This window comes from Sprattus sprattus, assembly GCF_963457725.1.
Source record: "Sprattus sprattus genome assembly, chromosome: 8".
Lineage (NCBI taxonomy): Eukaryota > Metazoa > Chordata > Actinopteri > Clupeiformes > Clupeidae > Sprattus > Sprattus sprattus.
The window spans coordinates 23,415,154-23,487,242 of NC_137927.1; the positions used below are offsets into that span (position 1 = coordinate 23,415,154).

General features: G+C 42.8%; 4 protein-coding genes across 4 annotated transcripts; 3 read left to right on the forward strand and 1 right to left on the reverse strand.

The window, feature by feature from the left end:
* Window positions 1-13,676: 13,676 nt before the first annotated feature.
* On the forward strand, window positions 13,677-25,905 carry vstm2b (V-set and transmembrane domain containing 2B; the record flags this gene model as incomplete). Its single annotated transcript, XM_080843426.1, has 5 exons — window positions 13,677-13,749; window positions 14,463-14,650; window positions 15,343-15,372; window positions 16,131-16,533; window positions 25,817-25,905. 5 exons carry the CDS (start codon window positions 13,677-13,679, stop codon window positions 25,903-25,905), a joined length of 783 nt encoding a protein of 260 aa, XP_080699552.1.
* Window positions 25,906-58,158: 32,253 nt separating this feature from the next.
* Window positions 58,159-61,585, forward strand: pop4 (POP4 homolog, ribonuclease P/MRP subunit). Its single transcript, XM_080843772.1, has 7 exons — window positions 58,159-58,276; window positions 58,614-58,666; window positions 59,562-59,782; window positions 60,092-60,169; window positions 60,274-60,335; window positions 60,664-60,765; window positions 61,134-61,585. The coding sequence occupies exons 1-7, from the start codon at window positions 58,270-58,272 to the stop codon at window positions 61,268-61,270; spliced, it is 660 nt and encodes a 219-aa protein (XP_080699898.1). The 5' UTR covers window positions 58,159-58,269; the 3' UTR covers window positions 61,271-61,585.
* A 2,531-nt stretch (window positions 61,586-64,116) lies between these two features.
* plekhf1 (pleckstrin homology domain containing, family F (with FYVE domain) member 1) lies at window positions 64,117-65,381 on the forward strand (the record flags this gene model as incomplete). The annotated part of the gene is made up of 2 exons (XM_080843129.1): window positions 64,117-64,156; window positions 64,486-65,381. The coding sequence occupies exon 2, from the start codon at window positions 64,503-64,505 to the stop codon at window positions 65,379-65,381; it is 879 nt and encodes a 292-aa protein (XP_080699255.1). The 5' UTR covers window positions 64,117-64,156; window positions 64,486-64,502.
* Window positions 65,382-69,359: 3,978 nt separating this feature from the next.
* On the reverse strand, window positions 69,360-70,276 carry LOC308369413 (protein C19orf12 homolog; the record flags this gene model as incomplete). Its single annotated transcript, XM_080843834.1, has 2 exons — window positions 69,360-69,625; window positions 70,117-70,276. 2 exons carry the CDS (start codon window positions 70,274-70,276, stop codon window positions 69,360-69,362), a joined length of 426 nt encoding a protein of 141 aa, XP_080699960.1.
* Between the last annotated feature and the right edge of the window lie 1,813 nt (window positions 70,277-72,089).

Below are 72,089 nucleotides of genomic sequence, written 5' to 3' on the forward strand. Positions count from 1 at the left end.
CTTGGAAATTAGTCAATTTGAAATGCTTTTGAGGGAAAGCACACCAGACAGCAGACTGATAAAAAGAGAAAAAAATGATTGCTTTTAAAAGAACAGCATCAGTGTAAACAAGCCTGAACGGCAGCCAAGACGTCATTGGCAAAGAATAGAATGCAGTCAAAATTGTACGATTATTTCTTGAGTCACAACACTATCTGCGCCGTCTCACTGTTCTAGCTGCATCTCTGCCTCCTGTTCACCTATGCTGATTGCTCCACTCAATCTGAGTCTGTGGAGATAGATGAGGGCCATTGATTGTTTAGAGGGCCGTTCTGCTGGAGACGGTCAATAGAGAGATAAACATTAACCGAGACATCTCAACAACACACGCCGGACTCACACATACATTTCATAGTATAATCATACAGAGGAGTCTCCTCTTCCATTACTCCTTGAGTTGTGTACGGAGAAACTGAAAATACTCTTAAACCTTCTCGCTTTATCCTTCTTTTTTCAGCTCATCTCATGCGACTGCACTTGAAAAAGCAAGACTCATTAAGCAGCTTTGATTGTTCACACATCCGTGTCTCTAAATAAGCGTGCGGCGCGAGCCTCCACCTGTGAGGGCCTCTCTTTAGAACACGTGGAGAGCCTCAAACTCACGTTTCTCTTTGTGTTTCATAATCAACGCAGAACCACTCACTGTCTGCTTCTCCTCATTAATTACAGCCTGTGCGTCCTGATTAACATGAAAGAATTCCCCCGGAGAGAACCACCAGCAATGGCTCCTTTTAAGACCGCACTTGATTCTTTGTTGCTTTTTCTCCCTGATTGCAGTTCATTTCATGCATTGAGTGGGTATCAGACTTGCACTGAAAATACCTGCATAGTTGTTTATTGTGTGTCACTAAAGCCCCATGTCTCCCTCTTTAAGCACGCTAATAGACAATGCCAGTGCTCTTCACCAACTCTAGTATAGGTTACAATTGATCTGGGAATGTGGCCACTTACTCCCCCTCAGCCGAGGCCACAGGCATGGCAAAGGTGCAGTGGCGGATTTGCTGGCTGTAGCTTCACTCAAGTAATGAGGCCTGAAATGAAATACAGTACATTTGGTAATAAATGCAGCAATTTATACTCCTCCTCTATCTGCGGCGGTGATTAATGAATATGTAGCACATCCTGGAAAGACGGATGCCATTTGGCAGAGAGAGATTGTGTTTGACTGTGTGTGTGTGTGTGTGTGTGTATGAGAGAGAGTGAAAGAGACAGAGGGATGCGGATGGAGAGAAACAGTGAGAGAGATGTGTGTATGGTTGTGTGTGAGTGTGTGGTCTATATGTGCACAGTATGTGTGTTTTGTATGGGTGAGGGAGGGTTCGGGAGGGTTTCTTGCTCACCCCATAATAATGACTCACATGATTGACAAAAGGGGGAGAGAAAGTCGTGTGGAGACGATACAAACAATGTCCCACAGAAACACATACAGAAACACAAACACACCCACACATACACACAAACATACAGCACACACAATGTCCCACAGAAACACAAACAGAAACACAAACACACCCACACATACACACAAACATACAGCACACACAATGCACAAAAATGTTTTGCAAATGCTTTGCATTTCAATTGAATTTTACCTCAATACATAGAATGTTTTTGGGGAAGGAATGTTTGCTTGTCTGACCTTCAGCAATCAATCAAATTTCAAAGACTGCCTATGTTGCTTATTATGCCACTGAAGGGCGTTGTTTACAGTCTGGGTATTTAGTCAGTGCTGTCGGTTACTCTATATTGCAATAAGTTGTACTGACTCATCATTCCCTTATGCAAATAATGTGATCGGAAAAACCTGAGCTGCATGGCCGTAAAGCATTATAAACACATTCCTAAAATGTTATAAAGTATTTATAATGCCTCATACTAGACTTAAGTCTATATAACTATTTATACATAGTAATGCCTGCACTCCTAAAGCGTTCTGCCCTATTCAATCACCTACCATGAACCCTACTCAACCATCAAGAGCCCTTCACAACTGTAATTATGAAAGCTCCACATGACTTAATAAAGAGCATTATTTTGGTCTTTATCATCAATGAACAACCCTGATTTTGCCCGGGCTGAGCATCTCTCTCATCTTTCTCATCTCTTTCTGTTTGTCCAGACAAAAGCACCGTTCCCCATATCTGCCATCAGCTGCTATGCCTGAATCCACCTTCTATTTTGGCAGGGACCAGCCTCCAGAGCAGGCAAAGTAGCAGCCACCCCCACAACCCCTCTGGAGCTCCCGCCCACATGAATTGTCCCTGCCCCAGGTCCTTGTCACCGCGGCCTGATGAAAATCTTAGCCTCAAAACCCTCAAGAGGCACCATTCCCCCATCCCCCCCCCCCCCCCACACACACACACACAGAGACTCCACACACACTCAAATGCTCTGTGCACTTTTGCCTTCTGCAATTTCGGTTTCCCTGTCCCTTTTTCTGGAGTCATGCTTTGCCGGGGAGTCAAGCCATGCGACGGGCCCCGCTGCCGTCAATATAAATGCAAATGAACAGCGGAGCGCTGAGAGGCCGTGGCGTGGTTTTGTCATGATAATATTGCGTTTGCCGCAGACAGAGGTGCAGGATCAGGCATTGAGCTGCAGATGAGCCTCACGCTTTGAAGATCTAACACATATTATCTAAAGTGGGGCCACATAAAAAGGTTCTGTTTCTTTAGCGGAAGGCGTCTCAGAAGGTGAGAGGAGAAAAGACAGAGAAAAGAGACGGTCTGTGTGTGTGTGTGTGTATGTGTGTGTGTGTGTGTGAGTTCATCCAAACGCATGTGTATAAGGGAGGGAGAGGCAACCCACTTCCTTTGATATTCCGGTAATTGAATACAGGAGCAAAAATAATAGCAAATCAAGCAATAGCAGGTAAACAGGGCACACAGAGTACAGTTTGTGTATTTATTTTGCTCTTCAAATAGCCCTGTGTATGCCTGTGTGGAGGGGGAGGGGGAGGGAGGAGCATGGTAACGTCTTGTGCTTCGGCAAATATATTTATGCGTCTGTTTACTCTCTTCTAGACAGAGGAATGTTACAGAAGAATCTAGAACTTACACAATGCAGGAAGATAAATGCAACAGGATCCTGAGTAGATATGACTCCTGCTGACTGGTATTGAGAGGAAGAAGTAACCCTCTTCTAAGCCACTTAATAAAACCCTTCCCCAGACCAGTCTCTGGGGGTGTGGGGGGGATGGAATTACCTTTAACCGATGTGGCAGTTAAAAAAAAAAATCAAATCAGCACCATTTCTACTCCATAATGAGTTGTCAAGCACAGCCTTCTGCCACTCCAGCACCCCGTCAGACCCATTTGCTGCAGAGAGTGTAATTGGACACCTTCTAAATTGAGGTGCTGTCATGATGTATCGCTAGCCTGAGGCACCATGTTCTTTTGCCGATTCAGGTGCTTTTGGGTAAATATCCTTGCTGAAGGGTATGCCATTAGTTAGGTCACCTGGGAATGCACAACACTGTGAACATGTATCCCATGTGTTCAGCAAATCCCGCAAGCACTGGCCCAACACGACATCCAGACTGTGCAAAGTTGAGACCAGGATCCAACCACAGCAATGTCCCGCCTTCGCAGAGCTGTTGTCAGCAGCTTGAACCCCTGGCATTGTTTTGCTTTAGTTACACCTCTCACGGTGGAAGATAACAGCACCGGCATGTGTGACTTCACTCTGCTGCGCTGTACTCAAATGTAACTCAAACCCACGGAGCGATATCAGCATTTCTCTGAGCGATGCTGAGCTTCTGTTACAAGAGAAGGCTGTCGAACAGGACGCGGTTAAACCTGGGAGAGATATGACCTGGTGTTTTGAGGATCCTGTTCCAAATGCCCTGGCTGCACACATTATGATGATCTAACCCTTCTGTACCACAAAATTGATTGAATTGATTGATTGAACAAAATGTATTTATTTAGGCCTCGGAAGACACATTGAGGATTAAGATCCTCATTTTCAATGGTGCCGAGGGTACAGCAGGAGTTAATACATTGGAAATAAAAAATAAAAAATAAATAAATATAAAATAAATATGCATATAAAATAAATACAGTAAAGTACAATGGTTGGGTCAAGAGTAACAAACATTGCAGGAGAAGGCAGGTGTACATATGACAAGACTAGTGAATTCCCTAAGTGAAATAAATGAGCACCACCTTAGTGATTTTTGGGCCTCATTCCAAATGAAGGGTGCCTTAAAACAGAAGGCTGTCTTCCCCAGTTTTGTGTTGGTATGTGGCAGATGTAATGTAAGCAAGCTTTAGGAGCGTGTATTGACTGTGTTACGGTTCCAGCTTATAAGCGGTTCCAGCTTATAATAACGGTCAAACTGGCATTATTCCAGTGGTGTCTGGTAAATGTCTTCCCCATACCTAACCTAGACAAGATGCCTGGTTGAGAATCATACACCGTAAGATTGGATGTGTGGTTAAGAAGACATAAGAAGAAGAAATAAGAGCATGTCTTCTTGGGCTGACACAGTCTGGTCGGCACAAGTTAAACAGAACTCCACTCAGACAGCAGACCAAGTTTCAGCTCAGCCGGTGTTTGTCAGGCGGAGCAGAGAGTCGGTGTCGAGGAGTTAAATCACACTTGTCTCTCAGTGGGAGCCAGATCTGGCTGCCGCCCCACAGACCAGCCTCAGAGTGCTGGAGAGTGAAGGGGATGAGAGGGAGAGGTGGAGGTGGAGAAGAGGGATGGGGAGGTAGAGGGGAGGGGAGAGGAGGTGGCCTGCTGGGTGGTTGGGTTGGTGAGTAACAAGATGCAGAGCCCCCGCTGCCACCCTTTTGATGTCCCCCAGTGTGGCGCTGGCTCGTCCACTTCCTTAATCCTCCTCATCACCGCTGCAGATGTCTTCATTGCCACCGTTGGAGTCCTTCACCACCCTGCTCACCCAGCTGAGCACGTCACCTCCAACCCCGAGCACCTGGCCTCCCCCCAGTCTGCGGCAGCAGCGCCAACACTACAGCTTAATGGGATTATGTTTAGAATCCAGCGCCCAGGCAGATTTGTCTCTCATGGGCACTTGACTCATCCTGTCCCTGGTAATCATCTGGAAACAAACAAACAGAAGCCCACCTAACTGAATTTACATCTTTAAGTGGAGTATTTTGGAAATGCTCTCAATCAAAATGTATTTTTATTTTTTATTTCCCATCCATTTCTCTCCTATCTCTTTAGAACACTGTTTCTCTTGTTCCGCCCTTGGTATTTACCTTGATTAAGACATAAATGGAAAATAAGTTGGTAACTGGCTCCCCATATGGTTTGCTGGGTACTCTTGCCCCCTTAAATCAGCCCTGTCTCCTTCATTGTGTTCCAGATGGAGGGAGTAAAGAGGACAGGGAGCGTGTGTCACTGACGGCTTCTTTTCCGCCCAGACCCTGCTGGGGCCTGTCCAATTCTGCCACCAGGTAATCACTAATTAGCTACTCCTCCTCTGTGTGTACACTCCAGCTGTTCCTTTTGTTTGGAGCATGAGCAAAGCATAAACAAATATGTGGCTAAATGAGCACTCGACATCGCCAAGGCCACTGAGAGTTCCACTTCAGTCATGGGATGTTGTTGTAAAAAAAAACGTCTCGCACATACGAAACAACAAATCAGAACTTGCTGCGGTCTTACGAGACGATGGCGGTAAAGGAACAAACGAGGAAAAAACACGAGACAGATAGAAGGAGACAGATCATAGGAGGCTGAGGGATTCAGATTCCGGTGCCATAAAAAAAATGCACGGAGGAAGGAAGCAAGTCGGCTTGTGATGAGTCAGAGGGGGAGAGAGGGAGAAAACACGCAGCGAGAGAGAGAGAGAAAGAGGGAGAGGGAGAGAGAGAGAGAGGAAGAGAGATTGAGACGGTGGAGCACAGAGCACAGGGGATGCAGGCAGAAACACACACACACACACACACACACACACACAGATACTGAGCACTGTGTCGACAGAGCTGTGACGAGCTAGCCCACTGTTTATGTTTCACCATGCTGAGAACAAATGGCGGTAATCACAGCCTCTCCACCGCAAATAAATATCAGGATGCGATGCTCTCACTCTCTCCACAGCCAAAGAGGAGGAGGAGGCGGGGGAGGTGGTGTAAAGACACTATCTACCTCAAAGACCAGACAACATCACAAAATAACTGTTTCACTTGTCTCCTCGAGAAGCCCTGCAGAGGACAAGTGCTGCAATTTGCTACTGCTCTCCAGATTGTCATACAATTTCATACACTTCTAAGGCCTTTTTCTTCCCCTCCCCTGAAGACCTCTCGGAAAGAAGATCTTTCCGAGAGCCAAAATGGCTCTTCTCTACAGACTGGGTTTCTGCGAAAGCTCCGTCTCATTAATGAGCTGAGAAATGTAACTCGTTGTCATTTGCCATTAATTACCAGGAGCCTACACTGGACTCCAACGGAACATCGGTCTGTCAGTGAAGTATGAAGCACATAAATGACATTCTATGAAACCTATGTGGATTCCGGTTATTGCGGGTAATGCATCTGTGAAAGGTTGCACGATGATTGCCTGATAAATTGCCTCAGGAGCAGCAGAAGAATCGCTTTTTTCCCCCCTTGCCACTCTGCTTTGGAGCTGATTGAGCTCACCTTGGCCCTGGCAGTGGAAATGTCATTAAGCATTGCATAAAGCGCACACGCCAGCCAGCCTGCAAGCCCTTCTATTCACTTTCCAGCCATTCCTCTCCCTCCCTCCTGCCTTGCCTTCCACTGTCTTAATGTCAGAGTCCTTTCTTTTTCCCTTGGCCACCAGTTATTTTGGACGATTAGGAGGAGCACAGCGGGGAGCTGGCGGAGTATTTCTCCCTGCTTAACCACGGTAATTTACAGCCTGTGAAGAGGCCTGCCGAGCGGGGCCAGTTTCTCCGCCTCAGCCCCCCCCTTCCTCCCCCGTTCTCCACCAGTGCTGCTCCATCAGGGAACACCCCCCCCCCCCCCCCTCCTCTTCACCCCCCCCTCCTCTTCACTGGCACCTTCCCCTAATCAAAGACATTCATTAAGTTCCTTTAAAAGACCACGCCACTGGCATATTACATATTGCAGAGAACAGGGGTTATTTCATTTGAAGTGACAAAGCTTTTTTTGCTCTCGTTCCATACCAAACCCTCCATCAAACACACACACACATCTACACACTCGCACAGATACACACATATGCGTGTACGCATACACACACACACACACACACACATAATCAGGCTGCACACAACTCTCCAATCTCCCATCACTCTGTTTTAACAATGTGTGCCTGTTTCATAAGCAGATTTGATTCTAATAATGGAATAATGGTCCCCTCTCCCTGGCAGAGAGATGGCTGGTGGGGGGGGGGGGGGGGGGGGGTCCCTCCCATCAACCCACAGACCTCAGTGGAGGACTTCCGCCCTCCAGGATTCTCTCATATTTTTAGCAGAGAGTCTGACACTATAAAGGCTCCACTGACAATTCACTTCTCTGGTAGGGGAGCTGTACAGCGATCTGCTCCCAGATTGTACTTTCAGCGTAGGATACATACCATGCTAGGGGACAACTTTTTCTTCCATCAAAGGTAGCTTGATTATACACTAATGTAAAATGCCTTTGCGAATACACAGTTTCTTATGGATTCTGTGTTATTATCATCTGTAGGCGTCCCCTGTCAGGTTAAGTGTGAAGCAGACAAAACTAATAACATGTCTGTATATAGCCCACTCACTAGACCTTCCGCGAGACAATAATGAAGCTTGGAAACAGGTCAGACTGTTATATTTTCAGTCGGCTCAGGTGTGGAGAATTTGACCCGCTGTACCTAATCTTCCAGTGCTTTCTGTTGATCTGCCACAGGCAGTGGTCTCGCGGTTGAAGTGACCAAGATAAATGTGTCTTCCTCAGTGGGAGAGAACACTGCTGCCTCTTTGTAGATGAAATGAATAAACCCTCTGAGGATTTTAATAAAGCAACAGGGTAACGCCGCAGAGGTAACAGACCACAGGGTTGTTCAATTCTGCATGACAAAGAGCACCCGGGCCTTTTCAGAGATGCCATGGAGTGGTCTGATGGTGACGGCAGGCATCTGAAAGTTATTATCTCTCCCTGGCCCTCAACATACCTTGCCAACACATCTCGTGTTTTGAAGACACATACACAACAGCATAAATTGTTTTTTTTTCTCCTGTCCCTGTTCTCTCAATTTCTCTCTCGTTCTCTGACACACAACCATACACAAGCACACACACACACACACACACACACACCTGCTTGCTGACACATGCACACACAGAGACACACGAACACACACATTCCCCGTCTGCCTTAAGCTTAATATGCTCCAATGAAATCTGAGGGCGAGAGGTACACCGGCTCAGAATTGTGTTGTCCAATATGAGGTAAATAAATTGAATTTGGTAAGGTTACGGGTGGAATATGTAATGCCAACCATCTTAAGACCTGTGAGGGTTTGTTCAAGGGAACAGAGCAAGGTTAGAACTTCCTCTTTCTTTTCATTTTGCTTGCAGAGAGAGATATACAGTATAGAGATATCTATCTCTCACAGCCCCCAATTTAATTTACAATGAGTTTGTTTTCGGTTATACTGCCTGTGCACATGTTTTATATTTTAAAGAAAACTATTTAAGATATCAATATATGTAAGATCATGTGTTTGTCTCTTGCTTTGAGGGTGTGTGTGTTTGTGTGAATTGTGTTTGCATTCGTTAGTGAGTGTGTGTGTGGGTGTGTATGCCTAAGTATGTGTGTTTTTTCTATTTGTGTGTGTGTGTGTGTGTGTGTGTGTGTGTGTGTGTGTGTGTGTGTGTGTGTTTGCATGTGCAAACAGGCAAATGAGAGCCTTTGGGAGCAAGTGAAGAAATGGGGCTACCGAACCAATGTTTACTCAGTCATTGGGGCTGATTACAGAGATGCCTTGCAACATGCATTGGCACAGATAGAGTCGTAAGAGACTTTCTTCTTGTTGAGATTAATTGCAGTTTGGGAAAACATAAGAAAGGCACAGTAAAACACAATTACAGAATTTTTAATATACTATGCACTCTTTGCTGGGTCAAACATCCTCCCTCCATTAAATGTATTCACGGAAAGACATCTTCTGCTTTAATTGAGTTGTTGTACTGTTAATTTACACAAACCTTGACATGTCAGAATATGTCAGAGTGGAAAAAAAAACACAAAAAAAAACACATTATATCATGTTGTTATGTTTTCTCCCGAGGCCATGAACCAATTAGCTTGTAGCATATGGATTTAGATTACTAAAGTGTCGGAAATACTCATAAATCAGCAACATCAAATTTGAATTAGGCCACTGTGAGTTTTCAAAGAGAATGCTAACAAATACCTGGGAGCTTCACCCATACCAGGAGGTGATTAAAAGAGCAGACAACGCATAAGTTACTCAAGGCAAAGTGAACTGTTGACGTTAAGACAAGGGGTTTTAAAAAGGCAGACAGGAGCCTGGTTCATTGTTTGCAATCAGTGAGGCATGAATTACCGGGAGAGAGGAACAAAAAGAAAGAAAGAAAGGGAGAGAGAGAGAGAGAGATAGAGAGAGAGAGAGAGAGAGAGAGAGAGAAAACATGCACGGTGGCTCTGATGGTGTTCTTATAAGCTGCATTACGGCACTTGGCGCTTGTTTGCCTCCACATTAATATCACATATTTGAAGTCATGAATTAGACAGAGAGCTGCCTTCGTGTCACCCTGCCACCTCGGCCCCTCTCTCCTCCATTCCCCGCACCAACAGAAAGTCACGCTGCTAGCAAGGTCATGAATAACTAATAACCATTCGGAGCTAAATGCGATTCTCAGCACAGAGGAGAAGGCGAAGAAGCGTCAAATCCGCCGAGGGCTCTCCTGACATGACAGTGCTTCACCTAGCAGTCAGGAGAGCCGGAGGTGACCTGCCTCTGGCCTCCATGAGAGCTCTTCTTTCTCCAGCCACACGGATTCACACAGAGAGGCTACTGATGATACTCACACAGCATGCTAAAATACGTATATGTATAGGATTTAATAGGATTTACATTTAGAGAGGCAAGACTGCCTAATCAATCATGCATCAAGCCCATGGGCTAACAGCATGGAGCAGATCTTCATCATATATGTCAGAGCCTCGTCATGCATGTCTGAGTTATTGTATCTATGTATTCTGGTAAGTATTATTGCATTTATATAAAATGGCGGGGAGGGAAAATGTACACTATTTTGTAACCAAGTGTCAATGCTAGCCCAAAGTATGCAATGCAACGGTTGTTGCAATGTAGGTGTTATCTGATTATGCATTTCAGTATCATGGCCGAGACTAATTCATTTTTACTTGATTATCTGATTCCCTGAGTAGTGAGAAAATGCTTTGGGTCACAGCATAAGTAACAGTCCTAGATTATTGTGGTACAGAACCCTCACAACATTAAACAAATGGAGCTAAAACATCAATATGATTTGTGAGCATACATTAATAAATCACATGTCAGGCAAACCCCAGCAGCCTATAGAACTGCTCTCACTGTGTGGTGTGATGATGCCATGAGGGATGTGGCAGCCTCCTGTACCTTGCAGGGATGAAATCTGTATCAATAAACAGATCTGTGAGGCCTGGAGGTCACTTCTCCTTAATGACAGGTCCTGATGATGTGGCTCTCTAGCGACACCGCCAGAGGCTTGGACGGCATGATGGAGACTTTTTATGTTATCCATCTTATGGGAGGCAGTGCTCACCGCCTCATGCAGCACACGCTGCTATTGAGCCATACCGGCTGTCCTATTGGTATTTCTGTGCAGTCCAATATGTCAAGGTACTCATAGCCCCACAGAAAATGGTTTCACAGTGTAATAATGGTGATCAATATTTCAGATTTAGGACATCTCTCTCTCTCTCTCTCATCCCCCCCTATCTGTGTGTTTGTGTGCGTGTGTGTGTGTGTGTGTGTGTGTGTGTGTGTGTGTGTGTGTGTGTGTGTGTGTGTGTGTGTGTGTGGCTTGATATGTGAGAGAGTTGGCATATGATTTATTTGTGATATACTTTACTATTTGCTTGTCTACAGTGTCACAATACATCTGCAGAGACCCCATGGCTGTCCAAAAGAGCATTAAGGTTCAGAGAGTATATACACTTGTGTTGATTTGTGTGTGCGTGTGTGTGTGAGAGAGAGAGAGAGAGTGAGAAAGAGAAAGAGAAAGGGAAGGAGAAAGAGAAAGAGAAAGAGAAAGAGAAAGAGAAAGAGAAAGAGAAAGAGAAAGAGAAGAGAGACAGTAAGGCAGACAGAGAAAGAGAGAGAGAGAGATATTCTGTGTGTGTGTGTGTGTGTTTCAGGGTGCGTGCCTATGCATGCTTGGTTACACCATTCTTTCTCTCTATCTCTCTCTCTTTCTCTCACTCACTGTGTGTGTATGCTTGTATGTGTGTGTGTGTGTGTGTGTGTGTGTGTGTGTGTGTGTGTGTGTGTGTGTGTGTGTGTGTGTGTGTTTCTGTGGGTACCTTCATGATAGAGGAAGGGAGGTGGAACACAATAGGAGAATTATGCAATGTAAAGGTTGAGGACACAATTGGGGGTAAACATGCTGCCCCTGTCAGATCTGCCTCAGCGCCGTGGCCAAGAGCTCAGCAGGTTGAAAGCCTTACCAAGGGTGGAGGGGGGTGGAGGGAGAAAAAAGACATGCACAGAAGAAAATCCTTCAAGAGGACCGGAGGGGTCAGCCTTGGCCTCATGCTGATTTATCCTAAATATATTGACAGATGTTCTGATGAGAGTCTAAAAATAAACGTCCTGCCCATAAGATGAACTGGAATAATCCCTGCCAGGCTTCCTGTTCTCCCTTTCTGCTTCTCTATGTCACTCTCTCTCTGTCTCTCTGTCTCTCTCTCTGTCTCTCTCTCTCTCTTTCTGTCGCTCTAGCACCCATGGACTGACGGTGGGTGAAGTGCTAATAGGAGGGTTTCAGTGAACAAGTGCTGCATTATTGGCAGGCAGCTGGGAGGGCCATTTTATGATTCAGCCTGAGGCTCAGTCCGCTGCACTAACCCAGGCCTCTGGGAACGGGGGCTGGGGTGGGTGGGAGGTTGGTCGGGTGGGGATCGGGGGGTGTGCAGGATTAAAGTAATAATGTGCCGGCACATCCGGTAAGCACGGCCAGCTCATTTAAAGTGTTGCATGGGTACCCTGAGATGTAGGCAACGTTCACAGGGCTGTGGGGAACCATGCCTCATTTTGAACAGGCACGAGATGCTAGCGCCTTTGCAGTGCATGTATGTCACTGTGCAAACATGAGGCTGGAGGTGGTGGCTCTGCATGGAGGTGGTGGTGTGTGCTAGTCAGACTTGATGTGCACACGCATACTGACATTCATATGGACTTGCACTGCCCACAATTAGGATGTAAATGTTCCAGTTGAGCAAATATTGTCGCCCCTAACATAGTCCTTCTGTAAGGGCTTTAGCATGGCAATTGAAACATGACTGCCAATTTAGGCAATGCATGAATTCTAAAAAATATGTTTTTTTTCCTCTTTTCTGCATAATCCTCATATCAGAACCATGGCAGAGTCATTATTTCCTAAATAACTCTTGTCGTCACATCATCTTGTTGATATTTTGTGTGCACAAAAACAAAGGTAAACCACAAGAATGAATAAAAAAAGACTATAAGTTTCAAATATTAAGGGAATACAGATGGCTCTTGTGCTTTTTTTTTAAGGGGGCGGGAGACAGTTAACTACCTTACAAAAAGAGGATTAATCTGTGCTATTTCAATTGGACATTAAATGAAACTCCTTCGGATGCCGTTCGAATGTGGCGATTTTCGAAGCGGTCTTGTTGATCTTAGAAAAGACAACAATATAAATCATCTTGATTCTATATAAGCTATTTCCTTGGCTGGTTCTCGGCTTGGACGTCAGTTTGTGAAAGATCTCCTCATAGGTTGAGCCGTATGCTGATTTGAGAGACGGGAAGCTTGGTCAAGTTCCAGTGTGCTCGTCAGGTTGTCAGTGGTGGTGTCGTGCGCGCATGCCATACTGAGCTCGTGGGTTTGGAAATGCCAAAGCGCCTTCTCCCTGCTATGCGCTCACAGACAGAGCAGACGGGTCTGGTCACGCAAACGGGAACTATCGACTGATGCTCCAGCTTCTAGGCGCTGCTACAAGAGCAAAAAGGGAAAATCTTTCGTCCTCTGATTAGATCTTCTGTTTTTGGAGAGCCGAACTAAGGATGATTTTGTGATGGGTGGTTTAAAAGAGCATGGGAAAGCTTCCCCTCTTGTGGAAAGCAGAATGAGCATATTTATATCTGTCGCAGAGAAGTTGTATTTCCCTCAGAAGAATACCAGGCAATAAAGGAATCCTTGTCATAAAGGGATATCAACATAGAAGAAAGGCTAAGAAACACTTACACTACGTATACGTCTTGTGGTCTGTCCATTTGGATTGTACATACAGTATTGTCCGACAGAGGTGAAATCGTTTGGAGTACGCAATAACCTTTTGGATTTTTTTAAACTACACCCACCCTTTGAAGATAACAGAGTTAACGTAGAGACATCGGACTCTTTCGATATGGAGATGTTGCCATAATTTTTTTCCAGGTCAAATGACCGTTTTCACTCTTGGTTAATATCACTACCGTATTTATGAGATGGAAAAACGGGGACTCTACGGTGTCCTTTGTTATTTGATTCTTAATGCTCCCTTGATATTCTATGTAAATGGTAAGTAAACTTGGTCTATCATTGTTGCCAGTGGCTTGTCAGTATTTCCCATGTTGCGTATTTAACCCAAGTCACTGTCCAGTCCTTTATTTCACAGCAGGATTTCATGCGCTTTATGAAATTGGGGTAGTTTATACTACAGTTTATGACTTTTATGTTTTCTATTTGATTTTCACATTGGCGATTAAATGCCAAAAGACTTGACTGGATTATAGTAGGGTGTTCCAAACAACTGCATCTAGTCGATAAGAGTGGTTGTATAGCTGTGTATATTTGGTGAAAAACATTTTCAGAGTTGACAATTTCACACAGTTAGGCTTCACCTTTTTAAATATTTTGAATATGAATCAGATTTAGAGAGCTTGAGTCTTCTCAAGCAACATCAAACAGGAAAAATCGTGCGCACGCCCGCAGGCGCGCGCAATCACAAACCTAGACAAACCTATGCACACTCATGCACACTTCACATAAGTCTCACTCTTGACGCGTCTGAATCCTTTAGGTTTTGTCGTATTCTTCTTCAAACAGCTTATCATTTACACGTTTACATTGTAAGATTCCACCACAGAAATAAAGCAACAGCCAAACATTTCTGTCTGTCAAGCTCATGAAGGCTATTGGTCTGATATGTCGGCAATCACTGCCCGTCTCCTCGCAGTTCTCTTTCCTGCTGTGCATATTAACCAATTCCCCTGTTATTTTCTCCACATCAGCAACATTTACTGAAGTGCCCAAAGATGTAAGCGTCGATGAGGGTGAAGACATAGAGATGCCGTGCGCTTTTCGAGCTATTGGATCTTCGCCCTTCTCCCTGGAGATCCAGTGGTGGTACCTCAAGGATGTAACCCAGAGAGAACTTGCACAAGATCTGCAAATTAGCGCCACAGCAAACAGAGCCAAGGTAATCTTGCTGGCGAAACGCTGCTGTACCCTGTTGTCCGAGTCGCTCTACTTTCAAAGGCGTGCTGTAGCACATGCACCCGAAATGAGGCAAGAGACCTCAATCCAGTCCGAAGTCTGCGGTGGAATGCAATTGAAATTAAAGCACGGGACTAAGGCATACATCCACCATAGGTTATAATGCACATATTTGTATAAAATAAAAGTTTTGCATTTCAAACACCGTAAGGGTATTATAGATACCCATTCTCCTGTGCCTTGGCAGTGGAGACCGGGAATGTGCGTTGGGGTGGAAAGTAGAAGGAAGGCTCTCACGCTGAAAGATACAAAGACCACTTGTTGGGCTTTAGGATGAGTCCAGTGACAATTCCTATGCACACCGCGTAAATGTCCTCATTAGGAAATACAGCACTAAGGAATGCGATTATGCTTCCAAAAGAATGGACGATGCGATCATAATAAGATTTCAACAGATTTTGCAGTGTCACTCTTAATTGCTATGCTTTGCAATCCAAATCCGCCATTGCAATCCAAAGGCAAAATAGGTTACCCAAACTGTTGCTGTCCATGGTCCTGAAGCTGCGTTCAGCTGTGTCTAAGGCGTGTTACATTTTCATTGAGACTTTAGAATGATGTCATTACTTTTAGGACATAAATGTGTGTTTGTTCTTATAATTTATCATTATTTTTCAGGTGGTTCCCAAGGATGCTACCAAAATAAGCGTAAGTATCAAAATCTGAATTTGTTTACTTGTTATTTACGCTTGGATAATTAAGATCTAGAAATCAATTTATATAATTGTTTATGATAAGATTTTGGTCAACATCTTTGTAGACAAATGAATTGTGGTCATTATCAATTTGCATCCAGACAAGAGGCATTTAATCATGTGCATTGTTGTTTCTCGGCAGCCAGAGACGTCAAGACTGAGTTAATCATGTACATTGTCTGGCTAAAAATACTCTGCTTAATTTACCTAATGGAACCTTATTGTTCATTATGTAAGCTCTCTTATGAACAAAAAAACATTTAACTCTTTCGTTTGTAACGTTTTACAGCAAGATCGCCGTTTTATTTTCACGTTTAGTTGACAGTGATTACTCAGTACAACATTTCACCATTTTCGGAAACAGGAAATCGTGTAATAATTTAAAAGCGTATTTTATAACTCGTGTGCTACCTCACCAAAATCAAAACTCTTGATTGAGAGATCGACTTCATTGGGAAACTTATTTGTGAGGACAATAATGCACCCATACTCCAAATACATACAGCATGTCCATAGGGTTAAATATATGACAGTGTGGACAATGCAATTTCCTACCAACTAAGCCTAGCCCCAAAGCCACATACTTCAGTGGGGGCCATGTTCTCCTTGAGTTTACTCATGATAAAGCTAGAGTGCGCATTTTGATGTAGGCAACACTGAAAACATTTGACCTGCGTTCAACAATTTTGTCTTCTTTCTGTCTGTTTCTAGACCGTGAGGGTCCAGGGCAGTGCCATTTCCCACAAACTAAGCCTCTCCAACGTACATAAGGAGGATGAGGGTGTGTACGAGTGCCGCGTTTCGGACTTGTACGCTGAAGAGACTCAGGAATACAAAGTCCAAGCCACTCTGCGGGTCAACCCACGAGACGGCATGGTGAATGAGGAGGCCGTGTCTCACATCCAGAACCGCTTACCGCTGCGAAACAACAATAACGCGGCCGGGGGACAGGCCACCTCAGAGGTGGATCAGGGTCAGGGAAAGCCTTGGGTGCCTCCTCCGCCAGGCATTGGTGCCGTTTCCCCCTCAACAACGACAACAGCCTCTGCAGCAAAGTCCTCGGCTTCGCCTCGGCCCGGCAATGCGGCCATACTCCGACAGCAGCACGGAGCCGGTAAGTGGAAGTTCAACAGTGGCACCTAGTGGACGGATAAAAAAAACAAGAAACAGCAGGGCCTATTGTTTATCACTGAAATTAGTTTTTAGTCTTAAATAGTGTTGATGTTGCCTTCGGAATATAATTACTTGAGTTGAATAGGATGTCTAAAGCAAATGCTTCAAAAACTGTCAACGCAGTTATCATCACTCAATAATATAATACTGGAATGTTTGCATAAAAACAGCTTCACCAAAATCTGCATGAAAGTCCAGTTTTACATCTTACAGATCCTTAGAAAGGTCAGACTTATGTTCTTTCCCATTTGTACATGAAACTCCTCATGGGTGTCTGGTACACCCAAGGTTGTTATTTCCATAGTGGTGTGTGTGTCATTAGTTATGTCTTTTGCTCCATGGCCTTTCTTGAGGGAATGTCACCAAGGACTTGATGATCTATTTTATCATTGAGGACGGTTCCCTTCATAGATTCCCTGAATTAGATTCCAAAGGAGAGTGGTGATGGAAGAGCTTATTGTCAGCCTCTGCCTCCTCCGTGTCCCTTGTCCATGACCTCCCCTTGAGACGTCTCTCCTGAGGCAGGGTGAATTCCCCTGTGTCTGTGCCACTCTGGGCCTCTAGCTCCACGCATCTCCATCAGCCTACACATTCTTATGTAGAGGATCCTTCACTGGTGGCTTCCCTTTGTATATCATTTTTCTAGTGGAATTTGATATTTCCTGGATGTAGTTGTATAATGTGTGTGTGTGTGTGTGTGTGTGTGTGTGTGTGTGTGTGTGTGTGTGTGAAAGAGAGAGAGAGAGACCTTATGACCTTGTAAAGCTTGGGTTGTTGTAATACTCCTCCTTTTTTCAATTAAGTGTCTCTATGATATTATGGGCCTCTTTTGCAAAATAATACTCTCATGGGAGTAGTCCTGTTTGATCTCTGTTTGATCTCTCCAGTGTATCATACCCTTCCATCATTCTTAACATTGCTCTCCGCTGACTCCCACTAGCACCTACAAGGTAGTGCTATCAGACAAGCAACCTTCTCCCCGAGGCCTGCTTCTGTGTGGCCGAAACCAGCATGCACCTCTGTAACATCTTCTCCCGGGGGATTTAGAACAATATCATTAAAGGTTTTTGAATGGACATAACGATGACTGCTATGATATGATGACTGATATGGGAAAAGATTGATTAAAACTGATGACATATGGTGAGATTCGTACTGGTGTATAGGTTCAGGATGTCATGTTGACCTGAAGTAGTGAAACTGAGGAGACTTGTTGATGCACCAGCTTTTTATGATGGTAAACCTTCATCAACAACCTTTCATTCCACGAAACTGCATGGAGGGCAATTTTGAAATGTGAGAGCTACCAACAAATCTCAACATGTGGAACATTAATATGCAGATTAGTCGTCTACAAGGTTACGCAACGCTGCTGTGTGACGAGGTGCGACTCTTGAATATGCTGAGGTGAGGTGCCAAAAGGCAACTAGCACTCAGCTCGTCTCAGGCTCATAGAAAGACATTTTCTTTCCCCCAAATAAGAAGACCATGAGGTAGCCTGTGCTTAAAAAATGTACGTCATAGCCTGACAAATGGTCGTTGACAGGCTTTACACACTCTGTGAATGAGCTAAGCCAGTAGTTATATGAAGCATGCTGGGTTGTCTGCCTTAAAACAATCATCATGCCAGGCAGGGGACTGATCACGTACATGGATGTCAAAGAACTCGGGAACGTCAAATCAAAGTGTGGTGCGGCTCTTGATGTGGGCCTGGTGCCGATGCCAAGGCTGCCATCTTGATCTCATGGTGTGCAGGGGAGTTGTCTGGAGCAGGTTAAATGTCCGCTGCCAGTGTCTGGCATGGTGGGCCTCGCGGCGCAGCCAGAGCCGTGAAGCTCTTCAGTGAGGCAGGCATTTGGAGAGTTGGCGAGCTGGCTTAGGTAAAAAGGGTTACCTCAAAAGGTTTTTTTTTCCTCTTCCCTTTTTGCAATTCATCTCTCTCTCTCTCTCTCTCTCTCTCTTTATCTATCTATCTCCCCTCTGCCTGTATCTCTCTCTCCTCCATCTCTGGCTCTTTAGTCACTTTTCTCTTGCTAAGCGCAAAACACACTTTGTCATTTAAGGTTCTGTGCTTTACATGCAAAGGTGGCTTCTTGACAAATTACCTCTTTTGTCCTTGGATTTTGTGCCGAGGTTTCTTCTGCAGAAATAAGTGACAAAATATGTAACCAAAACCAATCATATGCCTGAGGTGGTAATCTTTGATATGAAGGCATATGAAATATGTTTTCATAACACATCAGCCAGTTCCCATGGCTGCCGCCCCTGGTTTATTACCTTTATTTAAACAGGACAAAGAGCCCTGATATGTAGACTGTGAGTGTGAGGAGTAATCTGTTCATATCTGGCTCCTCACGCAGGGTCAGTGGCATACATTCATATTAGCTAATATTAGCCTGCCGTGGACTGTATCTGCCAAACTAAATCAAACACTGTAAGTGCCTCACTGACACTTTAACATTGACGGAAGGATCTGGAATTTGTCTTGGCCTTTCATTTCATTTTTTTCCCCTCTTGAGTGAACCCGTCAACAAATTTGTCATAGCATTGTGAAGGTTAAAGAGCATTCTGGCACATTTGACAGATTGCCCCTCTCAATTGTGCTTGCAATAAATGTGTTGCTATGTGTGCCCCTCTGAGTGTGTGTGTGTGTGTGTGTGTGTGTGTGTGTGTGTGTGTGTGTGTGTGTGTGTGTGTGTGTGTGTGTGTGTGTGTGTGTGTGTGTGTGTGAGAGAGAGTTTGTGTAGTGGCAAAGGGGTTGAAGTGGACCCCTTTTTAAGCTTCCCTCTTTGGAAATGTGTGCATCTGTCACCTGTCCACCATGTCATCTGTCTGAGTGGGAGAGATTATTAATATTAAAGGGGAAATGTCACAGACTGTTGGCCAATCAGCGAGGCCCCTCGGCACGCTGTCAGGTGCCTCAAATTGCCTTTCAAGGTTCCCAGGGTCCATCAGTTGGAGACGGGAAAGGGAGGAAAACTAAGGAAAAACAGGAAAAGGCCTAAAAAACTCCACAAGTGTCCAGATTACCAGATGACTAGACAGACAGACAGACAGACATACAGATAGTGAGATAGATAGATAGATAGATAGATAGATAGATAGATAGATAGATAAAGTGAAGAACAGATAGATGCATAAACTGGTAGATACATAGATGCATGAAGGTAGATGAGAAAGTTCTTGGACCAGCTTTTGTCATTGGAACAGCTCTGGCTGGACTGGAAATGTTCTGAAGAGATTGAAAAAAGCACGGTTTGAAATGTTGATTTCTTTTAGTGTTAAAATCTACTTAATGAGACATGAAGAGTGAAGGAATGGGAAGGGGACAGGAGAAAGGAAAAGAAAGGGAAAGAGAGTATGAGAATCTGCAGAGTATCACTGGTGCAGAGCTTTGGCAGGTGAGCAGGCGGATTTGAGACTGGAGGAGCGGGTGAATTAGAGGGGAGGGGGGGAGGGAGCGGGTGAATTAGAGGGGAGGGGGGGAGGGAGCGGATGAGAGGAGAGGAGGGGAGCGACACCAGAGGACAGCCTGGCACACGGCGTGGTACACAACGGCTCAGTCTCTAATGCGCCTACCCACAATGCCCCGCACCAGCCACCACCCCAGGTGACCTTGGCATCCCCCTGGCAAGAGAGCTTGTCTGCGGCTGGACAGCTATCTTAATCGCTTATGAAACTGGCCGTGCGGGGGTGTTTGTGTGTTTGTGGACGCGGGCTCGTGTTTATGTGCTGTCGCTGATGAGTGCACGTGTTTGAGTTCCCCCGTCCCCATTATCCATAGCCATCGTTGGCGTGTTTAGTCATGCTCACTGAACCCTAAAGAGCCCCAACGCCACGCTTCCATAAAAAGCTGCCCAGGTCTGGCCGATCCTCAACCCCCCCAGTGCCCAGCTGGGCTTATATAACACATTTACCACAGGAGTTCTGACTTTTGTTGCGGTCTCTCGGAGGAGCACGGCGGCAGGGCCAGCGTTAATGCGCCGGGAGAAAGCAGGTGAGAAGGAGCCGTTGAGTGCTGCTAATGGGGAGGTCTGATGAGTTTCAGAGCAGCTCCCCACTGCTGAGAGCGAGCGGATGGGCTGCGAGTGTTTGTGCACCGTCGCTGCTGTGGCTGCTCTGCCTCTGCGTGGGAAGTGCAGAGCTGCTCTCTTGCGTGTGTTAATTGTTTCTCTTCCACCACCACCACCCCACCCCCCCCTCTCACCACCCCCCCTCTCTCCACCCCCCCTCTCTCCACACCCCCCCTCTCTCCACACCCCCTCCCCTCTCCGAGCGGAACACTGAGCGCAGAGTCACAGTGCAGAGGAGAAAGGCACAGGGGAAATTAAAGCGAACCAGCGACTCATTCTCTTTCGCTCACGCTACATATGTCGAGTTTGTATTTATGTGGCAGCTTGATTCACTGGAGAAGCAGCACAAAAGTAAAAGCTGAAAATTAGTCACATAGAATATCAGACACAAGAAACATAGCTATGGAAGCGGTGTTATGGTAGAGTCTGGAAGCTATGAGAAGATCGGTAATAAAAGTGAGGAATCCAGAGAAGGAGAGATGGCGGATGTCCTTGGTGCCAGGCGCGGAGACTTTGCTGCCCATAAAGAAAGGAGAAAGAAGAGAAAAAAGATGTGTTTGTTCCCATTTTTAACCGAAGGAACAAAGCCAACTGTCAATATGGAAGCTAGGCCTTTGTTAGCTCAGCACGGTCAATAATCCCCTTCTCAGAACTCAGCAGCCCTCCTCCCTTCTCTTACAGTGTAGTCCCTTTCATCTCGCCTTTTATTCTTTGCATCTTTTCTTCATTCTTTAGCCACTGTTTTTTTTTTCTGTGTCCTTTTCATCAGCTTTACGTTGAGCCGTGAAAAGGGTGGAAGGGAGTCTCAGATGGAAGGTCTGCCCATGCTGATGCCCCAAACACCAGGCAGGAAATGGCGCTCACCCCTGTCATGCACTCTGTCCACTTCATAATCTGTGTGATTGATGAACTAATGCCACCAGCGTCCCCATAAGGCTCGGCCAGGAACCACACAGATTACCTTGACACTCTCGGGTGATGGGTGATCCTACCTGTGACTTCCCAGAGGTCCTCTCTCAGGATGTCATTACACCCTGACACTCTAATCCTCCTTGAGGTGTAACCTCCGATAATCCCACAGGCCCTGCAAAGGTCGCCATCACACAGCCAACTGTAACCTTGTGAATTTACAATGTGCCAATGTGTCACCTTCACTACCCAACAAGTCAATAGAAAACACTTTATTACCATGGGGACCGGGGCCCTGCCTTTTGTCTGTCATGTTGAAGTAGTGTCTTATTTCAAGCGCCTGAGGGTGACAGGACACCTCTTGCCAACATCTCAACCCACAAATAACATCTACCTCTGCTGGTCTTACAAAAATATGTGCACCCTTTCAGGCTTCCAGAGGGCATCGGTTTTAGTCTAAATGCCTTCCTTTGGGCATGATATGGTTGAAAAGCCAACTTGTATGCGCCAAAGTAATGTGTTTGTGCCTCTGACAAGTAATGATATAGAACGCTATATCGAGAGCCAGATCTCGAGAACGAGAGAGGAAAAAGAGAGGAGGAGGGAGAGAAAAGAGGGGGGACTTGAAACACAGTTCTAAAAACCTCGGAGCTGCATGTTTTATGTTGACACTAGATAAATAGTTCAGTTATGTAGCGGCGTGCACATTCCTTAATTGAGATCGAATCTTGTGTGCTTGGGAGATGTGCTCTCCCTTTACGGACCTCATTAAGGGCACTTTAATTACAGCGCAAACAGAATGCAAAGTCTTAGATTGGAGATAGGGGCTCTGCTTTGTGTGCACGGAGCTTCCACGGCACTCCCTCATTAGTTTGGAGTGGGGGGGGGGGGTTGGCTTTGGGGAGGATACGCTCTGGGAGCTGTAGCTGGGTCTACATCTCAACTGTAAAAAAAAAAATCCACAACTACAGTATGGCGTTTGATTTGTCTTCTTTAAATACCTAGTGTTAGCTTTAGCTTTCACATACAGTTGTCTATTTGTCAATTAAAGATGCAGCCCACGACTAGCTTTGGGTTTCGCAAAAAGTTGTTCATATTTGAGCTCGACATAATCAAATGAAACCCCTTCCTACCATGCTTCTAAAGCACTGTGTCGATTGGCTGGGATTGTTGATGCCTGTGTCCCATTAACAGAGTCGGGACTGTGTACAAACACCAGAGGATTTTGAGCGCAAACAGCTGAACGGACAGCTAGAGGACTGTGAGTAGCAATGCACTGAATTTGACAATAAGTGTAATGGAATTAGAATCACGGACTCCACCTTTAAATCATATGTGCACGTCATGTATTCAATTCAGTTTAATATCAAACAGTTCTATTGGTGAGGGAAGCAAATTTGGGTCAAATATGTGTGTGGCCAAAGATACTTTATTCCAAAGTTATGAAACAGGATTAAAAGACCATTGAACCTGATTTCTGGCAAAGCGTCCCACAAACTCCGTCATAACCTATTACAGGAACACATATTAATATCCCTTTATATTTTGCTACAAGTTAGGGGATTACAGTAGATGTGTGAGCTATGCCAGTGACTTGGGACCTCTGTGACTTTTGTGTAATGTGCATAGTGATTATGTCAACAATGGCCAGGGTCAAGCCACGCGACTTTAGCCGATTTATGGTATTGTTAGTTGATTCATTCATCTGAGTTTAGCTAGCTTAGTTAAATCTCCTCTATCTCACTGAGCTGTGGCATTTTAATTGTCTGAGTGGTGACCCGAGTTATGGAGAGGTCAGGCTCGTTTAGGTGATGAGCAAAAAACACGGAACACACTCACACTGTACAAGCACTGCTCGTAGAGAAAAGACAGAGAGCTGGAGGATGGCATGAGAAGGGTTTCGTTTGGGCGAGGCTGAGGATTTAGAGGTTGTTTCCCACACAGGCTGCAGCCAGAGGGGGCTGGCATTTGGCAGTGGACCACAGACCGGGTGCAGATAGCAGCACCAGCGCCAGCCATCACATCGGTCCAGTCGGCAAGCGGCATGGAGCTCATTCCAAATAACTGCTCCAGCCACTGGCTATCATTCAAACCAACGCCACTGCTTTTTCTTTCCCAATTAATTCCCTTAGCTTAGCCTCCCTGTTAATAATACCCCCCAAACTGGAGCCAAAAACCAAGTAAACTGCATGTGGAATCAGTGTGTGTTAGTGAGAGAGAGAGAGAGAGAGAGAGAGAGGGAGAGAGAGAGAGAGAGAGAGAGAAGGAGAGAGAGAGAGAGAGAGGAGAGAGAGAGAGAGAGAGAAGGAGAGAGAGAGAGATAGAGAGAAGGGAAGGGAGAGAGAGAGAGAGAGAGTGAGAGAGCAAGAGAGAGAGAGATAAGGAGAGAGAGAGAGAGAGAAGGGAAGGGAGTGTGGGTGGACAGGTGGAGATAAAGGCCCTGGTCCTGGCCAACGCTGATGAGGCTGTGTTTGTCTGTCGTGAAGACAGCCGGCAGCCCTCCAAAGGGTTCCTGTAAGACATAAGAGGAGCAGAAGCATGCACTGGTGCTGCCATGGCATACGCTCCTGTTTGCCATGTGTGTGTGTGTGTGCCGTGAGTAAGCCTTGCACACAGCGCTCATCTGGGGTTTGCCGTGGGGGTGAGTGGTGAGGCAGGGAGGACACTCTGGGACTGGAGTGCCAGGAAAAATTAGAACCACAGTAAACAGACGCCTATTTCACACTCTAAATGTCAGATACTCACTCTCTGTGACGCAGTTACTCTGTGTGTGTGTGTGTGTGTGTGTGTGTGTGTGTGTGTGTGTGTGTGTGTGTGTGTGTGTGTGTGTGTGTGTGTGTGTGTGTGTGCACACATATCTGTGTGCGTGTGTGTGTGAGAATACTACGTGTGCATGGGAGTGCATGAGTCTCTCAGGGCGTGTGTGTACACACAGACAACCACATACACAAGCAATTAGAGGCTATCCATCTGGCTCCTTTTATTTCTGTGTATTAAAGTGACGGTAAGCGAGTGAGCAGGAATCTGTCTGCCTCTGCCTTTTGTGTACTTTGCTCTTGGAGATGCTCAGAAGCATGACAGGGTACGAAGCTCTCTGGGGGTCTACATCATCCCACCTCAAAGGCAATAACAGCTCTGCCTCTCTTAAGACCTGAAGCCTCTCACTTTGGGCCATTTCCTTTGGAGCCCGGGAGCACAGCTCACCCTCACATCCTGTTCAACTCATGCAAATCCAAGGTGGCGTGCTCTCTCTCTCTCTCTCTCTCTCCCTCTCTCTCTCTCTCTCTCTCTCTCTCTCTCTCTCTCTCTCCCTCTCTCTCTCTCTCTCTCTCTCCCTCCCTCTCCCTCTCTCTCTCTCTCTCTCTCTCTCTCTCTCTCTCTCTTTTGAGTCATCCTCTGCGTTGCAAAACGGGCATCACAAGGCGAGCTTTGAGCAGCTGGAGAGCTGACCTGTCACTCTTTGAACCTGCTATTTAGAGAGCTCTAATGGTGTGAAATGTGGGCAGGAAAGTGAACCGTCTCCCTCCAGACAATGAGTCGCTTAGAGGCGCAGGACTTTGTACCTTTCCTGGCTGTCGTCGATTGGCTCTCTTTGTGCCGATCCAAACCTGTGCAGCAGCACTGCTCAAAGCAGAGGTAGGGTGCATTCAAACGGTTACAGCTTGAGTTAGATACTCTGCTTGAGGTCTATTTGTAGAATTTGTATTCTTCTATCAATGTATTATGTATATAGGTTGCACAATTCACTGGAAATGTTCTGAATTCTCATTTCTAGCCTCTTACCCATGAAAATGTATTCATTTATTGTACAAAAATTGGGTATTTAAGGTTGGGATTGTTTCTATGTGACATTATGCGGAACGCACAATATAGAAATTCTTACATCACAAATTACATCATCGTTTTTTTGAGTATTGATTTCCTTTGATTATGATATGATATGCTTTTTGACCCAAAAGCTTTTATTAAAGTGGTATTTGGAAACTGATAGAATACAACAGAAATTATTTTGGATTTATCATCACCAAGTGAATCTATCATTTATATTTTAGGCCATATTGCTATATTGCCCACCTATGTGTACATTAATACACATTTTGACGATCCTTGTACGTAATTGAATTGTGTGCGTCAGATAGTTTCCTTTATCCTATGTATTGCTTAAAATGTTGATTTGGAAGATAAATTCTATGAGTAACCATAACTTCTGATCTCTCCTTTCTTCTCTTTCTTGTGCACTAGGGTCTGGAGCTATGGCAACCACCAGCCCACTCCTGTATATCATCTTGCTGGTCCTGCATAAGCTCCTCCCCTTCCTGTTAGCCTACTAAGAGACTTCAACCAAACGACAACCCGCAACGTTTTCACTTTATGTACCAAACAACAAAGGGAAAATCTATATATATATATAAATAAATATATACCATAATGGCACATCACCAATTGTGAGGAGACTAAGGGGGAAGGGATGAACGACTCTGGGCGGGGCACGGTCGAAGCTGAAGAGAGATGGCGGTCCTCTTCCTCTGACTTCTGGAGGATGTCACAGGAGTGGATGTAAAGCGGACTGTATGAGAAGCATGACAAAAAAAAAAGATGGAGGAGTCTTTGTGAATAAGAGCTTCACACCTATGTCATACACACCACACCATCCATCAAACGCTGCATCCGATTTCCAAATGATAAGTGTTTGCCCTGCTAAATGCATGGCTCGTTATTTATTTTTGGTGGATTTCAATTTTGATTTGCCTTTATTTTTTTCTGTCCAGATAACTTAATTGTCCAGTTGCAGTTCTCGTCTAATTAATTTAGTTTGGAATTTTTATTTATCTCATTGGACCTCTTTTGGTTTCCTTTCCAGAGTAACGTTTGGTCTTGATCAAAATCATTTATTTCTTTTAGTTTTTTTTGTTTTTGCATGAACTGTTGAGCAGTTTTTCACTTTCCCATTTCAAAGACATCACAGACAGTTTTGAACATTTTGGCTCTTTTCACCAAGACTGTGTGAGTCTATATGTTCTGTTAAAAACCCTCATATGGTTTTATGGTTTTGTTTTTCATAATGTATAAAAATGCGACCTTATATATTTTGATTAAATAAGGCACACGTTTCCATAGTTGTTGTTAGTCACCTTCAATAATGTTTATTTTTATTAAAGATATGGTGATCAAGGTATGACATTCATTTATAATAAAAAAACGAAAAAAAATCTTCTTGGTATGTTGCCAACACAAGTTGAAATAAAGGTTGTTTCTTTTTTTAATTGAAGTAGACTGTGTGGTGTATTGCAGAGAAAGTGAGATCAGGTGCAAATTTCAAAACCTTTCATTGCCATATAATATATGAAGTGTATCAGCGAACAGTTCCTGAATCCATAGGTCTGGTCTCAAGCATACCACCAGTTGCTGGCACACACCAGCGCTGATGCCTGGCCCCAGACTGGGGCTTTTATCACTCCGCATCCTCAGGGTGTGGTGAGCCATGGCGGGGCCTGGTCTTCCAGCCAGATAGGCAGACCTCCAGCGGAAGAAACACCACTCGCGTGAGCCTGTCCAGCAGAGCAAGACCCATTTCGGTGGTCACTGCTCATCGCATTAGTCAAATGAGCGTGGCAAGGGAGAGAGAAAGCAAATAACAGCTCACTCTGTCTCTTAGTCTCCGTATTTTAGCCCAGAGCTTTTACCACTACCTTTAACTGTGTGACTTAATAGTAGTTTTTATAATTGCATTGTGTCTTATTGAAGGTCACACATTCTCTCTCATTGTCTCTCACACACACACGCAAACACGCACACACAGACATATACACACACACACAAACAAACAGAAACACTTAACATCATCCATGGATTAACAGTTGGCCCAGAGGCTTTTTTGGCCTTTTGTTTGTTTGCCAGTTTGTCGCTAACAAGTGTCTTTCCACTCTACAACAGAGGCTGAAGAGCGTGTGTGAATAAACAAAGCCATTAATAACTAACTAAAACAAATTGATGACAGGCGCGCCTCAATGGAGTTATGGCATTAGCATTTTGTGTTTTCCACTGACGTGAGCTTGGGATTCAGATGCTGCCTCTTGAAGGCTCCTTTCCCCCCCATCACATTAATGAGTGTTTGACAAGGACATTTATATGTGTTGAGCAGCATCAGACAAAGGCGTGAGTGTTCTCCATATCTGTGTAAATCATTTGCCATAAAACAACACTAATGCGAAGGACTCGGCCCACTGTGCCCCAGTGCCACTCCACTCAGAGCAATTCCTCTAACAAATGGCATGAACGGACAATGGTGGTCCTGCTATCACTTCCATATTAGCAAGTAACGAGGCATTTGCATAATACATTATCGCGCTCACGGATTGCAGGGGATGTGACAAAGCACCCCATCCTGATTGCTAGTTGGTATCTGATAAACGTCCTGGCTTGGTGGCCATTTATGTGGTGAATTGAGGTGGCTTATTCATGTGAGGAGGCAGCCATTGGCATAATGGACATTTTAATTTTGTTTGTGTCAATGCACCAACTGTAGCAAATGGGACTTTTTTGCATTTTGATGATGATGGTTTACTTTAAAATGAATGTATGGCTCTAGCCTACGTAAAAACGTCCAGTGCTTTTTTTTCATTTTGTGGTTTTAGAAAAAAAAAAACATTCACATTCATCACCATCACAATATGTCTGCAATATCAGCAGTTCGACGTGCCCAAATCATCTTTTGGTCTAAAACTAGTGTGCTATCCACCTAAAAATAATGAAAAAAACTTTGCCAACACCACAAACAGCCCAGTTGGCACTGATAAAAGCTTGCTAACTTACTAACATGCCAACTGCCGTCTTTTGGTGGTGATGTTGGCGAAGCCGTGCTATGAAGGCTTCTTACATTTTTGCTTGGTGTTCTGACCTGAACCACTGGTCAACATAGTGCATACCCTGGACGGCTAGTTGGCACGCCAGGTGTGTTTTATCTTTTATCTGTTTTATCTTCACATGACCATATTCCATCTTAATTAAATCAAGGGGGATACCAAAAGTAATTGCTTATGAAAAAAAAAACCTTCAGTTCAAAATACTTGCAAAGTGTGGCTTTAAGTAAACCTCTGTCGTCTTTTGTTGCAGATTGCGTTGTCAGAATCAGAATGCGTTGTTCTCACCAATTTTATTGTAGTATTAAAGTCACAAATAAGATGTTGTTCCAAGGATAAAGTAATTAAAAGTAATTCAGTCACTCCCTACGGCAAATTAGATATAACCCTGCTATCTGACCTTAACTCAATCAGAATCCCCTGTTTTAAATAAATCAATTAATATCTTGTGAGTTAATCATTCTTTATTGTATACACAAATATTCCTACACCTCAAGCAAAACATAGTTTTCTTCCGGTACACAACACCTTCAACCACAACGGCCAAAGAAGAGTGATTGAAAAATGTCTGAAGGGGAGCAGGCAGGAGGGGCCTTGGCAGCCACAAAAAACTGAGGAAAAACACTGTTCTCTTCAGCGTTAAGACAGATGATGTCAGCAAACTCTGAAGGCCTCAATTTCCCTTCATCTCTGAGGGCTGCTGAACCAACAACACAAGAACATCTGGTGAGAGATGTCATCTACAACTTTCAATGGCATAGGTTACAAGGTCATCAGAATAGTATAGATGCTCTCGATGTCCAAAAACCATTAATCTGAAGATTAAACAGTTAAATTGCTTTTAAGAGATAGAAAATGTATTAACTCAAGATCCATCAAGTCAATCATTATTATTCCATTCAGTTTACATGTTATCTCATATTTCGTTCTTATTACCCAGGGGGGGAACAGGAGTAAGGCTACATAAGGGTTCACATGCCACCATAATCCAAACTATGTTTGCCAGGTTCAAGAGCAATCAGTGTGCCCACAGACATGTAAACTCGGAGCTACATTATGATCCCAACATGGGCCATTGCACCTGATTGAAATGGCGGCGCAAACATCCGCTGATACACCCTCCAGCCACTCCTATCCTCTGATAGTGTGGAGATTATCTCTGGAATGGAGAAGCCAAACATAAATCATTTCAGAAGTTTGAGTGTTATCCGTCTTTAATGCAACGATGAGACATGAATTAATAAAGCAGATCAAGGACCGGAAGCCCTGGTCAAGTACATGACCTCCTCAGTTCCTCATGCTTGCGTGCTCTGGTGTGGTGCATTCATCCTGAGAGATAATCATTGCTTCTCTCTCTGTCCATCTCTCCCTCCATCCCTCCCTCCCTCCATCCCTCCCTCCCTCCCTCCTGCCTGCGCTCTCTCTTACATTGGACAAGCTGGTGTGCATTTGCGCAGCATGACCCCTGGCCTCACACATCCACACTTGTCAAAGATGATAAATCCCTGTTGCAATCTGTCCCACCCTGATAAACCAGCGTGGCTCAGCACAAACAACATGGGCCGCAGCACCAGTGCAGCAAGCGCTCCGCACCCGCACGCCTGTTCCCTCTCCCGACTCAAACACTTCACTTCAAGGCCCCCGCGTTCTCAGTAGGACACAGCACGGCTCCACACTGAGCTCCCCAACAGGAAATCCATACTGCGACACACAGGGCCACTTCAGGGCTGGCGTGGCCCCGTATCAGACGTCAAAGCTTGTATCCATCTCTGGCCCTGCTGTGCGAGGGCAGAACATGCACACAGGTTTTGATATGGGAGAAGACGGCCGCCCGATGACAGGTCGACCCCATCAGTTGGTGCGCGTGATCATTAGTGATGTCAGGGTGGTGTTTGCAGATGGAGTTTCTGAACGGCGGGCAGGGTGGAGGGGGGGGGGGGGGGGGGGGGGGGTGTGTGTGGAGGGCAGGCTCGGTGACTGGGATTGTGGAACATCTGGCAGCCCAGAACTGTCAGCTAGTCACGGCAGAGTGACAGATCCGTGAGCGGGGCTCGTCATGCTGATCGGAGCGCTAACGCTAAACAAGGCAGTCAGCGAGAACCTGCTGGGGTCTCAGTTAGAATGAGCAATCCATCACCACTCCAGTACGCCAGCATCTCTAGTCAGGCTAACTACACCTTGGACTGGTCTTCCAAAAGCAGGACAAGCAGCATGAATGGAGCCTTCATGAATCATTCCTCCCAGCGGTAATGCTAAATCAGCCTACACTGTTTTCCCAGTTCACATCTTCACATTGTTCACGTATGTTAATGCCATTATGTCTAATGTAACCACACCCCACACATACAAGGGAAATATAATTGTGCTGTTGTGCCTTTTCTGTCGTAAATCCCCCCCCCTCCTCCCTTGCTTTCAGAGGGCTACTTCCTGAGCACCTTTAGGGTTAAGACCTCACAGCAGCCATCCAGGACCGTCATGCATAAGGTCACGGATCAAAATCCTGCAGGAGGACGCAGGGCGACATTTGCTCTTGTTATTATTACACACCAGCAGCATCAGCAGGTGGAGATTACGGACATCCTTCTTGGAAGAGACAGGCAGCTTAAGCATGATGCATGATGGGGATTTCCTCCCCCCCCCCCCCCCCCCCCCTACACACACACACACACGTTCCCCACGTTCCCTCTCAAAGCTTTAGGGAATTATAATCATTATTTGATTATTTACTCCTTTCTCTTCCTGTCGCACTGTGCCAATGTGCTAAAATGTGTTTGTAGTACCTGCCATTGAAACAACCTGACCTGGAAAAGAAGGCAAGGACAATAACAAACACTCTGCGAGCTACCATCTGTAATTTCTGAAAAAGTGATTTCCAAAATGGATATCAGTGAATGGAACAACACATGGGGCTATTTATATTAAATCATTTTTAGACTATTTCCTGGGCTGAATGGATTTTGAAAAGCAGTCCGGAGCCCCGTGAATATGCTGGCATGGCCCTAAAAGCCCATTCCTCCCTCTGCTGTTGCTCTAGAGTTCAGCCGTGGATGAAAGCAGTCCTTTTTTCAGTCCATAAATATTTCATAAATGTGCTGCTAATTCGTAACTGCATTACTTTCCATGTTTACTTTGCATGGACACGAACAATCGGATGAAACAATCACACTATTATGACCTTTTGAATTCCATCAGTTCCTCTAGCACAGTTTTGTCAAAGACGTTTTTTAGCCTTGAGGAAAAAAATAAGAGAAAAATGGTAATTCACAGTCCAGTATGTTCTTGTCGACACATCACTGATATTTCAGGACACACGCCAGCATGATCAAAAGGCATCTGACCCTGTGGCTATTTATCTCCAGGCTCTTAAGGTGTACGATTCTGTGCTCCTACTTTCAATTACCTGGGGGGGCTGAAAAGAGGCACCGTATATGAACCCACATCAATTCCAGTATATCAAGGCATAAATATTTTTGCTTAACCTGAGTAATCATGTAGGATTTTTAGAATCAACTAGGCTAATGAGGTTGGTCCAGGAGGAAATGAAAGTATCTGCGATGAAGAGTGGCAAAGCTCTTTACTGCATCCAGCCTCAATGCATTTGGCCGGCCACTGTTTGGAATGCGTGGCAGCGCGGTGGTCTTGAGGCTTATTTATACCCCAACACTTAACAAGCACATTGATCTTTTTCAAAGAATATCCTCAGTGAGTGCCTTGTGTTGTGTTCTTTGAATTTTAAAAGCGTGGTTTGGAGAAGCGGCTCCTGTCCTGTCCAGGACGTAGAGAGGGATTTTTAGAAAGGTTGTTGCTCATCCACTTGACCAGTTCTCCCAATGACAACATATTATGTTTAGTTTCAGCACAGCTGAAAATGTTTCTTGGGTGAGAAACTCTGCAGGGGAAAAAACCTCCATGAATAAATCAGACTGTGAAGCTAGCTTTGTATGACACTGAACAGCAGCAGTTTGGTTTAGCATGACAGCTTTAGCACATCATTCTTTCCCTCCCCTTTCATGGTCACTACTCTGGCAGGAGGAGCAGATAAAGAACACTTTTCCAGCTCAACAGGAAACTGCAAAGTGGATGTTATTAGCATTGCCGGCCCGTTATTGTGTTCTTCAGGCACCTATTAAAAGGTTTAGAGCAGATATTTTGGTAATCCCCAGATGATATTAGATAGCTGGATTAATGTTCGAAAATAACAGCCAAAGTGGAGGGGCACTGGCTGTGGCTCCAGTCAAATCCAGTTATGCTAAAACCCCCTAAGATAGGTTCAGCTAAAGACTGAAAACAATTACCTCTGCCCACAGACTGTGTCAGACTTTGGTCACAGTGCTGTTGTCTGTCTGGGACACTGTCACAAACAATGCATGTGTCTGCAAACAGGGCCAGAGAAGCGAGGGCTGGACAGGTCTGGCTCAGATGTGGGCCAGATACGGCTCAGCGGTGGCTGCAGAGAGGACATACACCAATGACAGACAAGGACATCTGATGAAATACATGTCATTTTGGGACTGCACTGGCAGCCCTGACATGTAAGTCACCCTCAATCAATTTGATCATGTTTCTGTTTTTTTTGGATTTGTGGTTGTTCACATGAACCCACATTTCGAAAAACATGACAGAACAATATCATTCCTGCAACACAATATTTCTGCCGTGTTTGAATTACATACTTAATGTTGATCCTAAGCTATGACTCCATTGTAGACATTGCGGTAATTGATCATGTTTTAAAGGATGATCTATTCTATTTCATTTTTTCTTACCACCTCATAGGCTCTGCCTCTTGAATACATTTCTCAATCTCAAGCCCAGGGAGCCCGTCACTTAAAGCAGCCAGCTGAAAACAACTGTATTGACCTTTACAGACCTGGCAAATGTCATCACTTGATTAAGATTATCTTTGTCACCTCACCTCTCACCTGTCACCTGCTTACCATAAATCATTTTTTGCCTCCACTTAAGGATATATTTGTGGTTTCCACAGCTATGAAGGTGAGTTCATTAAGACCAGCGCTTGGTGGTAGAAGTAATGTAAGGCACTACATGGAGCCAACAGCAGTGTGGGGAGAGTAAAGAGAGGAGGGCTCAACGAGGAGCTCGGCCCCAGTAGGGAGGCTGCTGCTCCTGCTGGGAAAATGAACCCACTCTGACAGGTTCATCCACACACGGCACATAGAGAAGTGTCTAACTGTCTAACACATAACCTCGCAATGCCAGGATAAGCGATAGCGATAACTTGTTTGACACCACACGTTAATTGGCCAGTAACTAAGTGCTTGTGGTGTTAGTGACTGTGAGAAAGTGAATTCTCCCCCTCCTCATCGTGTCAAAAAGGGACGGTGCCCTTTAAGACTCTTGGACTCCTCCCCCATAATGGTTGGCTCCTGGCTCACCTGATTCAAATGTTGGATCTAATTAAGCCCAAGTGGCTGTGCCCTATTTAAAGGGTGCCTCATGTTCACTTCAGATGGCCATGGGAGAACTTAACAAACTGGCATGATAGACTGTGAAAGGTGTTTACTTTGGAAAAACACTTACCTGCTGTGTTATTGTAAGTGCAATGGTATCTAGCTATGTGGATACTAAGCTGTGCTTTGTCAATGTGTTCCTTCTGAACCTGAGCTTTGTAAATGTGTTCCTTCTGAACCTGTGCTACGTCAATGTGTTCCTTCTGAACCTGAGCTTTGTAAATATTTTCCTTCTGAACCGGTGCTTGGAATATGGTCCATGTGACCTGGGAAATAGTTGATATGTGCCTAGCCTGCTCCATCATATGCCTAGTTCTCCCCTATTGTCTGTAGCACGTTGTGTGGCCATCTTAGTGTTTTTGAATATACGTTTGTTTATTGTTTATACATGTTACGGGGTGGACACCATCTAATACCCCATATAGGAAAATAAAGAAGAAATATATTTTTGTATGAAAGCCACCATCTCCTGTACCCTTCTTCCCAACTACACCACCCAGTCCAGTCGTAACCTCCCAAAACAACGTGGGGTGACCGACCGCCCTCACAGTGACAGAGCACATTGGTTTCATTTTAGCACCCAGGTAACAAGGTTTGTGAAAGCAACATGGCACTGTCAGAAGCATCTCAGACACAGCACTTGATCTGAACTACTGAGCATATTTTTTTCCATTTTCCATCTCATCACAATGCAGTAAAAAAGCTGGACGGTTAACTGTTGATAATCATATTTATGCGGCGTTCATGAATGACCAGCGTGTCCTAGCTGTTGCAGTCATGCAGCCCAGAGGCATAATAAACATGTCGCCTGGTGATTTGTGATGTTTTCTCATCTGCTTTCATCCACTCACACACGGAGGAAGGAATATAGCCGCCTATTTGAGAATGCCCAGCGATGCCCTTTGTAATGCGCTGTGAAATAGCAAGTGGGGAAAAAGACTGATGTTCCATATGTTTTCTGTATCATGTGATTCACATACATTAGCATTCCACCTTCGTAGGCTGTCTAGAGACATGGAGGGAGAGGAAGCCATTTTGTACTGTGAAGATGGGGCCCGTGCATAGGCTGAGAGAGAGAGAGAGAGGGAGAGGGAGAGAGAGAGAGAGAGGGATGAGAGGAGAGGGAGAGATCATATCACAGAAACAAATTGAGGCTGGATGGGAATCTTTGGGGTGGAATGCGTGGTTGGAGGGGGTGCTTTTCACATTGCATTGATGACTTTCTGGACTTGACGTGCATACTAACTAACCCAGTGTACTGCTCTCAGTGACAGACAGGCTGCTTCTCCACACACATCTGAGCCTCTCCTTTTACCTTCCAGCACTGCAAACCAAAGGTCCATGTTGCTCTTCTGTACTTTCCCCTCCCGTCTCTAGTTACCTCTAGTTATCCAGCCCTACAGCCCCTCCCTCTTGACTGCTTTGTGTTAAGTCTTTGTGTTTAGTCTGTCTGGCCATCTCCAGCTGCGACTGCTTATCTGAGGAGCTGCCCACCCACCTAAGCATTTAATGGGATGTTGTATTAAGAGGATATTAATTTGTTTCCATTTTCATGGCGTTTATTAAAAGCCCAAGCTGGCCAAAGGCTATTAACAAATCCTATTTAATTTCATTAGAACCCAGTGTGCCACTGGCTCCATCTCTTTCAAAGAATTAGTGTGTGGACATTTGAGAGTAACAGTTGTGTTACAGTCATTGTGTGTGTGTGTGTGTGTGTGTGTGTGTGTGTGTGTGTGTGTGTGTGTGTGTGTGTGTGTGTGAGAGAGAGAGAGAGGGGGAAGGGGGATCTGGAAAGTGTAATAAAAAAAGCCTCATTTGACAGCAATGACAAGACATATTTTGAAATGCCTTTTTTGCAATAGTAAAAGTATATCAAATTTCTATTGTAGCAGATGCTGACCCCCCTATAATAAAACCTTTTAATAGAAAATAATTTTCGCTCCCTGTAAAAGCCTGTAGAGTGGCATGCCGCTGTTGTGGGGTTTTACAGGGGAAACGTCTGATTCTTGTTTGTTTGCCCATCTGGCTTACATAAACGTCTCAAATAATGCCACCACTGCCACCCTCCCCACCCGCTGGGCTCTGTTGGCAGATGCGACTGACCAATATCTCTGTAATTGAGACGGCAGCAGCAGGGGTCTAAAGCCACAATTCTGCTTGACAGATTGGTCGTTGCACAAGAACTGTGACATTAACACACTGCCATAACCTTTTATACGAGTGTTAGAGGCGTGTTGGACTCACTGCAGTCTTCCCCTAAACCATAGGTGCCGCTGTCGAGTAAAATACCATCTAAACCACTGGAAGCAGCAAAGAAGGGGAGATGTGCCAAACAGAGTACAGTAAAATATTTATTTGGTTCTGAAAGTTTCTGATTTTTGTCTGTGTTCAGTGCTAGTCAGTTAATTTATGTCCAGTGGTTTTTATCAGGAAAAGATGTTTTGACCCTCAGGACTTCACCAGGCAAACTAGCTTCAGGACTTCACCAGGCAAATTAGCTTGCCAGCATCGTTCAACAAATACTTTAAACAAAAGAGCAAGTCCATACACTATAAAAACAAATAGTTGTGTGCCAGAGAGCAGACAAGTCAGCAAAGCAAGCATTCATTCATCTTGTGAATGCACCGGCCACATGCACCAGGTTACAAAAACTGAGAGGTGCATGACCAGCCGAAAAGACACAAAAGCGCACCAAGCACTAGCCAAAATAACTTCACCTTTGGCATACGCCGCCATGAGCAATGACAACAATGGCGAGAATAAACTCCCTGTGACCCCAGTCAGAGACCAGTCTCATGATAGGCATGTAAACAGGGGCGGCCTTTCCTACAGGCGGGTTAGGCGGCCGCCTAGAGCGCCATCTAGAGGGGGAGCGCCCGAAAGAAGAAAAAAAAACACAATAATAATTTCCTTTTTTTCCCCCGGACGCATACATTGGCGCCCCTTCTATATCTCCAACCAATATTTTGACATTAAGAACTAAATCTAACATTAGGGTATAAGAGCCAAAAATCAAAAACGGAGGGGTATGTTCTTCATTGGTATTGAGGGTTGCTACAATATGTTATCATGAAAACATTAATGAACACAGTATTTCAGAGATCAAACTAATTTTGGAGAAACAGTGTATAATGAGCAGATAGACAACACGTGGGAACAAATTAATACAACTTCTTCAGGAGGTTATCAAACATTATTGTGAATGACGAACATTAACATGGATTTATGGGAACAGCCGCTCAACAGCGCCTCGTCTGCTGCAACTAATTACAAAACCAACTTCCTCCAACAATGTCACGTAGGCCTATGCGCAAATTAACTTATTCTTTTAACGACATTGAAGCGAAAAAGTAAATTTCGCCACAAAGCTAAATTTAACAAATAATGAGAATACATACTGTAACGTGCCGGCATAGTCGCCCCATAATGCCTTGCGGCGGGCGCATCATTTTCTATGTGTGATGATGAACTAACGATGTACCTGTTCCTTACTGTTCTTATTACAGTGCATGAAATGCCCTGTATTGTTATTCCTAGGCTTCTTCTTCTTCTTCTTCTTCTTCTTCTTCTTCTTATTCTTGTTACCTTTTTCTGCGATTAATTCAGCCCGAACCGCTTAACGTAGAAACTTCATTCAAACTTTGACGCGTAGGTCTTGTAAACGACACTTATGCTATGTATTTTTCACTTTTCTAAACTTTATACTTTTTAAGGTATTAAAGAAAAACAAATATAAATTTCTCCCATTGACTTACATTGGGCCATTATGACATCATAATAGGGTCTTTAAACTGGCTTGCACCTGTGCTTCACTGACAGCTGCACCAAATCAAAGGAACCTCTACTCTCTCTGTCCCTCTCAATTTAACTGTAACGCCCGACTCACATTGTTGCGTTGATGCGTCAGGGTTAACGCATCCCCATTCACTTTGCATGGGGTGACGTCATCCTTTGCCGAACTGAACTGTGGCTCCGTTTGGTTCGCGTGCGTTGCGTTTCATGCTTTGCTCGCGACAAGAGTTGAAGAAGGTTCAACTTTTCGACAGGCAATGCATGCGTCAGCCAATCATATTGCCGTTCATGCATAACTGACAGCACAGGCACTAGCCAATCATATCCCGTATATGCTCACGTCTACAGAGCGGCAAACTCAAAAAAAAAAACATGGCTGCCAAACTCCGTAGATGGTCGTATTTGTACCTTCAAGTTGGTTGTTTGACTTTTTTTTGGTTAGATTTTTTAAAAGTTACCGAGAAATAGACACTGTACAATGTAAAAACCCCTTTATTGTAACTGAGAAATACGTATCATAGGATTTGCGAGGTGTCTGAGCACACTGTCTAATGATGGGTTAGGGTTAGCATGCTACTACTCACAGGGTAAAAGCTTACTAATGACGTGATTGGTTTGTTGACCTGTCAATCTCACTATAACGTCTCCGTTATCAACAGAACCCCATGCGCCAAACTCCTCCTCCACCGTCCGTTGCATCAACGCAACAATGTGAGTCGGGCGTAACTAGGAACATTAAGACACCATCCATTCTCTACTTTTTTTTCTCTCCATCTCTCCATCTTTCTCTCTCAGTCAACTTTCTCTCACACTCAATCTCTCTTCTTCACTCCATTTTTATCTCCTTTTTTCAATATTTTCACTCTCTCTTTATCTCTTCATCCAGAGCCACTCTTGTTCACTCTTCTTTCCTTCTTCCACTCTTCTTTCCTTTCTTATTTTCTTCTTTCACTCTTCTTTCCTTCTTTCACTCTTCTTTCTTTTCTTATTTCCTTCTTCCACTCTTCTTTCCTTCCTTCACTCTTCTTTCCTTTCTTCTTTCATTATTTCACTCTTCTTTCTTTTCTTCTTTCCTTCTTCCACTCTTCTTTCCTTTCTTCACTCTTCTTTCTTTTCTTCTTTCCTTTTTTCACTCTTCTTTCCTTCTTCCGCTCTTCTCTCCTTTCTTCACTCTTCTTTCCTTTTGTCTTTCCTTCTTCCACTCTTCTTTCCTTTCTTCTTTCCTTCTTTCACTCTTCTTTCTTTTCTTCTTCCTTTCTTAACCTTTGCATTTCATGCACTGGTATTTCCTTCAGGAAATGCATTTTCTAGTTGCATGTCGTTGTACTGTGTTGGGACTGAGTTTATATAGGTGCGTGACGGTAACACAGTCTATTTGCTGCGATCGTTGTTGTGTTTATGTGAAATAATTGCAGTCTTACAAGGCAAAATAGCGTTTGAAAGTTTTCCGTTTTCGTGGGGGGGGGCGGCGCCAGGAGTGAAGCTCGCCTAGAGCGCCAAATGTGCTAGGGCCGCCCCTGCATGTAAAGGCGCCTGTGTGCTTGATGTATTGGTTGTTGTGTGCACAAACTGTGATGTCAACATAGCGCCATAACCTTTTATACTTCAGCTGGAGGCACATTTGACTCCCAGCACTCTTCTCCTACACGCTAGATGTCACTGCCAAGAAAAATACCATCTAAACTGTTTACAGCATAACCAGTATTCATTGTGGATTAGACCCTGGGAGCAGCAATAAGAAGAGGTAACGTTAATGTGCCAAATAAAAGCACAGTGAAATAGCCTATATGACATGACAGTTAAACTGTATCACTAATATTAATTTGTGGATTAAACAAGTGTTTGTCTTAATTGCTTACATGAACTAGAGGTTAACATAAGGTGTTAGGGCAAGAAAAGAGGCTCTCTACTGTGTTATGAAGAAGTATTTCTTTCTTCCAGTGGTTTTCATTACGAAAAGATGTTACATGTGAGCACAGCCTCATCAGGCAAGATGGGAATGTTAGTAAAGCACACAAACATTTCATATTTTCCAGATGTTGCAACAATCTCCGTCCATGGGTTCTGTGACATCTGGAAATCTCTGTGCTCAAGCATTGATGGATCATAGAGATGCCCGTAGAGATGGACCTGGCCACAGACTCGTGAGTTCGTTCATTTGGCATATGTGCCAGCCACGCCATGTGTGCCAAGTTACAAAAATTGGGAGGGGCACGACTAGCTGAAACAGCACCGATGCGCACTGTGCGCCAGCAGTAATGAAGTCACTTTTGGTGTGTGACACAGTGTGCAAGGACGGTTACGGCAACCAAGTCTTCACCATTAAATTCACCTCTCCTCCACCTCTTCCAAAGGGCACCATGAAGAGTTAAATGAAAGTCAAACCTGCTTAGCTCACTTTATCCACCAATTGGCAGTAAGTACCTCAAAAGCCGATTTGGGGAAGAGTAATTGCTCACTACATCCAGAGTTATCACCGTCAGACAGTTGCAATGGTGAGGCTGTCTGTGTCTTGGTTACGTCATGAATGCCGTTTAACAATAAAACAGCCAAGGACATTTCGAACTACGGCAGTCAACATGTAACATGTGATGTAAGAGTGTAAAGATACTCCATTGTTCTTGAAGAAAGTGGTGGTAAGGCTGGATAATATGCCTTTGCCAAGGTGAAGGTGGGTATGTCGTATCCCCCTGTTCTGTGACTGCACTTTGCTAAACTGGCTTGGGAAAACTTGAACCTGCATTATTGTAAGGATGAATGAAAATTATTTTCTTAAAAGATGCCCTTTAACTTGAGGAAGCTGCATCAAACGCAAGATCCATTCTGTAAAGTGGGTCAGACGTCATCCGCCAGCATTGTTGTTGTTTGTCAAATCATTGCACATACTACACCCACTGCATAGATGGACATACACACAAACACATGCAGACACACATTCCCACAGAAACCTACACACAGGCATACCAGCCCAACACCATCTACACAAGACTGAGATAAACCACACCATCAAATTGTACAGGCCCTGTTTTCCATGACAAGCACAAGGACACAAGGCATGCTGGCACAAACACACACACACACAGACACACAAAACACAAACATACACACACACGCAAACCAAACATTAAATTACCAGAGCCAACTTTGCAACATATAAACTAAAAACTGTCCCCGCAGGCAATTTCCTGCTGCAGAGGAGCAGAGGTCCACCGCCACTCATTCCTGGCTAAATCGCTGTCCACTTTTTATCAAATTCCGCCTGAGGACCGCTGACAAGAGGAGAAAATGAGGAAAATGACCTCATGCACAAAGACAATGGAGGAGGGATACAACAACACTAGACCAGCCATCAAAGCTGCTGTAATGGCTCTTCAATCAAGGGTCATAAGCAAGCTGTAAAAAGTATAGAGCATGTTCCTATAAATGGAGTCCAATTGGCTGACAGGATCAGGCTTGAATTGCACACCAGACAGACTGTACATGTTTGTCATAACAATGGCTATTCTCTGATCCACGGGCAATCAGAAAGTAATAAACTAAAGAAAAAATGTACTCAAGTACTGTTTGAGTGTGTGTGTGTGGGCTCCAAAGGAACTTTGGTGCCCCATAAAACCGCATTACATTAAATTACATGTATGCCCACCTGGAGAGTGCAGCGAACTGATTCACGTGTGCTGCTGCCTTCCCTATTAGCATTATATAATCCTTTTAGCAGCGTTATGGTCTACCACTGCTCCACCACTATGTTTTTGTACCAAAACAAATCATCTTTGTTTTAGGTGCCTTACCACACACACAGAAGGTAACTCTGCGTGCACTGTTTGACAATACAGTTAGTGCACTTACATCACCTCTGGGTATGATTGCAGTGACAACAGCAGGAGACAGTCACGCTCCAGTCCCTGATCCAGTCCCCAATGCAGCTGTTTGAACACATGTACAGTCTGTAGCTGAGGGGTGCACACGAGAGACAGGGAGGGGCTATTCAGATTGCCTCCTAATCCCATTTTCTGCCATTATGGGGATGTGAGACAGTCCCACTGTCTGCCGTCGCTGGCCTCCCTGAGGGTCTAATCCCTTTAGCTGTCATTATCAACCCTGCTGATCTGTGGAGCAGTACCAGGGCTGTGGGCACGGAGCAGCACACCAGCCTGCCTGCCCCCCTCCACCTACTCCTGGGCTGGACACATGGGCTCATCCACAAATAGCCGTTTCTTTCATGAAGCTCACAGTGCAAGCAGGACTGGACTATTTTTCTTTGATTTCTGTCTTTCTTTCTTTCTTTCTTTCTTTCCGTCTCTCTTTTCCTTTCTTCATCATTGTCTTTCAATAGGAGATTCTGGGTTGTTATTTATATGTGACTGTCAATAAGGTGTTTATCAAAAACTCAGAGTGATATTGCTGTGTTACACAAATAAGACCCTTTTAGATGTTAAACTGTCTGCTGAAAAATAGACCACCATAAATGGATCATAGTAATATTGAATGGATCAACTCTCCAAACAAAAGAGAGAGTCAGCACTGTAAGTAAGGGACTGCTTCCACCACTGCTGCTGCTGCCACTGCAGCTCAGTGCACTTCTTTTCTGACATTGTGAGCTGGAACACAAGCGTACTGTGCTAGAACAGGAAAGCCCTTCTCCTGCTGTTTTATTGAAGAAAATTCAATTCAATACAATTCAATTCAATTTAATTTATATAGCGCCAATAACAAATTGGAATTGTCTCTTGGGGCTTTATAGAGCCAAGAGCCTGCATTCCCCGGAGTACGCACTTAGGCACTGGGGCAAGGCAAACTCAGTTTTAACAGGAAGAACCCTTAAGCAGAGCCTCAGCTCAAAGTGGGGACCCATCTGCATGAGGGTGGACGTGTGGAGAGAGAGGGCGATAGAAAGGGTGTGTGAGAATCAGGATTCATACACGTATCAGAGGATAAAACATATTAGCCCACATGTGGCACATGATACATATATGATTCCATGAAACATAAAAAAGGGAATACAGTATATATGAAATATACTGAATTAATAGTGGATACAAATTGAAAGAGTCAGCATTCAAAGTATTGGTTGTAGAACCTCCTAGTGGGTATACAGTGTCCTCATAAGGTTATCATTACAGGAATAAGAAGAGCAATGAGGCAGAACACCATGTCCGTGATGGCTTTTGTTTCTATATTATGGGTAAATAGGCCAGCATACGGTGTGTTTTATAAGCAGAGTAGAATTTGTGCATACTAGCTTGGTGGGGATGGGCAGCTGTGAGCAGAGGGTTTCTACAGGTAAATCGGGTGGAAAGATTGTAGCAGCATCCCACAGTGGAGATAGCCTGGAGACAAAGTGTGTGGAAAGAGCTAAATGGCCTTATATTTGTATAGTATGTAATTATAGGTTATGGTGATGAGGACAATTGTTATCACAGCCATCAGCATTTGCAGATAAAGATCCTACTATATGGAAGAGAACAAAGAGGTTAGAAACAGCATATCAGAAAATCAATCAAACAATCATACACCCACATCCACACACACACACACACACACACACACACACACACACACACACACACACACACACACACACACACACACACACACAAAGGTAAACGGTCTCTAATAAAAAGCACGGTACACAACATGAAAAGATGAATTCAATGAATTACATTCAAAGACTAATATATTCCCAAATGGTCTATGGCTAACTGAAGGTTTCTGTAGCTTTCTCTAGAGGATTCATTGACCAGGTGCTAGATTAGACCTCTCTCCACGGCACTGAGTGCAGCTGGCTATGCACCTCCTGCCTGGCAGGCTTCTGAATATCAGAACATTCTGTACATCAAGGGTATAGTATTCAAATAGCAAATCTGATGATACATTAATTCTAGGTTATCAGATTAAGACAAATGACATTTGCATGAATAGGAAGACCAGAATTCATTTATTTTAAGATTTGCTGATATTAATACTCACTCACCAAAAAACCCACTGACAATTATATTTAAAATTGATTACTCGTCAATTTAGAAAGGCCACAAGAACCTTAAGTGGTTACGCCACTGGACTCAAAAATGTACACAATGTAATGGAAAGTGTTGCCAAAGCCTTTGCTCTGATGCAAAAACTGCATTGTGGAAGTAGAACCATAAAGGGAAAGCAAAAAATGTATGTGGATTGAATTCTGTTCCAAATGCGAACCCCCCCCCCCCTCCTATTCAATTTAAAAGCTTCCAAGCACTTAGGGGGCGAGCGGGAAACATGGAGCCGCTCTGTAAATTGCATTGCATTTTTCATCTCATCTATTGTCTCGTTTTTTAAAGCATCCCCACCCGCACCACAACCCCCACCTATCCATTACAGTGCATCCACACATCCATTTGGCCCTGGGAGATGTGTGGCCGCCACGCCTGTCTTCTAATCACATCGGAGGGGAGAGCGCAGGGCCCTTCTTCACACTTGTGACAACTGTGTGCATCGCCATGAAAAACAACAGCCCTCCTGAGATGCATAATCATATAGAGATTATTAGGTTGAGAGAGGCCCTAAATGAAGGAACACAAGAAAGGCATTAAAAGGAACCCTTCACTCAGGTGGCGTAAGAGATTGAAAAAGACCACACATCAAGGGAGAGACAGGATAATTGAATGCTTTCGAGAGGCATTAACTTTATTCCAAGACACAGAAGGACACAAAAAAAAAGTTGTGCCCAACTTTGTTAGTTCTTCAGTCTGATGCTGTTTTTGTTTTGTTTGTGTTGTTTGCTTCATTTGGCCCTATCGAAGGAGTCATTTTCATCTCCTAACCAAAATGAAAATTCCAGAAGTCCATAAATCTCCCTGGGCTTATAGACCTTTGGTCCTTAACGGTCTAGGAAGCAGGTCTGTATTGGTAAGTGTAACCTAGAAAAGCCTTCTTTTTTTTATCCTCTCTTCAGGTGCGGAGTGAGATCACAACCCAAAGCCACAAAGTTTGAAACAAAAAAATTCAGGAACATCCGCCTGACAATTATAAATCTTTTTTTCATTTACCTTTTTTATATATGTATACTATGTATGTTCTCGTTCCCTCTTTTCTTCAGATCGCCCCTTTTGTGTTGGATTTGCGGGCCGTACCGAGGGGCTTTAGGACTAAGCCTGCTCTACAAAGCCATTCGTTTGTCTGAAATATGGTAATCCGCTGACTTATCCGTGACTACATCAAGCGCCCAGGAGCCCAGCTGGAGTGTTCAGACATCAGTGTTGAGTTAAGAGAGTGCGGCTGGCTGCCCACTGCACTGTGTAATTTAATCAGCGACACTCCACCCGCATGCAACGGAGCCCAGGGCTGCCAGGGCCAGGTATGCAGAGGAAGGCTGCAGTGAGCCAATATATGAGCACTGAGGAGAGAGAGAGAGAGAGAGAGAGAGAGAGAGAGAGAGAGAGAGAGAGATAGAGAGAGAGAGAGAGAGAGAGACTGATAGCTGCATGTGGCACAGCTCAAAGCCAGGGCAGACCAAAGCCATCTGCAGTCCAGGAAAAGAACATGCATATACACATGAAACAAAGGTCCCACAGCCACCGGTCCCTGTACACAGTGCACTTATGTTCCTTCTCATGGTACCTTGTCATGTTTGAATGGTGTAGGATGGTTTGGAGTTTTGTTTAACCATTACTTACTTACTTCAGAGAGAGACAGATGATAATTTCATACATCTACTGTAAGCATGAAGATTACATTTTTTTATGCAGTGAGGTGTGTTGTGCTTTATGAATGATGGATTAATGTTCTGTCAAGGGTTTGTAAGGTATCTGGGGTATGCAAACACAGCCTGATCTCGCAGCAGTGGAGATGGCTGGCTGGCTTGAGTGTCACAAAAGACTTGAAAGGTTACTTAGATGGGAGCCCTGGAACATTTGGAGTGGGAGAGGCATCAAAGATCTTGGCACTGACTTTTAAACACACATTTGCCAACTGGACTTTCAGTGTAAGCATGTGCCTTTGAATGAGGTGCCCATTTGGAATGTTTTACTATTTATCATTAACATCAAAAGCCATCTGCATCACTCCCCCCCCCCCCCCCCCCCCCCCCTTTCTTTTTCCATTTGGTCCCTTTGTTTTTTTTCTACTTTCTGCTTTAGCAGTATTGTTTCGTTCTCTGAAGACAACTGCCCTCATGTAATTTTACTGCTAATGAGATTAGGGCTCCCCTTGCTTTAAGAGAAAGAAATTGAATTCACTGAACGCAGTATAACAGGGCATAGTTTAAGCTTGCCACTTCCACATTGGCGAGGAGAGTCAAGGTTATTTTCCCCTTAATTGAGCATGCAGTGGTAGCAGATTGTTAAACAGAATTGCTGCAGCTCTCTTACACCAGAGGGTGTCTGTCCATTTTCAAGTTCAAGGGTTCTGGAGTGACCACAAGTGACCATAGTCTTTACTGTCTCTGTCATAGACAGAATACAGTGGATGTAATGTGTATGTAAGTCTTCATGCACATTATATTCTATGTGAGCGCTACAAAGAAGAGGGTAAATGGCACCCTGAGAATGAACAGAACGAGAGTGAATAAAACTGAAAATATGCAAAGGAATATATTTCAGGTTAAAATCTTAAGTGTTTGAATAGAACCGCTTCCATGGACTTGAGATTGCAATCTTCTCAGAAAAAAGAAAGAGACAGAGAGAAAGAGAAATAGATAGATGGATACAGAGATGGGGGGTGAATATCACTGGAGAAAGATACAATGAATAAAAGCATGTACAAAGTTATGAAGGAACAAAGTGGGAAAAAGTATAAAGAGGGTTTCTAGACAGTACTTTCAGTCCTCAATGCTTTGTCTCTGTATTTATCTGCCCAGCAGAACAAAGGCTTTGTCATCTTCTCCCTGCAGCCGCAGAAGCACCTCCTCTCTCTGCGCCTCTGTCTTCTGGTGGCTCAGCTGACATGCTGACTGGCTCTCCGCCCTGTCCAAGCTCACAGACTGTCAGACACAACGGATGTGGACAGCAGAGACACACATCCTCAGCGCCCCCCCCCCCTTGCGCAAAGGAAAGGCACAGAGTTTCTATCGGTTTCAGGCAGACGCGGAGCTTGCTATTTGGATCTCCATTTCACACAGTTGTCGATCTGTAATAAATCAACTGCAAAGTTGGCCAGACAGCATCAGACTTGGTTAAGGGAGATGTCTTCTTTTGAACTGATGGTTTGCTCACTGGACAGGACTGCGGATTTTGCCTCTGCATGTTTGGTCACAGGCTTTGACCTCCTTAACTCAGTGTGTTAGTTTGGCACTATGAGAATAGTTGCATTGGGTTGTTGATCTTCCAACTTCCAAAATATTTACAATGTGTTTTTATACAAAGTCTGAGCACCTCTAAAACTAGATTTCATTTTAGTGTTTTTATATTTGATTTTAACACAACACTTTTTTTTAACTAAATTCCTTTTACTCTCATTGTATTATTGCTGAGTTGTTCTAGAATATAATCATAAATGCCACTTTTTCCTCATGGTTTTTAGTGTCTCGCCTTTACCATGAAGAAAGCAAACTCAGAAGAGAGTCTCTGCGTTTCTCTCAGTCATGGGATGACCACATTACCATTTGGACAAAGGAGTTTCCTGTGAACCACAACAGCCTACAGATTGGCAGAGGTGTTGGAGTGCCATCCTGCCGATGAGAAAGAGAGGCCATCTAATCAGCACAATCTCCCACACGCACCATTCTCCATCGTACCGGTTCCTCACCCATGTACCTTCTATGGCTTCATTGAGATCTGTCTAGTCCCCATGCATGCACCACTAACATAATCAACAATTGGGTGAAATAGATGTGGACAAGCATCAACATTTAATCAGCTCAGGGGTATGTCCAAATGGGACTGTGCCGCCTGTCATTTTCAGACAACCTTCCTAATCAAGTCAACATATGCCTCCTATTCAGTTTCAACTCCCTTCAAGTCCAGTTAGCCCACACTCATTTCAGGAGGTGTCACTCAGAAACATTGCATTGCTTTTTGTCTCAGCCCACATTAAAATAAAAACCGCTGGAGGATATTTTCAGGAGAAATCACAAATTTGCAAAGAGACCAGACCGCACTGACAAAACAAGCTAGAGGGGAAAAGCCAAAGCTACACAGATAAGAATTATCTTAGGCAGAGCCCACTTATTTCATACAACATCGAAAATGGTTTTGCATCCCCTGAAAAAAAGTGTGCATAATATGTGGAGATTATGAAAATGGATAATGCAGCTGGAAGAAAGACTTTGACCAGCACATTAAACTTTGACTAGAAAACACTTGTGTCTGCTAGAAATAACAGCAATTTGCTACTACTTCCTGTTGTCTGTGAGATTTGTCCTACTGTGTAGACAGATTATATGATATGAGTATATTATCCTATATCAGATGATAATAGGAGGATTGTTTCTGTTGTTGCATGGATAGTGCTAAGAGGATATATATGACTAGTCTAGTCTTTTTTAAATGTATTTTATTTTTATTTTTTGTCTAGTTAAAAGACTTCAAATCCAGGCTGAACCAGGCCCTATTTCTGTTACATACGTACAGTATATCCAGATGTATGGAATTAGGTTTCAAGACCTGCTGCAGAGTCATGAGTCAGAGCACATATGTGGGAGAGTATTTTATGCTCACGTCTACATCACTGGTTTGAGCTGAAACTGTAAACACAGACTCAGATCTCTAAATATAATCTTTTCTCAACGGTTCTCAAGGGAGCAGTGTCTGGTAGCATCTATACAAACACAAGGTTACTGTTCCCAGAACTCAAAGTCACCACCATCTCTGTGACGTCCTTGGTGTTCTTGCTCAGGGCCACCTGTGAGTTGCTCTCCTCTGCTCTCTCCTCTGCTCTCCTTGGCAACTTAAGGGAAAGACACAGTCATTAAAACAGCCAACTTGACCTTGTTGACAATTCCTCAATGTCACTAATAAAGTATCTCACTTCAGTGCACTTCGGCAAGCTACAGTATCGTTAGTCTTATCGAAACTATTTCTTGGGATGACCAAATTATATGCCAGTGTGACTAAATTCATGTTGCTGGCTGATTGGATTATGTTCAAAGCAAAGCAAATAGAATGCTATTTACCAGGGGAAATGAAAGTAATTATTTTCAAACTGTGAAACATATGAGATAATACCAAAATTATTGTGTCACTATCAATGGCCCTGCTATCAGTGAGCAGAAGCTAAATTATGTATGCCGGCATTTTTGTTGTAACATTTTTCCATAAGGGGGAAAACTAACCATAGGTTTGTTACAGAGCCAAGAGAAATTAGGTGAATTTCGGTTGGAATTTACTTCCAACTTTCATGACATAACAGAGCAAATAAGGTGGCTAGTGCGCACTCATTAGTCACTAGGTCGAAATGTTCACAATCAACAACTATTCATTTTTCAAAACAGTTACAGGTACACAATTTAGATGTATTTCAGGTTTATTTGCATTAATATTATATTTTTGAATAGCGGGTATCTCATTCCTGAGAATAAAACATTTGGTAATAGAGTAAACGTACATATGAGTATGTCAACTCATGCTTTGTATTCTAACTGTGTGACATTAGTCATTGTTATTTAAATGTTCCTGTTTTGTGAGACTGATACATTATAACAACTAGATCCCAGTCAGTGGTCAAACAGACAGACAATGGTAAACAAACACTTCTATCAGAGCTCCAGTGGTCTGGTGGGGGTGGTTAGTTGGATTCCCACCAAAAAACTGAATTTTCTAATCAAGCATAAGGCTGTAATCCAAAGTAAGCGGCTGGATAAACGGTGGAGATCACCCTCTTTAGAATCCTCTGCCTGCCCTGTGGTTAACCCCTGGCACACAGCTGAGGAATGGGATGCCAAAACATGGTGGTGCGACTCTAAAAGCCAGCCTCTCAGAAATGAATACCCACACAGCAACCTGTGACTTGCCAGCAGGATAAATGGGAGGGGGGGGGGGGGGGGGGGGGGGTATGAGCGAGAGAGAGAGAGAGAGAGAGAGAGAGAGAGAGAGAGAGAGAGAGAGAGAGAGAGGGGAGAAGTGCATTTTTTTAATTCGTTTTTTTAATAGAAATTCTACACTAATGCTGCCTCAGAGGTCTTTCTGCGTGGACATGGACAAAGCCAGATTCCATGGATGAGCCTAATTTGTTTGACGGTTTTTGTTTCATAAAAATACTAAATATTTATGTTGTAGCCATCACAACAATGAGGCACTTTGACATTACAGTGGACATCAGTGCACATCGTATCACAGAAAAACATACCATTCTTTATGTGTAACCCAAAAATATGGTGTTTGCCATTTCACAAGAGTGGCAACTCAGTGGAAATCTGATGCACTGTCAGAGGCAGCCAGTCTGGTTAAGCGATGTTTCTGGAGTGACAGTTGTATGGCAGCCCTGCCTTTGGCATGTTTTCTATTTCGCATACAATCTGACCGTCAGACCAGTGACTGACAGAACTGTCAAAAACACTGTGATAGCAGTCACCAGGCCTACGTATGGGTTTGAGTGTGCTCTGTCAGAGCGCCTGAAGAGAAGCACACATGGCTCTCATCCACATAAGGGGACATATCTCTCTGACAAAACAATACAGACATCATGGCCCTACTCAATAGTAAAAAATGATGAGTGTGTTTCTAATATGCAAGTGAATGTGTGTGTGTGTGGGTAAAGTTAAATAATCGTATATATTTCAGCATTGCCCTCCAGGGCCTGTATTAACTGTGCTGTTCGGCCAACTGTTCTAAGCCACTCTCCTTTTTGCCTTTAGAGGCAAAACCACTGAATTGAATGAGTAACGAACAAGTAACATTCTCAGTAATACAGACACTACGAATAATCCTCTCATGGTTTCCCCCTAAATGAGTAGAGAAAGATGTCAGCTACTATCTGGTCTCTATTGACAGGATAGGAGCTCAGAGGAGATTACGGCATGGGTGATGAGAATGATGAACAGGGATTTGTTGAATGTGATGCCACACTGCCCCCTTGAGGACACTTCCAGGGACATAAAAAGATCCCACACTGCTTCAGACCACACACACACACACACACACACACACACAAACACACAAACACCAACCTCTTTTGGGCTGCGGTGACCCGCAGAGAGTTTTGCAAATGCTACAACGTTTAAAAATGCACAAGCCGCAGTCGTGTATGGAAGTGCTGAGAGAGAACTCTGTGTTCGGTCGGGGGAGAGTGGTGCTTGTCAGAGCTGGGTGCCACGAGCATCCAGTGGCTGGGAGTGTCGTCACGAGTTTTTCTTTGCTGCACTGTGCCTCTGCAGTCGCTTATGCAACGCTCCTCCCAAGACCCACCAGCTCAAGTGTCAGAACTTCTCGGATCTCCGGAAAGCACCACTGTCTCCCAAAATCACATCAAAAACTACGGCTTTTGCTTCACTCCCCAACATCCCCCTCCCATAAATGGAGCCTGTCAACACCCTATGATTTTGACCAAAAATTGAATTGCAGGCTTAAGAGAAAATAAGAAGTGATATGGATTTTAACACAGGCAGACAAGTTTGTAGAAAACACTGTAATTGGTACAACTTCCATGAATTTTGAGTAGAGACAAACTGGTATTTCAGTGTCGCATTTCACTAAAGAATTATGACTTGGGGCACCTCATTTTAAGGAATTTCATCAGTTCTCACACAGGGTGACAGATATTTTGAACACATGCATATTTGGCAACATTAGATAGCATACTAGGGCTAGCAGTGCTTTTACCCAAGTTATTCTACAGCTTTAGTACAAGAGGGATTTATCATACTTTATCACGTCAAACGACAAGTCTGGAACACTTACTGACACCAATGAATGGTTTGGTTAAATGGCAAACAAAACAAAGACTATCCGCCTATTTGGACTGTGCTCCGCCTTTTCATATTGCATTTTGCTTCGTAATGCATTGGCTCATAGATACTACTCATAGAGATGAGACATACAGTAGGTGAGATACAGATACTGCTCATAGATACTACTTCTTCTATTTTCAATCAGTATATCAGAATATTTTCTGAATATATAACGCTACCTTAGAATAATAAGGTTCCATCTGCGTTTCCAAAAGATGATTGGGCCACACATAGAACCTTACAACACCAAGTCTGAGAATAACTTTGTCGATAGAACCTTTTTGTTTTCAGAATAAAACTCTCAAAATGTATATATTTAAAAAAAAAACTTCTTAAATAATGTTCATAAATTATGCCAGAATAGGAATATGCAAAAAAAACTCAATTTTGACAAAAACGCAGATAGAACCTTATTATTCTAGGGTAGCGATAAGTTGATTCTCAAAATAAGTTAACAACATGTCAGTAAAACTGTTGAACATACCCGTCCTGTTATCAGGAACAATCTCAATGAGCCCCGTTCGTCATCCCCCATCATTTGATCTCCAAACTCTTGCAGAAGGTTTTGTTCACTTCACTCACTGTGTGGCGCAGTAGTCTTTCCTGAAATGTGAATTCAAGCTCAGCTGACGTGGACAGGCAGTCTTCCCTGAGAGCCACATTAATGGACTGTGCAACTGTCTCTCCTAATATCTAAATGGACTACGGGAAGAGGCTAAATGAGTGGACAGAGACGGAACAGAAACAGACCCTAAAAATGGTTGATAAATAAAAAACGCAGCACGTCAACGCAGCCCTTCATAACATTTACTCAGAGTCCTCATTTTGGAGCAGACTCTCTCCTATGGGCTGAAAAAAGAGGCAAAGTGCTCTTAGTGTCAGTTGTGAGCGGAGGTGCATAAGTGCACTCAAGGCTGTTGCCTATTGACATGCTGTCGACACGCACCAAGATGATCCCAGGTTTCGGAGGCCATGCAGGAAACAAGTTTTTAAAAAATGAATCATGATGGTAATCTTGGCCAGTCCCTGCCTCTCACACAACTCTTATGGCTCTGACGACTCACCTGAATTAGTGTACTTTGTCTTTGAAAAAAAAAAAAGAAAGGAAGAAAGAAAGAAAGAAAGAAAGAAAGAGAAAATATAAGTCTTCAAGCTCTGGCGATTAGCCATGAGAACAAATTGCAATGTTCCTTTCCTCTGGTGTTAATCACTTTGCAAAACTGAGTCAAAGCATCCCTGCGCACGTTAAAAGCTATACTTGCTTTGCTGTGATTACTGTTAGTGGGGACAAATGAATCGGTGACTTCTGCTAGAATGCTCTGGCTCTGTGGACGGTAGGGGGCTGGGCACTTTGAAAATGATGGGGATTATCACTGTTTGAGGTGGATACGCCACAGAGAGATTCCTGCAGTGGTGACTCGAAGAGCGGCCCATTTTTCATGGGCCTATTTTCCCAGCTTGTCTTCTGACATCGATTCTTTCTGAAATCACCAGGCAATTGTGCAAACCCCCAGGTGGAAATGGCCAATTAGGCATCAAAGTCAGGACCTTTGATTGAAACCATTGAAACATACGGTGCAATCTGCACTAATGAAGAAAAAAAAGAACGGCTCTGAAAATCAGGGCATAAAAAAATGTTGCTTGTGAGGACTGATGTTGAGTCAGACAGTTCTAGTTTTATTTTTCAGTCCTGGTAAGAACAGCAGATTGCTGTGCATCATATGCCACAATTAACTCAACTAAGAAATTACGTATCAGAGGGTATTCTAAAATTTCGAATCTAAATAACTCTCCACCAAACAGCTTTCTAACTACATTTGACCTGTACCTGAACTTGTTCACTGAGATCAGAGAGAGGCAGATGACTAAGGTGATATTAACTGATGAACTTATCCCCAGGAAAAACTACAGCTCTCACTAGGGGCCCCTTCAATCAGTGGCTTAATGCACAACCCCTACCATAGGTCAAAACATGACATTTGGCAAACTGCGGGAGAGGCTTTGAACACTTCATACTAATTATTTTTGACCGTGTTTGTGCCTGTGGCTGTGGAACTTCTTTGCACAGAATTACTAAAGCTAAATGTCTCACCCAAGTCATAAAGGACATTGATCCGTTGGGCGGTGGTTCTTGTATCTACATAACAAATGAATACAAACTTTTGTATCACTGTATCCCACCAAGCATGATCTTCATTTACACAGGCCTAACAGGCACAAAGGCTTCATTCAGACAGATTTCACGTGTCCCTTCATAAAGAAAAACGAACTATCGGTCTTCTCCAAGATGAAAGGATGCTTATAAATAAAAAAGATGAAAGGGTGGTAATATATTTCCACCATGGCCGACATAGCAGAAGTTTTTAAATTAATCTAATCGGTTCAGACACAATGTCCATCTCAATGAACATGACCTATTCCAAAATTATTTTTGAAGGGTTTTGAACACTCTTTGCCATATATTTTCCCATAAGTACAAAATCTAGTGGAAAGTGGAAAGTCAATGAAGTTTTATATTTTTTTTGTGAATCAGTTTGACGTTTCTGGTTCACTACATATTGCAAAATGAAACTAAAAAATAATTTCCAGTTATTTCCAAGGTTTCAGTGAACAAGCATTGTACAACTAAACAACACAAGGCTGAAAAACAGAGCATTCCATCTGGCACTGACCATTCTGTCCCGTGGTGAGCCAAGCCTTGCTCAATGTCAAGTCACTGAGTGAGTGTATTGGCTCCATGTTTACCCAGGGAAATGGGAAATAGTTTGATGAGAGACAATTTCTGAAATAATTTAAACAAATGTGGTTTCAAACCTGCAGTCATTCAACAGGTCCTTGCTAATCCTGCAGAACCACAGCATTGCTTTGACTATGGTTGCCATCACTCTAAAATTTGGCTTTGAGTATCAAAGAATGGGCTGAGGCCTAGATGAATTTATATCTATAATTTATATTTATAACTCTTAGGTCTGTAACCTACTGGAACTATACTACCACAACTTTATTCATGATACATATTGAGTTATACTAGCTGCCAGAAAGATAATGCATAATAACTTTGCAGTACTCTCTCCTGCACAAAGCTTGCAGAGTAGCCTAAATGTAAACAGAGAATAACACTGGCCTTTAGTGTCTGTATATGTATTATGAGACTGAGTGCAAAATTAGCAAAATTATCCGTAATACCAAATGGCTCTGGTAATGTCACAAGCTGTTTTTAATTTGGGTCCATTGTTATAGCCAGTGCTTTCTGTACCAACCACCAGGTAGCAGTGAGTGCTGACCTGCATGCATAATACTGTGTATCTTGTTCTTTTTAATGTCACGCTGTTCAACAGCTGGTTGCTTACATAAATCAGTTAGGAATACATGAGAATTTATTGAGAATGAGACTCTGTGAGAGCAGGTTGAAGTTATTCCACAGCCCCTACGTGGTGCCTCTATAGAGTGTATGCATTGACATCACTTTCCTGCCAGAATACACCCCCTCAATCAGACTGAGTGGCAAAACTAATACACAAGGAAACTACACAGGGGGCATTTACACATAACACACAAAAGACTTCAAAAGAGAAATTGACACCAGCATCTACAGGGAAAAGGAACATGATTTTTCATTCAACACAGAATTAACATTAACAGGACACATGCACAGCATTATGGGGTGAGCTATTTACATACAGCTTTATGCACAGAAGCGCACAACACCCATGCAAGCTTATATGCACCTGATATCGATGGGCACTGGGAATCGATGAGAGGGGAATGACTAGAGGTAGACAGACACCGAAACAGCAGATCCAGTCTCCAGAATTCCTGAATGAAGTGGACAACTGTGAGGATTATATTGCCTCATTGGATTTGTTTCTCTTTATACGCACGTGTGGAGTTTCACAGATTCAACATTTATTACCAAGGTGAGATGTGTTTGTCAATCTTTTTTCCTTCCTTTCCCTACAAGAGTTGAGAGTGGGAATGTTTTCCCTTGCCCTTTGGAATATTGTTTTATTGTGGATGATCATTGAGACTTTGAGGGTAACCCAAAATCTTCTTGTTTTGTTTTGTTTGTTTGTTTTTTTGGACTGATAACTGATTGTTATTTCACCATTAGCAGTGACAGGACTCATTACCACTGAATATTAATCTTTTCACCTTCCTTTCCACTCCGTAAACAAATGGGCAAGATAAGAGGACTAAAAAAATTGATTAATTTTAATAAACCAGTTAGTATCACCTTAGTCTAAAAGAATCTAAAGGTCAAAGACATCTTCCTTATAAAAGAGATGAGGCACCTCAGAGCAAAAAGAGCAAAAGAAGAGATGAGCAGATAATCAAAGAAACTCTTCTATCATTCATAGGACTAGGGCCTGAACATTACAGAATTATGAAATTACCTCTTACTTCATCAATCAGAATAACACACGGACATGAAACTAATAACTTCCCCAAAACAAGAACAGAAAAACAAACCGAGCCTTAACTCCATTTCCTCAAAGGTGCTACTGTCACTGAAGAGGGCAGTCTGACACTATGCCTCGACTGTTAAACTAAAGTGTGTAATATGATAATAATATCTAATATCATAACATCTTTATTATGACAGATAAATGACAATTAATCATAGCACACTTAAACGCCTTCCTTCAGTAGTCTAATAGTAGTCTAATATACTCTATAGTAGTCTAATATACTCTATACTCTATATAGGCTACTAATATACTAGTCTAATATGAAGAGAAATACTAGATCTTTGACAATTTGAATACATCAGGAAGTAAGCATTTTGGTTGCACATTCAATTAAAATGTGGAATAATAATAATAATTAATTTTATTTTTAACCACTTTTCATTCAAAAGAATCTCAGAGTGCCTTACATCAGAAATCAGAAGAAGTCCTAATGACAGTGAACAGGGAAACCAGGGCAGGGGAACATGAGGACACGCTCATACACATAATCACTAACTCACTGATATTTGTCATTTTATCTTTACAATTAAACATTACTTTATAATTACGAATTATGACTTCCAAAAGGCCTTATTTATCAAAGTCGACAAATTTGACTTTTGCCAGGTTTGGGCGTCATTCCCAGGGTCCTGGGGTACTAAACATGGCTGAACCAGTTTTGGATAACTTAGCAGTGGGTAATGTGGTGGACACCATAGAACAGCGTACCACAGATATCGCAGCTGTATATGCCAAGATTTTTTCGAACATCTTCTTGGCCAAGCAGAGACAAAAGAAATAGGCCTAGTTTGAGAGTATGAAAAGGAAGAATGTTAAGTCCTTCCTCATCCAGGAGGGCAATGAAGCCCTCAAGCTTGAGAATAGTAGCAAGGGAGCCTCACTGTTGCTGAGATGGTATGCAATGTAGTTTCCTGACCATGATTCAATTGTTCAGTTTAGTGAGGGAGTGAACAGCATAGTGAAAGAGAGGTAAGTGGAATGGAAGAAGTCCCAGGCATCGGCATCGTGCTGCTATGCGCACCTGTCACCTGCCATTTGGACGTTGTCACTCCACATTTTCCAGTTCCAGAGTTCCAGTTTTGGCGGTTTTGGTTATGGTGTTGTCATAATAAGTCAGGTTCTCTGATTTCTGTGCTCTCTTATTTTGACACTTGAGCATTCTCATGTGAAGTCACTGACAACAAGACGGGGACGTCACAGTGTTCTAGTTGTAGTATTACACTAAAGTTTTTTTTTCTTCCTGTGTATGGCAGATTGCCAGTTGTGAATGTCAAGTCCTGCATTTATATCCACAGAAAGGTTACTTTAAGGTAAAAATAACACTGTAGAGTATGTTATAAAATATAAATTAATATATTTGTGTTGTGAGGCAGTGTTTTGTAATAATGTTATTTTTTATCCTATTAAAGCACCACTTATGATATTACGTAAGCACATCAAAATGAGGCATTAAAACAATGCGTTGACCTCTCACAGATATATCAGATAACTAAACAGAATAGGTCCCTATTAGGTTAAGAAAGCAAGACCTGTTTAGTTGAAAGCACATTACCACCAAAGACAAGGCTAGGCAAATACTCCACCTTATGTTACATTTTTGGTTGGACTGACGACATTTACCACTTTGGAGCCTATACAAGACAACAGGCATCTTTAAAAGGGCAATGGGGGAGGGAGAGAACCACCATGCCTCAGTTAAAAGAAACATATTTTATATTGCACTGTAGCAGAGCCTATGACTGCAAAGAATTCAAAGAAGAAAAGATGTGTTAGTTAGTTAGTTCGTTAAAGGGAAACTTCTGGATTTTTCAGACTGGGCCAAACATTTACTAATTGACAATCCAGTATTGAGTAAGAATGTTTACTCTCCCATACTCCATACAAATCAGCATTTTTACTAGCAGGTGAGGCCCGCAAACCGGTGACGTCATATATACGACATATTCATTATAGTTCCCTAACATCTAATTACAAAATAATAACAATCGAAACACTTCCAATTGGTCCTGAAAATAAACTATGATTACCAGAATCAAGAGGTTGTATCTCATGGATGACAATTCCACTAACTTTTCGGACCGTGATATTTTTGCTAAAAACGTCTCTACCACCAGGGAGCGACTTTACTTCCCACGATGCGAGAGTCGATTGCTTTGGACTGAAAACTATAGATCAAGATCTAGTAACCCATGCAATGCTAAAAGTATCTACGACTCGTGTCGTAACATAAGCTTCTGTCGTCTTAAGGATGGAAAGTAAGTATTAACAAAGGTTTAATATTTCGTGGCGTTATTTCGACTTATTTCTTTTAACTTGGCTAACACGCGTGTAAAGGTAGCCTCTCTGTTTATTAGCATAATGCTAACGCGCATGCTAGCTCACTAACCAGGAGATGCAAACTCCCCAAACATGATATTACAATGCTTTACATTACTTTAAAATAATTCAGGTATTCATGTTTGATCAGATGCAGATGTATATTCTCCGCTGTTTCAACAGAAATCAAATTATTATCATTCAGAATTATGTTCATGAATTCGAACAACTAAACTCGTCCTCATCATACACTTTCATTACGTTTGCAAATTTCAGCTGATGTGAAGTCGAAGTTACCTTCAGAGCATGCAGATGTTCTTGGAGTTCAGGTGAGGGTATTATGCTCACAAAAACAGCCAGATCATGTTGTGACAGTCTTTACCATATTTATTGCCCAAAACGCAGAAAAGACGCCTCTTGTCGTATTCCTCCATGTTTTTCGTACCATTGGTTGCTAATATTGACTCCTATTGCAATAGTAACGTTACAGATGCCTGCAAGTGTGGAGGACTAGGGATGGAATGAAGTAAAACTAAGGACTGCGCAATTTTTGTTTTAACTGAAACGTATTTATTAAGTGCCATATATGCAGGATTTAAAAGCTTGTCGCTTAGACGTGTCTAGAGTATGATTAATGCATCATCAGAAGATATCCAAATGTTTTAGTGTATCCTTTGCCACGGGTTAGATCTTTTGGTGCATAATGAAATAATAAGGGCACGAAAAACAGACTTACACGGTATCACCATTCACCTAAATCATTGAATAACAAGAGGGGACGTGTAATGATATGTTTGAATGTTCTACGTTTTGGTGTTAAGGATGCTGACGAGTAGGCTAAGGGGAGATATAATATATTTTTTTTAAATAATGAAAAGTCAGTAAAACATGCAACATAGTGGAGACATGGAGGTGTGCAAGGGTGTACGAGACCTGATATTCTTTATCACAACCTGGCAGAATATGAACTTTGAAGATCTATAATGTGAGGGGGTTTGTTGATTTTTGTGTGGACCAGACAGTTACAGTGTGGACTTATTATTTTGACTTGACTTACAGAAATGTCATCAAACTGTAGTTGTATGTCATCACTATATCTCATCACACTTGTGATTTAAGCAGTGTGAGTTTCTGTCATGGGCATAAAATATCAGTCCTTGCCACAAATGCTTCTGGGAGACTTTTCAGGTGTCTTAACTGCTCTGATCATAATGTTATGTGCAGTCTCAAGGGACCAAGCAGGCAGAGCTGTTCACAAGCTCTTTCCTGAAGAGGAGCCTGCCTCACGCCAGGGGGAACCTAGATGAGCAGCTGCTTCGGAAGGCAGTTCTGTTGGAGTACAATAATCCCAAAAAGGCCAAGGGGAAAAGGAAAAAAGCCAAAGGGCTCAACTCCAGAGAAAGAAGAGAGCTGAAAGTCTTCCAAATCAAACCAGAGCACCACAGGTTAGTAATAGATAATCCACTTTAAAGGTGCCATTATCAGTAATAATGTTTCTCTATAAATATATACTCAGATACCTGGTGACATTAAGATATTTCTTTTCTACTCTGTCATTTTGGGATGTGCTTACCTCATTGACACACTTTCTCCCTGTGAATTGACCCATTCTATTGGCTCAGTGTAGCAGTCTTTACTCTTCTTATACAAGAGTTTCAGCACTTCATGTTGTAGTTTAATGATTGCATTGAATTCTGTATGGTTCCGCCTACACTTGGACGATTTTGAAGATGGTTTGTTCCCTCTCACCTCAGATACAGTCTCTTCTTGCCACTACATGAGCTGTGGAAGCAGTATATACGTGATTTGTGCAATGGACTGAAACCAGAAAGGTGATGTATGCAAACCAATATATACATGCACTGGGAATGCCTGTCAGCTTCTTCATAGAACAGTGGATGAAGGCTGATGGATAAATGTTCCTTCTTCTGTTTAGCAATCCCCAGACCATTCAGCAGAAGTTTCTGAAGGCTGATCTCCATGGGGCAGTATTAACAGGTGGGAAGTCATTTCAAACTCTTTAGGCAAACTGAATTTATCCTAGCTGTAACCTTTTTTTGATGTTTGGAGTTGTGTTCTCATAACCTTGCAATCCAGGGTGTCTGAGATATATATATATATATATATATATATATATATATATATATATATATATATATAGATAGATAGATAGATAGATAGATAGATAGATACTGTATATATATATATATATATATATATATATATATATATATATATATTTGAATTTTTTGGGAACATGAATCACTGAGATCACAAAATGCAAATACCTCTCTGTTTATGCTACTGACCACATCCTTCTTAACAGTGGTGCGATCCAAATGCCCCACGTATGTGGGCACTACGGGTATCCTGGTCCAGGAGATGAAACACGTATTTAAAATCATTACAAAAGAGGACAAACTTAAAGGTGGGTTCTAATTGTTTTATGGCATGGCTGATCAGGTTAGTAAACGGTGCAACTCTTTTGTCATTGCTGCTGCTGTTGTTGTTTACTGGGTGTGTCAGTGTGACATAAATGTGCAGTGTGCCATTCTAATTGAGCCATACACCCTTCCATCCAATCAACACATTACTTCAGGCGCACTGAAGGGAGGGGTGTGATTAGATGGAATTTGGCTTTTGAGCTCAAATATCAACCTTTCGCCAGAATCGCAGACTAATGCCTTTACAATATGTTACAATATTCATGTTATACTTTTAGAGAGGGACAGCTTGTTCTACAGTGTAGTTCTGTTATGGCATTCCGTTAAAAGAGTGTTTCTTTTCCTTCCACAGTAATCCCAAAGAGGAACAGCGTGTTCAGTGTGGAAATTGATGGCTTTGTCTCTCATATCTACGGGAGCAAATTTGAGTTGCGCTCCAGTGAACGCTCTGCTAAGAAATTTAAAGCCAGAGGGACTATTGACCTATAAGGCAAGGCCAGCAGTATCCACTATTCCATAGGTTCCTTCAGCATTGTCCACATTTTGTTTTTGCTCTTTGTGCAGATAAGAGCATTTAAATATGTTAGAACAGCTTGTGTTGGTTCACATGCAATTGACTGATGGACTCTTCAGAACCTGGCATGTTGCTGCCTGCCTGAGTCCTTTTGTCTCTAGGCAGAAGTGTCCTTGATGCATGGTGGACTCTTGCTGTATACATTTTGTCCATGTGGGGGAGCTCAATATGCACTTTTTATTGTGCTGCCTAGTTTTTGTAAATGGATGTTACCTTTTTGGAATTTTTTGGGGGGAGATTTTGTTGTGAAACTTTTTTGGTTTTCTAAAATATTTATTTACAAATCAAATGTCCATGTGTTTATTCCAATAAAATTGTACTTTTGAAATGGAAAAGCAGTCAAATTAATTTGAAAAATGATTCTTTGCCAAGTAGCCCTTCAGGATAGACATTACTTCAGACTATTATAAGTAGTCCCTCTTTCTTTTCCTGAATTCACTGACTGAATAGCTGAACACTTGAATTCCCTATAAGAATTGAATTGTCCATTGGCTTCAAATATACACTGAAGCTAAAGCTGTTCATTCATCTCAGTTGAACCCACAAGAATACAGGTGTCAATACTCCCAGTATTCTTAACTAAGCCTTTTTCAAAGGAGAGGCTGTTGTTTTAATGAGCATGCATTGCTGTCAGTTGGTCAGGAGTTTAAGAACAAAAGCTAAATGGCGTAAACAATTGGTGACATTTCTCCCAGAGATTTGGGTTTGCCTGGCAGGCTGTTGACACCTGGTCACGCCCTGGTGGTGATTTGCCAAGTCAGAGCGGAAAGCATTTGGCACAGTTCCCATTGGCAGGTTGGTTTTGATTGTTGGCGTCATGCGCATTACCCAGAAACTGGTGGAAGTCCCCGGAGAGGAACACCTCAACAGTTTGTAAAGAAACCTTTAACTTCTGGAAAATCTTAGAAATAAATAGGTGATAGTTAAGCTTGGTCAATAAATAGTCGGATTCAGCTAATGAATCTTGGAATATTACTTTTTATGATATATTCACAAGCATTTTGTGTTTGTATGGTCCCCTATAGACAATGACCAGGTGCTCAGATTATAAACAAACAATCTGTTGAAACTGTTAACTACAATTTATGGTTAGGGATTAGGTTTGGTTAAGGTGGTGTTCAGTGAACAATTACAAAGACTGAAATTAAATTTCAACAAACCATGTGTAAAGTCAGTAGGTGAACTGTCCGAATAAAGTGTTACCCAATTCTCTTTATGGGGCACATAAATTGAATGACATGAATAATGATCCATAACAATGAAAAGTGTAAACAATTTGTTACTGAATCTCATCCAATTTCATCTGTTTAATTTCTGTGTGTGTGCGTGCGTGTGTGTATGTGCGTGTGCGAGAGTGAGAGACAGGGAGGGGCAAAGGGTAAAGGGACCAACCAATGAAGGCAAAATTGCAACACTATCTGTTGTCATCTTTCACAGAAACGGAAAAGAAGTTGGTTTCCTGACTGAGCTCTTATTTACAGTAATTGAGCTCCATAACTGACATACATTAGCTACTGTTTCTTAAAATTGTTTCATGCCATCCTAATAAAGATTCACATATAAAAATACCCATTCTGACATTTGCCTTTTGTTTCACAAGTAGAGGACCAAAAATGAGTGCCTTAGAAATAGCAACAGGCCTCTTTTTATGTAATCAAACGACCAGTGCTATATGGGGGCACATATAACCAGCCCACCAGAGGGGACTAAAGTTAGCTGCAAATTGTGCAAGGCCCCAATAAGCAGAGACAGGGATGTGAAACTCCATCAGCAATGCATTTGTGACTATGTCTGCCCCTTGTTAATAAAACTTAGTTTAGTTTAAAACTAAATTAAATACAGTATGAGGATGTGGAGGTATATTTCACAATTAATCAAATGCTTAATAAAAAAAATAGAATGCATCAATTTGATGCTTTGAAAGTACACCAATTGCAGAACCAATGAATATTAGGTTAGAAAATACAGCATGTGCCCGATAAGCCACACACACTTCAGGTTTTCTTTTGAATCCAGGGACAGATAATGTTCTTGGTTTACCAGAACATTACGTCACTGCACCTCTAGTGGTGACTTTTCTGAACAGGCAAGGAGATACACATTTAAGATCCATAGGACACAAATCTATATCTATAGTCCTCTGAAAAACATTTATATGGACTCTATCCCATAAAATGTCTCTTGATTCTCCTCTACCTTCAATTTAGCAGCCTTGGAAAGTTGAATTTGATTGCGAGAAGTCAGTTTCACTGAAGGCAAATCAATATGCAAAATGCATCAAGGTTTTGTTATAGTAACAATGGCAGAAATCCTCATTTTTTCCTCACGTGTTATTCTAGTATTAGTCACAGTTCTCCTGACTGGTGAAATAATGGGGGGAAAGGCTTGATTAAACAGCATTTAATGTATTTCTTCTTAAAACTCCTCAAATCAAAACATTCTGTGCACTTGGAGGGAACCTAAAACAGAGGCAGGGAAAATAGTAACAAGTGGGTATACAAAAAAATAATAAATATACTAAATGAAATGGAGTCAGTCAGATACTAAAGCTTTGTTGTTTTCTTCTAAGAACTTGCACTGGAACTCCCCTCAACAAAACAGGAACAACAGGTCTGACATGTACATAAGGAGGGACTTGCAAGTGTTCTGTTGACATATTAAGGCTGAGTAGTTGCTGCATACAGTTCCTCAGAAGTTTGAAGAAGGCTCCAGTATAAGAAACTATTTTATTTATCACAGCTCAACCTTCAAGAAACTGAATTTCACCTCTGCCAGTTTCTTCTAATCTTGGCACTTACAAGGTATTTCCATAGTAATTGTTTTATGTTTGTTTTGTGGAATTTTGTAGAATTAACATTTAATACCCATGTTTACTGAGAGACACCATGGGACTAAACTCAAACTCGCTTCATTTATGCTAGAGTGTTAGCTTTTCATTTACGTTGCTCAAAATTTCTATTGAAGTTTGAGGTGATTCTGAATGTTTATTATGTATTGACTTTAAACTATCAGATGAGTTGACTTCTGTTTTTAGAATATTAAATCTGCCAAATAGCATAGGTATTGTCTAGACTAGATAAGTAGTGAGACTTCAGTACAGTGAGATTAACCGTGTACTGATTCTTTCCAGGGCAAAACCCGTCAGTCATGGTGGACCAGACGTCATTCGACCAGAAGAACCGGGAGCGGATACAGGCGGTGGAAAATTGCTTTGGGGCATCAGGCAGATCACTGATGGAGCCTGGACGTGTGTTGGTTGGGGAGGGGCGGTTGCTAAAGTTGTGCCGTCGTCGGCCGCAACAAAAAGTATTTTATTTGTTCAATGACATCCTGGTCTATGGGAGTATCGTTCTCTCTGGGAAGTGGCACAAGAGGCAGCAGATCATCCCACTGGAGGAGGTAGAGCAGGAGGACCTGGAGGATGGGCTCGGTATGGCAAACCAATGGCTGCTCCGCACGCCTCGCAAATCCTTCCCAGTGGCTGCTGCCTCGCCGGAGGAGAAGCAAGCCTGGATGGACCACATCGAGGAGCGCCGCCTCCAACAGATTGCCCTCCTCGGCCAGAAGTCAGAGAAGAGGGGTAGCTTCGCTGCCACCTGGATTCCCGACAGCGCGTCCGCCATTTGCATGCGCTGCTCGGAGCGCTTTGGGGTCACGCAGAGGCGCCACCACTGCCGGCGCTGCGGCTTTATCGTCTGTAACAGCTGCTCCAAGGGTCGCGCCTTGCTGGAGAACATCTCCAGTAAGCCGGTGCGCGTCTGCCAGCTGTGCACATCCACACTGCAGGCAGAGCAGCAGGAGAGCCAGGCCCAGAGCAGGTCGTGGAGCAACTGCAACTGGAAGCAGGACTCTGTGGAGGACAAACCAAATGTGCTCAACGATAACGTCTCCACCAGCGACGAGGAATGTGAAGAGCTAGCTGAGAGCCATGTGCCGACTGAGTGGGCCACCAGCCAGGACAGCTCCTGGTCACCGTACTGCTATTTTAACCCAGATCATACAAAACCAGCTAGTCTGACCGCTTGAGAGCACTGAGAATGGCAAACTAGTGGAACAAGGACTTAAAGCTAAGAAAAGCTGATATTTAAGTAATAATGTAGCCATAAGCTTTTTTCATGAACACTAATACTTCCTGTAGTTCAAAATGCTGACATTTAAGAAGAACAGGTTTATCCTTGGCATGATATTGTTTTTGCATATTTCTTTAAGGTAATATATATTTACAGTTTTAGTCAGGACTTGTTTCAATTTTGTGCTTCGGTCTCTCAGAAGTAATTGTTTTGAATGTACTGACAGTGCCTATACCACTCTTGTAAATATAAAGAAAAAAACACTTGCACCTTATGGTATAACCAATAAAATGACTCCAAAACCTATCTGGTCTGAGTTTATGTTGTAATTTGTTTCTAATCAGTTTAGTTCTAAGTCGGCAAAAATGAAACGTGATACAATCCACTTAGCTGCCCTGCTATACTGATAGTATGTGTGCCTCTTAATCTCTTTTCCATATGTAAGATGGCTGACTGCCTTTTTTGACAGGGAAAAATGACAACAAAGTCACCCTTACAGATGTGAGAATAGTACACTGTTTGAGTGACTGATATGCTCAAGAGGAGTTGAAACAGCAAACACGGTCCTTAAAAACCACCTGATTGATACTGCACATGACTCTTACTTGCTCTGAATCAAGTGACTTAAGCTTCTCATTCTACATCATGTACACTGCAAAAATGCTTTTCTAACCTAGTGTTATTACTCTTATATTGAGATGAAAAAATCTAGTTGGTCTTGTTTCTAGCTAAATTGTGCTTACCTAGTGCTCTTTGGTAAGGTTATTTTTGCCAATTTCAAGCAAATATTACTTATTTTAAGAAATCTTAACAAGCAAATTTGGCTGCCAGTGCGTTAAGCAAATTTGGCTTAAAACAAGCAAATTTGGCTGCCAGTGCGTTAAGCAAATTTGGCTTGTTAAGATTTCTTAAAATAAGTAATATTTGCTTGAAATAGGCAAAAATAACCTTACCAAAGAGCACTAGGTAAGTACAATTTAGCTAGAAACAAGACCAACTAGATTTTTTCATCTCAATATAAGAGTAATAACACTAGGTTAGAAAAGCATTTTTGCAGTGTAGTAGAACTTCATTCCAGTGTTGAAGAGACACCACAGTCATATATCAACATTCCACCCACATGCTGTTCATTTAGAGCCACTGTGATTCAGGGCTCAGTGAGGTATATACTTAGAAAACCAGCAGTGTTTCTGCAGAGTAGGCAGTTGTCAGTGGATTACAGTGAGTTGGCAGTTTAGTGACATAAAGCTTGTTTTTATATAATATACACTGGATGTGCTCTTAGTTGATTGGGTGCAGAAGTTGCACGAACATTTCAGGTGTTGATGAGGTACTGTCAAGTTAAAAGTCTTGATTACTTATATGGCTCACATAGCCTTCTACTTTGTCATGGTGAAACCCCTGTGCCGTCATGCAACATCAGGGTAGACATACCAACCTTAAATGTTAATTGGGAATGAAGCAAATGCACTGCCTTCAACCCCAACAGAAATGCACTGTTTAGTCTCTTCTATTGGAGCTGTGCATTCCCGTATCACATTGCTTGAGATGTGAACATGTGACATAGGCTTAGTGGTTTTTGAAGACAGTATGTTCAAGTCAACCTGTCCTCACCTCTAAATGAGGCTCAACTGCTCTTCCAGTTATGCTCAGGACAAAGGCGGAGTCATATGCTATGTTGGATAGCAAGTGTGTTTTCACATGACTGGATATCCAGTATTTATATATAAAGCAATGTCCGGCTGCCACCCTAAGGACCTGTGGTGATCACCATGATCAGTATCCGCCCTGAAGCAATATACTGAAGATAACAGAGTCTGACTCTGCTCTGGCCTGCTGCTCTTCCTCCAGTCAGAGGAGCTCAGGATTGCTTGTTCTATATATAGCGTGTTGGGGAGTTATTGTTGTTGCGTCACATTTTAAAAGGAAAAAAGTTCTTATAATCCAGCAACAAATGAGTAACCACAGTACCTTCTATCAGGATTATAAGAAACCACAACATTCAGAATTATGGAACTGAAATGCATGACAAAAAGAGGAGAACATTAGAATCATGTCCTTAGAGTTATTGGAGAGGTTGACTGCAACACGAGCCATGGAAGGTTATAAGTGTGTTATTTCAATTAACCTTGACATTTTAACAGGTGACTGTTTCTTCAGTCCCTACAGAATTCTGAACCTCCACTGGTGGAAAAGATTGATCTGATTTGGTACCACTGCCATTGTTGTTAGGTTGATCTAATTGTTAGGTTGATCTAAAATCACAATACTCACCTATACAGAAAACTGAATAAACTGTCACTAAATCTCAGATTGTGACAATCACAATCGAGTACTTTCCATGGTGTGCTTCCATCAGATCTGTGCATCAGTCAGAAATACTCAAGATGTATGTTAAAAGTATACTTTTCCTTATAAGAAACTGAGGAATTCAATGAGTGGGCTATTCAGATCGCACCTTGATACCACAAATCATCAGGCAAAGCAAATAATGTAATTCCATATACAGTTAGCCATTGTGTGTAATTACATGATGTGCCTGACCTTATTTTCACATGGTCATTTGCCACTTCATGGTTTTCCGTTGCTCTCGGGGGCTTGCAGATGCAATGTACTGCAAATGCAGAAGTCAAACCACAACGTGTACCTAAGAGATGACTGCAGAACAGGCTGCAAGCAGGCGTTTTCAAAAGCAGCTGCAATCAGTAGCCCCGTATACATGTGTCAATATTAGCCGCTTATATCGCGTTATATCACATTATATCACAGACCCCTCTCACCCTGGACACTACATGTTCCAACTCCTCCCCTCTGGTAGGCGCTACAGATCTCTGTTCGCCAAAACCTCCAGAAACAAAAACAGTTTCTTCCCTGTTGCTGTCTCTCTTCTGAACAGCTAACTCTCTGTGGCACTGTAAAAAATAACCAATGTACAATTACCCCCGCAACCATATCCATTTATTTCACCCTTACTGTTTAACCGTCATACACATACCGCATAGTATTTATTTATTCCTGCTCTTCCTGGACTCTCCACTTTGCACTATTGTATACTCCTTGTATACTTTTTGATTTATTGGATTGTTGACCATTGCACTGTTGTATTGTATTGTTTTGCACTGTTGTATTGTTTAGCACTGTTGTATTGTTTAGCACTGTTGTGTTGTATATTTGAGTAATATGTCTAAGCACAGTGAGAGCCACTGCACCAAGACAAATTCCTTGTTTGTGCAAACTAACTTGGCCAATAAAAGCTGTTTCTGAGACTAACAGACACAGACCTATCTCTGTAGGGATCATTTTCATGTTGTCAGACACTTATAACAACATTACGAGCCTGTCAGTGGGGAAAACAAGCAGTTTACTTTGACGCATATTCTTGCTCCATGTGATTATATTGTATAGCCGTTCTGGGGTTATCGGTTAAAGCTCTCTAATTCAATACTGGACCAATTTCGATTATTGTCCTTAGTTTGGACCCAAGAAGATCTAAAAAAAAAATAGGGCCCATGACAGTTTATTGTGGATAATATACATCTGGTGTTGGTGAAGTGGGAGGCACTGGTTTGACTGTGGGTACAGTCCATTTCTTTTTTATACCATTTTTAACTTAAAAATCATGACACTATGAAGCTAACAGCTGATACCTGTTCTCGTATGACACTGATACCTGTTCTCTTGACACCAAAGAGACAAACCTCCTAGTTCCTTAGTTTCCAACATGACTGTTACATGCACTTTATGGGACACAGTGATTTATGAACATGGATATGTAGAAGAGAGCCTCAAACGAGGCATTTTGGTGAAAAAACGCTATTTCACAAATATCTGCATTCTTTTTCCTCCATATAAGCAATCTGAAACTGTTCTGTGAGATCATTGTCACATTTTGTCTGGTAAGTATGTAATTTATGTTCATCTCTGCCTCTGCTGGTCAATCTCCATATCGCACCTCAGCTCTTAACTCCTTTGTGACGTAGCTGAGCAGCGCTGCAGCCACCTTCTGCTGGAGTGTGGCGTTACCCATGACCAGAGCTGTCAGCTGCGCCAGGTCTGTCCAGTCCAATGTGCCGAGGGCCGACATGATGTCGGAGTAGAGTTTCTGCTGCTGGTGAGGCGGCAGCTCCAAAATGATCTGTGGCAGGGGCTTAAACTGCCCGCTGGTCATCCAGCAACCAATGAGACCCCCCACAGCACCTCCTATCAGGATTATAGGAATCACAACATCAGTATGGAACTGAAGTGCCTGACAAAAAGATGATCAATTTAGAATTATATTCTTCATTTATTTCATGATGTCATAATACGCTACCCAGCCCTATAATCTAGCACAGATATAGAAAACAAATATTGGTGTGTCGTTGGAGTGTGTATTTGTTTTTGCCTTGGCTAAGTTAACCTTATTTATCCTACCATTAATGCAGTATGTCATTTGCCATGAAAAAGCCATGTGCTGCTATTCCACAATTAGTTTGAACAACTCGAGTGCAGGCACAGGAATCCCTGACCTCCCATCCATTTTACAGTAGGCCTTGGTTCTAGGATATACATACACAGACTGAGGTTTACAAAACAAATCTATCAATCCCATTCTGGTCACAGACTCCTTATGACTGAAAAATATAGGCCTGCTGTGAATGTAACTAGCTTCACTTAGACAATTATATATTTTAAAACGACCTACACTTTACCTGCAGCAAGTCCTGGGGGGCCTGCAAGTAGTCCTCCAATGAATGCAGTCCCCCCAGCAAGGGCAGCACCTATGCCTGAATTCTTCACTGCAACTTGTATCTGCTGATTTGCTGAAAGATTACAGCATAGACGCATAACATCGTCCATTCGGGAAGGCATATTAACTTTCTTTGACAGTTTTGATTGTCGAGACCTTCAACTTGGTTGCTGTCAAAAACAAAGATGTGGGATATTGCAACGGTAAGTCGACTGATAGTATATATTTTACAGCACACGATTGTTTAACATGGGGACATAATTGGTTATTCTTGGTTCCGTTTGACAGTAGCCTAGGCAATTAGCGTAATCCCCTCAAGAGTCTGAAATAAATGGCCTGTGAAGTTCAGAAAGGCAGACTATTGCTTGGGACTATGGATAAAATGAACAAAACAAGCATGATAAACAACACCACTATTTGCAATTTATTAGACGTTACTGTACGGCAGAGTAACCTAACGCGTAGGCTAATTCTGAATATGGATATAGGTTTTGCTGACGATGCATTTTGAAGGAAGGAACACTTCTTCCCAGTAGGGCTAGCTGAAGCTGAATGCTTTCACTTTCGTGGCGCAGCATAGCTTGTTATAGGCCAATGTTACTGATGTGACAAATACCATTAGTTTGGCTCTCTCTTTTACAATGGATTTCAATCCCATCCCCAAAAAGTCAACTATTTGACTGATCTCTCAAATAGTAGGCCAAAATGTTATAACGCGCGTCTTAATTTCCCTAGGTTCACGTGACTCAATTTGTATCATGAACGCTATACATTTTAAAATTTCATAGAAATGCTACATAGTTTCTGTTTGACCCAGGCCCCGCGTTGGTTAAAGAATGTCTACATTTTAGGTTCAGCACTTGCTTATCGCTTCAAAATCCATTAAAACTCTTCTATGATTTCTGTATACTTAAATAAATAGCATAATATTAGAGTTTACTCTGCAGCTTTCTCTAAAATAATGAATTAACTAATTTCCTTCACTTACCGCGTTATATCTTGTACTGTATGTTTTTTGTTTCGAATTCACCTGCACAAAAGTGTTGAGCTTTCGGTTATAGTGCGCCTAGTTTCGAGATGCAGTCATAACGCAATGACTTGTGGGACTCTGTCTCACTCTCTCAACTTGTGCTGAATGCTTTGCCTGATTTGGGACCAGGGCTCTATGCAAATTGACCGCAATGCTATCTGTAAAGTCTAAAAGTCAAAGTATAAAAGGACCTATGGTAATCACCATGATCATCCACTCTGCAGCAATATACTGAAGATAACAGAGTCTGACTCTGAATCTTGTTCTATTTACATCATATATTGAAGTTATTGTGATTTCGTCACATTTTAAAACAAGTACTTGTAATCCAGCAACACATGAGAACTCCCACAGTACCTCCTTTCAGGGTTATAAGAAACAACATCAGTATGGAACTGAAATTAATGACAAAAAGAGGAGAACATTGGAATCACATCCTTTATTTTTATAAGACTTTTGGAGAGGTTGACTGCAACACGAGCCACGGAAGGTTATAAGTGTTATTTCAATTAACCTTGACATTTTAACAGGTGACTGTTTCTTGAGTCCCTCCAGAATTCTAAACCTCCACTGGTGGAAAGGATCGATCTGATTTGGTACCACTGCCAGTAAAATTGTTAGGTTGATCTAAAATCACAAAAGTAGAAAGCACAATACACATTGATACACATTACATATACAGTGACAAGAAAACTGAATAAACTGTCACTTAATCTCAGTGTGTGATCACAACCTTTTCAATGGTGTGGCTCCATCAGATCTCTGCATCAGTCAGAAAATACTCAAGATGTATGCTTAAAGTATTATTTTTCTTATCAAAAACTGAGGAATTCAATGAGTGGGCTATTCAGATAGCACCTTGATACCACATTCATCAGGCAAAGCAAATAATGTAATTCTAAATA

Excerpts from the sequence above, each read along its gene's own strand:
- pop4 (XM_080843772.1), top strand. Across the intron at positions 60,336-60,663 it reads CCATGGGGCAGTATTAACAG|TGGTGCGATCCAAATGCCCC; the intron begins GTGGGAAGTCAT and ends CCTTCTTAACAG. Across the intron at positions 60,766-61,133 it reads AAAAGAGGACAAACTTAAAG|TAATCCCAAAGAGGAACAGC; the intron begins GTGGGTTCTAAT and ends TTCCTTCCACAG.